The sequence below is a fragment of the Rutilus rutilus genome, assembly GCF_951802725.1.
Source record: "Rutilus rutilus genome assembly, chromosome: 5".
Lineage (NCBI taxonomy): Eukaryota > Metazoa > Chordata > Actinopteri > Cypriniformes > Leuciscidae > Rutilus > Rutilus rutilus.
The window spans coordinates 27381147-27453235 of record NC_140213.1 but is presented as its reverse complement, the minus strand read 5'-3'; the positions used below and the strand labels follow the sequence as shown (position 1 = coordinate 27453235).

Here is a 72089-nt window from a genome sequence, read left to right as displayed (position 1 = left end):
AAAATTCTTCAGAAAATCCACATTCAAACCAAAATATCTCTCTTCCTGTTGGTCGGAGATGGTTAATGTCAATTAGAAAGTTGTCCGTCTTGATGAGAACAATACACATACCAAGTTTTGTTGCTGTTGATAAAACTAACCGCCCCATTTATGACTAAAGGTGGCGCTACTGAGCCCCTCACCACGCCCGTTTCTGAAACTTTGCACATGTCTACGGGCTAATAAATGTGATGTGTCTGTCGAGTTTCATCCAATTTCAAGTATTTTAAGAGTCTCAAAAGCATCAAAAAAGAATATTAAAGTTTGAAGCGTTGCCATGGCAACAGTATTAAAGATATCAAAAATCCTTTCACAGGTCTACATCTGCCGTGTGTTTACATTATACACATAAAGTTTGAAGCAAATCGGGTAAAAATAAGAGGGTGATTTCAAAGCATTTTGAAAGTGACACACTTCCTGCTGCCAGTTGGTGGCGCTATAACTTTGACTCACAATAGTCACATCAATGTGATCGGCCTCTGACCACGAACACACTGCTGAAGTTTTATCAAGATCAGTCAATGTATGCAGAAGTTATAATACACTTCCTGTGTCCCATTATTCGCCATAAATTCGTTTCCTCGCCTTGGCCAAACCGTTCGAGATATCAAAAATCCGTCCGCAATTTATCATCCTCAATGTCTTGACTTCATGCACACCGAGTTTTGAGGCGAATGGATGAATTTCCTAGGAGGAGTACATCAAATTCCACAGCATGCGTTTTCCAAACAACCCATAATAGCCGACTTCCTGTTGGGCTGGCGTAAAAAGTAAAAGTACGAAAGTTGTTTGGCCCGATGAGATCTATATGTGTACCGAGTTTCATATTATTACATGCAAGCGTGTTTGATTTATGGACCAAGTTTTCGGACCCCGTTCCAGGGGGCGCTGTCGAGCCTCCCTGCCACGCCCGTGTCCCAGCTTCAGCCCGGCCCTAATGGCCGCGGGTTCTGACCCGTGTGCAAAGTTTCAAGAGTTTTCGAGCACGTTAAGGGCCCCAAAAGTGCCCGAAAGGTTGATAAAAAATAATAATAAAATATAGCTGCGAGCAGCGATTGCGGGCCCAAGCCGGTGGCACCGCCACCCTGGTGCCTTAGTGTAGGCACCGGGGTGGCGGTACCGCCGGCTTTGGCCCTCCATCGCTGCTCGCAGCTATATTTATATACATATATATATATATTTATATATATGTATTTATATATGTGTATATATATACCGTTCAAAAGTTTGGGGTCAGGAAGATTTTTAATGTTTTTAGGAGAAGTCTCTTCTGCTCACCAAGGCTGCATTTATTTGATTAAAAATACAAACAAAAACAGTAATATTGTGAAATATTATTCCAATTTAAAACAGCTGTTTTCTATTTTAAAATATTTTACACTGTAATTAATTTATGTGATCAAAGCTGAGTTTTCAGCATCATTACTCCCGTCTTCAGTGTCACATGATCCTTCAGAAACCATTCTAATATGATGATTGATGGTCAATAAATATTAATTATTATTTTCAATGTTGAAAACAGTTGTGTACAGATTTTTTTTCAAAATGCGTTGATGAATGTAAACAGGGCTTGACATTAACACCCGCCAACCCGCCAAATGCGGGTGGATTTTGCTCGTGGCGGGTAACGCAGTCACTCCAACTAGCCACTTTGGCGGGTTGAATAATTGTAGTCTTTTCAAAAGGCATCTGAAATAAGTGACACTACGACACTACAACTCCCATAGGGCTGTCAACGAATATTCTAAATTCGAATATATATTCGAATAGTTTTAAAAAACAGAATTTCGAAGGTGAAAATTAATATTCGAATGTGGAAAAACGCCCGCGGTAGCAGAGGCGCGGCTGTCTGCTTTGCGAGTGGGCGCGCTGCCTGAGGGATAATTTTATTTAACGTTAAACAGAAACATTTCTGAAGTGTAGGCTACTGTACTGACTGAATAGATATTGCATGAATAAGGTAGATACAGCAGTTTCATGCACTGCAGGCTTCCACTGGTTTGATTATTTACCGTTTCATGTCAAGGAAAAGTTCCATGTTTACCACAGCACAGCTCGCTCGGAGCGTTCAATGTCGGTTCTATATACTGTAAAACTTCAATTAATGTTAATAATATAATAATAATATAATAATATATAATAATATTTGTTTCAATCACTGAATGAAGCCTGCTATATAAGAGTCGCGACCTTAAATTGCTTGCACAAAACTCTTGATCAGCACTCAACATTTGCTTATTGTTGTTGTTCATTTAAACTGCACAGAGCGCGTGAGCGTGACGCCTCATTCATGCCGCAAGACCTCCAGACACGCGTAAACGCGTCTTTACACTTGCGCCAGACGCTCTATTCGCATTTGGTGTGAACGCAGCTTGAGGGAGGGCGAGAGAGAGAAAGAGTGCCTGCGAGTGAGCGAGCGAGAGTGAGTGAGGTCTGCGGTCTTGGCCATTAGTTGATTTACTTGTTTTCGTGTAGGTAATACGTTGTCAAATATGTTTAAACTTAAATGAAACTACCTATACAAGTAGTTATGTCTCTTTGTATTAATTTGTCCTGTTATTGACGTATGCGCGTCATTGACAAAATGTGCAACCATGTTCGAATAGTTCAAAGATAAGCTATGTGTTTTTTTTTAGAGGGAATATTCGAAGGTCATTTTTGAGCAATTTTGACAGCCCTAATGAGTATTGTCGCTAGTGACCGACAACAAAGAATCGAAGAGACAGCTAGCTGCCCTGCTGGAGTTATGTTGTATGCCGGTGGAGCAATGTGGCAACATATAATACATAATACATGGTTTTATTTTAAAAAAGGAGCTTTACACACAACCTTATCAGAGCTAATGATAATGACCTGTATTGTTATATATTTATGTAGTCTTGATTTGGGTGGATGTAACAATGGTTTTACATTTAAAAGGGTTGTAAATCTAGTTCAAGTAAATTTTAGCACGCCATCAGGTAATTTCACAACAACAAAAATGTGGCTAGTAAAAATGCTGTGTGGCTAGTAACTTTGGAAAACCACTAGCCACATTGGCTAGTGAGGAAAAAAGTTAATGTCAAGCCCTGAATGTAAAGTTCAAAAGAACAGCATTTATTTCAAATATAATTTTTTTTAACATTATAAATGTCTGTACTGTAACTTTTGATCAGTTTAACTCATTCTCGATGAATAAAAGTATTGATTTATTTTATTTATTTCCCCCAAAATTAAAATTAAAATTATTACTGACCCCAAACTTCTGAACGGTAGTGTTTAATGTTACAAAAGCTTTAGATTTCAGATAAATGCTGTTCTTTTGAACTTTCTATTCATCAAAGACTGTACACAACTGTTTTCGACATTTAAAATAATAATGAATGTTTCTTGAGCATCAATCATCATATTAGAATAATTTCTGAAGGATCATGTGACAGTGACGACTGGAGTAATGATGCTGAAAACTCAGCTTTGATCACAGGAATAAATAACAGTTTAAAATATATTAAAATAGAAAGCAGCTGTTTTAAATTGGAATACTATTTTACAATATTACTGTTTTTGTTTGTATTTATAATCAAATAAATGCAGCCTTGGTGAGCAGAAGAAACTTTGCTTAAAAATCTTACTGACCCCAAATTTTTGAACAGTAGTGTTTATATATTATATAAAAATGTATGGGATAAGACACAGATAATTTTACTTGCCTGACCTGATTAGAACAATGAAAAAACTTAAATGAAAAAATAACTTGGGAATCACTAAAACGGGGGCGCGATTGAACAGTGGACACATAAAAATATACTCTGTCATTTTGTTCAGAACATCATTCAAACTGCAAAGTGTTAACTTATATTTTTGTACAGTAGCAATAAAACACAACATTGTGCTTTTTTAAAATACATTCAAGCAATCCGCCCCGAAAATGAAACTAAAATGCTCACGGCTGCACAGGCATTCATAATGGTGCGCGTCCTCAGCGAGGAACGAGCAGAACAGAGTCAACGTTTTTTAGGTCATTGCTCCTTCCATAGGAATTTATTGAAAAAGCTCGCTCTGCTCCGCACCATTATCAATGTCCGTGCGGACGAACATATTTTACTTTCGTTTTTAAGTTAGCGATTAAAAAGCCCCCAGCGGTGTCACACGTCAGTTAACCGGTGGTAAAATATTCTCACTGTCACATACCGAGTATATTTTTATATAGATATAATAGGCCTACCTGATTTTGAACACAAGAGGGCAGTATAGCACTATGTTTGACTTTATTTATTTATTGTTTAGACTAAACAACCATTCTGGCAGTTTTTAAACTTAAACTTCATTCTTAAATTGAAAAAAAAAAAGAATAAAATGAGTTAAGTTCTGATATTTGTATACTTTTATATAGTAATAAATGGTGTATAATTACATTTTTAGAATATATGAGCCTTTTACTGTTTACTTTTTAGACAATACTTTAATCCCTCGCCATAGCAAAACCGTTTGAGATATTTATTATCCGTTCACAATTTAGCATCATTAATATATTTTTATCATGTTGAAAAAGTTTGTTGGGAATAAAATAAACCACTTAGATAAAGGTGGCTAAAAATTCAGAGGCTGATTTTGCAAAAAAATCCACATTCAGACCAAAATATCTGACTTCCTGATGGTCAGAGCTAATGACTTTAAATTAGAAAGTTGTCCGGGTCGATGAGATCAATATATGAACTGAGTTTTTTTTTACAGTAGTTAAAACTAACCCCCCCACTTTTGTCAAAAGCATGTTGAAAGTGACACACTTCCTGCTGCCAGTTGGTGGCGCTATAACTTTGAATCACAATAGCCACATCCATCTGATCGGCCTCTTACCACGAACACACTGGTGAAGTTTCATCAAGATCAGTTAATGTATGCAGCAGTTATTCCACTTCGTGTTTCTCTTTTCTCGCCATAAATTCGATTCCTCGCCACGGCCAAACCGTTCGAGATATCAAAAATCCGTCCGCAATTTAGCATCCTCAAAGTCTTGACTACATGCACACCGAGTTTGGAGGGGACACGGTGAATTTTCTAGGAGGAGTATTTCACATTCCACAGCAAGCGTTTTCCAAACAACCCATAATAGCCGACTTCCTGTTGGGCTGGCGTAAAACTTGACCAGGGGAAAGTTGTTCGGCACGATGAGATCTATATGTGTACCGAGTTTCATATTAATTCATGCAAGCATGTTTGATATATGGACCAAGTTTTAGAACCCCGTTCAAGGGGGCGCTGTTGAGCCCCCCAGCCACGCCCGGATACCAGCTTCAGCCCGGCCCTGATGGCCGTGGGTTCTGACCTGTGTGCAAAGTTTCAAGAGTTTTTGAGCACGTTAAGGACCCCAAAAGCCCCTGAAACCTTGATTAACAATATAAAAGCAATAGTCAAATCCCCCCCCTCCCCTCACACACACACAGACACAGAGAGAGGGAGAGAAAATTCTTCAGAAAATCCACATTCAAACCAAAATATCTCTCTTCCTGTTGGTCGGAGATGGTTAATGTCAATTAGAAAGTTGTCTGTCTTGATGAGAACAATACACATACCAAGTTTTGTTGCTGTTGATAAAACTAACCGCCCCATTTATGACTAAAGGTGGCGCTACTGAGCCCCTCACCACGCCCGTTTCTGAAACTTTGCACATGTCTACGGGCTAATAAATGTGATGTGTCTGTCGAGTTTCATCCAATTTCAAGTATGTTAAGAGTCTCAAAAGCATCAAAAAAGAATATTAAAGTTTGAAGCGTTGCCATGGCAACAGTATTAAAGATATCAAAAATCCTTTCACAGGTCTACATCTGCCGTGTGTTTACATTATACACATAAAGTTTGAAGCAAATCGGGTAAAAATAAGAGGGTGATTTCAAAGCATTTTGAAAGTGACACACTTCCTGCTGCCAGTTGGTGGCGCTATAACTTTGACTCACAATAGTCACATCAATGTGATCGGCCTCTGACCACGAACACACTGCTGAAGTTTTATCAAGATCAGTCAATGTATGCAGAAGTTATAATACACTTCCTGTGTCCCATTATTCGCCATAAATTCGTTTCCTCGCCTTGGCCAAACCGTTCGAGATATCAAAAATCCGTCCGCAATTTATCATCCTCAATGTCTTGACTTCATGCACACCGAGTTTTGAGGCGAATGGATGAATTTCCTAGGTGGAGTACATCAAATTCCACAGCATGCGTTTTCCAAACAACCCATAATAGCCGACTTCCTGTTGGGCTGGCGTAAAACTTAGAGCACGAAAGTTGTTCAGCCCAATAAGATCTATATGTGTACCGAGTTTCATATTAATTCATGCAAGAGTGTTTGGTATATGGACCAAGTTTTCGGACCGCACTCGGACCCCATTCAAGGGGGCGCTGTCGAGCCCCCCTGCCACGCCCAGGTACCATCTTCAGCCCGGCCCTAATGGCCGCAGCTTCTGACCTGTGTGCAAAGTTTCATGAGTTTTTGAGCACGTTAAAGGCCCCAAAAGCCCCCGAACCCTTGAACAATAATAATAATAATAATAATAATAAATATAGCTGCGAGCAGCGATTACGGGCCCAAGCCGGTGGCACCGCAACCCCGGTGCCTTTAGTTACCTAAAGGCACCGGGGTGGCGGTACCGCCGGCTTTGGCCCTCCATCGCTGCTCGCAGCTATATTTATATATATATATATATATATATATATATATATATACATACATACATACACACACATACATATATATGTATATATATATATATATATATATTATTGTTCAAAAGTTTGGGGTCAGTAAGATTTTTAATGTTTTTAGGAGAAGTCTCTTCTGCTCACCAAGGCTGCATTTATTGATTAAAAATACAAACAAAAACAGTAATATTGTGAAATATTATTCCAATTTAAAACAGCTGTTTTCAATTTTAATTTTTTTTTACATAGTAATTCATTTCTGTGATCAAAGTTGAGTTTTCAGCATCATTACTCCAGTCTTCAGTGTCACATGATCCTTCAGAAATCATACTAATATGATGATTGATGCTCAATAAATATTCATTATTATTTTCAATGTTGAAAACAGTTGTGTACAGATTTTTTTTTTCAAAATGCTTTGATGAATGTAAAGTTCAAAAGAACAGCATATATTTCAAATATATATATTTTTAACATTATAAATGTCTTTACTGTAACTGTTGATCAGTTTAACTCATCCTTCATAAATAAAAGTACTGATTTATTTTATTTCTTTCCCCCAAAAATAAAATTTTAATTATTACTAACCACAAACTTTTGAGCGGTAGTGTTTAACGTTACAAAAGATTTAGATTTCAGATAAATGCTGTTCTTTTGAACTTTCTATTCATCAAAGACTGTACACAACTGTTTTCGACATTTAAAATAATAATGAATGTTTCTTGAGTATCAATCATCATATTAGAATAATTTCTGAAGGATCATGTGACAGTGACGACTGGAGTAATGATGCTGAAAACTCAGCTTTGATCACAGGAATAAATAACAGTTTAAAATATATTAAAATAGAAAGCAGCTGTTTTAAATTGGAATACTATTTTACAATATTACTGTTTTTGTTTGTATTTTTAATCAAATAAATGCAGCCTTGGTGAGCAGAAGAAACTTCTCTGTTATGTGCGCGCCACAGACTGCACGCACGTCCGCTTAGAGTTCCGCCTTTTGCCTTCCGTCAATATTACGTTATTAGAAAAATATTTTTTTAGAGAATCGATTTTTTGACATTTGTGAATCGATTCAGAATCGTCCACGTCCGCATCGCGATGCATCTAAGAATCAATTTTTTCTCCCACCCCTAGATTTCATACAACAGGTTAATAAACAGTTACAATTAAGTCACTTACATTTTAGATGCAATGTTGACTGTTTTTGTTCTGTTTCAGCAGCGAAAATAGTTAAACAAAGATCACGGCAGAACCATCACGCATCACGTGTTTTCTCATAACTGAACGATTCAGCATTTTTAACGAATCGGTTGACTCAAAGATTGAATGATCAATCCATAAACATCTGTCTTAATCATGATCGACTCATTCGAACGAATCGTTTGAACGAATGAATCAATGACTCGCTTATTAAGATGGATGCCTGGCGACACCTAATGGCGGTTTAGTGTTGTTTAAAAGCATCATTCTTTCCCACATGTGTGTGATTTGTGTGTGCAACATTATCATTATTTTTCTTTCACTATTATATTAGCGATTTAAAAGCACCCACTCGTGTCACACATCGATTAACCGGTGGGAAAATATCCTCAGACACATACCTAATAAATGTATATTTAAATACAATATTGGCCTACCTGGTAAAAAGTTTTATATACTATTTTGATGTCCTTTTGGACACAAGAGGGCAGTATAGCCTTATGTTTGCTTTTTTGTTGAACCAAATAGCACTAAATAGCCTGTTTTTAACTTTTTCATTCTTCTTGAATTGCAAAAACAGAATAAAATGGGTTTAGTTGTGATATTTGTATACTTTTATATAGAAATAAATGGTATATAATTACATTTTTAGAAGATTTTTACTTTAATCCCTCGCCATAGCAAAACCGTTTGAGATATTTATTATCCATTCACAATTTAGCATATTTAATGTAGTTTCATCATGTTGAAAAAGTTTGGTACGAATAAAATAAATAGTTTAAGAGGAGTGGCTAAAAATTCAGAGGCTGATTTTGCAAAAAAATTCACATTCAGACCAAAATATCTGACTTCCTGATGGCCAGAGCTATTGAATGTAAATTAGAAAGTTGTCCGGCTTGATGAGAACAATATAGAAACTATTTTTTCTTTACTGTAGTTAAAAGTAACCCCCCCACTTTTGTCAAAAGCATGTTGAAAGTGACACACTTCCTGCTGCCAGTTGGTGGCGCTATAACTTTGACTCACAATAGCTACATCCATCTGATCGGCCTCTTACCACGAACACACTGCTGAAGTTTCATCAAGATCAGTTAATGTATGCAGAAGTTATTCCACTTCCGTGTTTCTCTTTTCTCGCCATAAATTCGATTCCTCGCCACAGCCAAACCGTTCGAGATATCAAAAATCCGTCCGCAATTTAGCATCCTCAAAGTCTTGACTACATGCACACCGAGTTTGAAGGGGACACGGTGAATTTTCTAGGAGGAGTATTTCACATTCCACAGCAAGCGTTTTCCAAACAACCCATAATAGCCGACTTCCTGTTGGGCTGGCGTAAAACTTGACCGGGGTAAAGTTGTTCGGCCCGATGAGATCTATATGTGTACCGAGTTTCATATTAATTCATGCGAGCGTGTTTGATATATGGATCAAGTTTTAGAACCCCGTTCAAGGGGGCGCTGTTGAGCCCCCCAGCCACGCCCGGGTACCAGCTTCAGCCCGGCCCTGATGGCCGTGGGTTCTGACCTGTGTGCAAAGTTTCAAGAGTTTTTGAGCACGTTAAGGACCCCAAAAGCCCCTGAAACCTTGATTAACAATATAAAAGCAATAGTCAAATCCCCCCTCCCCTCACACACACACAGACACAGAGAGAGGGAGAGAAAATTCTTCAGAAAATCCACATTCAAACCAAAATATCTCTCTTCCTGTTGGTCGGAGATGGTTAATGTCAATTAGAAAGTTGTCCGTCTTGATGAGAAATACACATACCAAGTTTTGTTGCTGTTGATAAAACTAACCGCCCCATTTATGACTAAAGGTGGCGCTACTGAGCCCCTCACCACGCCCGTTTCTGAAACTTTGCACATGTCTACGGGCTAATAAATGTGATGTGTCTGTCGAGTTTCATCCAATTTCAAGTATGTTAAGAGTCTCAAAAGCATCAAAAAAGAATATTAAAGTTTGAAGCGTTGCCATGGCAACAGTATTAAAGATATCAAAAATCCTTTCACAGGTCTACATCTGCCCAGTGTTTACATTATACACATAAAGTTTGAAGCAAATCGGGTAAAAATAAGAGGGTGATTTCAAAGCATTTTGAAAGTGACACACTTCCTGCTGCCAGTTGGTGGCGCTATAACTTTGACTCACAATAGTCACATCAATGTGATCGGCCTCTGACCACGAACACACTGCTGAAGTTTTATCAAGATCAGTCAATGTATGCAGAAGTTATAATACACTTCCTGTGTCCCATTATTCGCCATAAATTCGTTTCCTCGCCTTGGCCAAACCGTTCGAGATATCAAAAATCCGTCCGCAATTTATCATCCTCAATGTCTTGACTTCATGCACACCGAGTTTTGAGGCGAATGGATGAATTTCCTAGGAGGAGTACATCAAACTCCACAGCATGCGTTTTCCAAACAACCCATAATAGCCGACTTCCTGTTGGGCTGGCGTAAAACTTAGAGCACGAAAGTTGTTCAGCCCAATAAGATCTATATGTGTACCGAGTTTCATATTAATTCATGCAAGAGTGTTTGGTATATGGACCAAGTTTTCGGACCGCACTCGGACCCCATTCAAGGGGGCGCTGTCGAGCCCCCCTGCCACGCCCAGGTACCATCTTCAGCCCGGCCCTAATGGCCGCAGCTTCTGACCTGTATGCAAAGTTTCATGAGTTTTTGAGCACGTTAAAGGCCCCAAAAGCCCCCGAACCCTTGAACAACAATAATAATAATAATAATAATAATAATAATAAATATAGCTGCGAGCAGCGATTGCGGGCCCAAGCCGGTGGCACCGCCACCCTGGTGCCTTTAGTTACACTAAAGCCACCGGGGTGGCGGTGTCACCGCCTTGGGCCCTCCATCGCTGCTCGCAGCTATATTTATTTATATATATATATATATATATATATATATATATATATATATATATATATATATATAAATAAATAAATAAATAAATATATAAATATATATATATATATATATATATTTATATTTATATTTATGTATATGTATATATATATATATATATATATATATATATATATATATATATATATATATATATGGCGAGGCGAGGAACGGGCAGAGAAGAGCAAACGTTTTTGGACATTCATCATATTGCATTGGTTTTCATTTCTTGTCCTCAAACCGAGCACTAATCTGTTTATTTTTAAGTCACACATTCTCCATTGATTAAAAAAGGGGTGGTGTGGCGCAATGGATAAGACACATGCCTTTGGTGTGAGAGACCTGGGTTCGAATCCACTGTGAGACACCAATGTGTCCCTGAGCAAGACACTTAACCCCTAGTTGCTCCAGAGGCGTGCGACCTCTGACATATATAGCAATTGTAAGTCGCTTTGGATAAAAGTGTCAGCTAAAATGAATAAATGTAAATGTAAGACAATCAAATGTATTTTTTAATGGTAGTATTATTTTATACAGAAATAAATAATTTATAACTCAGATGAGAATAAAGTTAGTGTTAATTAAAATTGTAAGGAAAACAAATATATTGATCTAAAATCTACTATCATTTGCTGCAAATAGGTTGACTATTTATATTTATTATTATATTTTATTACGGCTGTAATGAACCGGCTGCGATGTCAAGATTGCAATGCTGAAATGCACAGTGTGTGTGTGTGTGTGAGGCATGGGCGCGATCGAACAGTGGAAACATAAAAACATAGGCTACTCCGTCGGTTTGTTCATACAGGACATCATTTAAACTGCACTGTGTTTACTTATATTTATGTACACTCGCAATAAAACACAACATTGTGCTTTTGTAAAAAAAACATTCAAGCAATCCCACCCCCGAAATGGCGCTATTTTTTAAATGAAACTAAAATGCTCACGGCTGCATGGGCAATAACGCGTCTACAGCGAGGAACGAGCAGAACAGAGTGAATGTTTTTTAGTTCATTCCTACTGGACGTCCGTATTTCACTTTCGCTTTTAAAGGGATACTCCACTTTAAAATGAAAATTCTGTCATCATATACTCACCCTCATGTTGTTTTAATCCTTTATGAATTTCTTTCTTCTGCTGAACAGAAAGGAAGATATTTAGGAGAATGTCAGTAACCAGACAGTTTCTGATCCCATTGACTTCCATAGTAGGAAAAAATGTATACTATGGAAGTCAATGAGACCAGAAACTGTCTGGTTACTGACATTCTTCTAAATATCTTCCTTTCTGTTCAGCAGAAGAAAGAAATTAATAAAGGATTGAAACAACATGAGGGTGAGTATTTGATGACAGAATTTTCAATTTAAAGTGGAGTATCCCTTTAAGTTAGCGATTTAAAAGCCCCCGCCGCGGTGTCACACATCGATTAACCAGTGGGAAAAAATTCTCAGTCACATCGCTATTATATTTATATATAAATACAATATACAATGGGCCTACCTGATTTTGAACACAAGAGGGCAGTATAGCCCTATGTATGACTTTTTTTTTTTACTAAATAGCGCATTCTGGCTGATTTTAAACTTGTACATAATTCTTGAATTGAAAAAAACTGAATAAACCCAAAACTAGTTCTGTTTCGGTTTAGTTCTGATATTTGTATAATTTTATATAAAAATAAATGGTGTATAATTAAATTTTAAGAAGATATGAGATGTTTTCTGATTCCTTTTTTGACATTATTTTAATCCCTCGCCATGTCAAAACCGTTTGAAATATTTAATATCCGTTCACAATTTAGCATCTTTAATGTATTTTCATCGTGTTAAAAAAGTTTGGTGTGAATAAAAAAAAAAAACACTTAGCAGGAGTGGGTAAAAAGCAGAGGCTGAATTTGCGAATAAATCCACATTCAAACCAAAATATCTGACTTCCTATTGGTCGAAGCTAATAACTGTATATTAGAAAGTTGTCCGGCTCGATGAGACCAATGTACGTACTGATTTTTGTAACTGTGGGTAAAACTAACCCCCCCACTTTTGTCAAAAGCATTTTGAAAGTGACACACTTCCTGCTGCCAGTTGGTGGCGCTATAACTTTGACTCACAATAGTTACATCCATCTGATCGGCCTCTTACCACGAACACACTGCTGAAGTTTCATCAAGATCAGTTAATGTATGCAGAAGTTATTCCACTTCGTGTTTCTCTTTTCTCGCCATAAATTCGTTTCCTCGCCACGGCCAAACCGTTCGAGATATCAAAAATCCGTCCGCAATTTAGAATCCTCAATGTCTTGACTTCATGCACACCGAGTTTGGTGGGGATTGGATGAATTCTCTAGGAGGAGTACTTCGCATTCCACAGCAAGCGTTTTCCAAACAACCCATAATAGCCGACTTCCTGTTGGGCTGGCGTAAAACTTGACCAGGGGAGGGTTGTTCGGCCCGATGAGATCTATATGTGTACCGAGTTTCATATTAATTCATGCAAGCGTGTTTGATCTATGGACCAAGTTTTCGGACCCAATTCAAGGGGGCGCTGTTGACCCCCCCTGCCACGCCCGGGTACCAGCTTCAGCCCGGCCCTGATGGCCGCAGGTTCTGACCTGTGTGCAAAGTTTCAAGAGTTTTTGAGCACGTTAAGGACCCCAAAAGCCCCTGAAACCTTGAAAAACTCAATAAAAGCAATAAACAAATCCCCCCCTCCCCTCACACACACAGAGACACAGAGAGAGGGAGAGAAAATTCTTCAGAAAATCCACATTCAAACCAAAATATCTCTCTTCCTGTTGGTTGGAGAAAGTTCATGTAAATTAGAAAGTTGTCCGTCTTGATGAGAACAATACACATACCAAGTTTTGTTGCTGTTGATAAAACTAACCCCCCCACTTATGACTAAAGGTGGCGCTACTGAGCCCCTCACCACGCCCGTTTCTGAAACTTTGCACATGTCTACGGGCTAATAAATGTGATGTGTCTGTCGAGTTTCATCCAATTTCAAGTATGTTAAGAGTCTCAAAAGCATCAAAAAAGAATATTAAAGTTTGAAGCATTGCCATGGCAACAGTATTAAAGATATCAAAAATCCTTTCACAGGTCTACATCTGCCGTGTGTTTACATTATACACATAAAGTTTGAAGCAAATCGGGTAAAAATAAGAGGGTGATTTCAAAGCATTTTGAAAGTGACACACTTCCTGCTGCCAGTTGGTGGCGCTATAACTTTGACTCACAATAGTCACATCCATGTGATCGGCCTCTTACAACGAACACACTGCTGAAGTTTAATCAAGATCAGTTAATGTATGCAGAAGTTATAACACACTTCCTGTTTCCATTATTCGCCATAAATTCGTTTCCTCGCCACGGCCAAACCGTTCGAGATATAAAAAATCCGTCCGCAATTTAGCATCCTCAATGTCTTGACTTCATGCTGACCGAGTTTGGAGCCGATTGGATGAATTCCCTAGGAGGAGTACATTAAATTCCACAGCATGCGTTTCCAAACAACCCATAATAGCCGACTTCCTGTTGGGCTGGCGTAAAACTTAGAGCACGAAAGTTGTTCGGCCCGATGAGATCTATATCTGTTCCGAGTTTCATATTATTATATGCAAGTGTGTTTGATTTATGGACAAGTGTTCGGATTCCGTTCCAGGGGGCGCTGTTGAGCCCCCCTGCCACGCCCGGGTACCAGCTTCAGCCCGGCCCTAATGGCCGCAGGTTCTGACCTGTGTGCAAAGTTTCATGAGTTTTTGAGCACGTTAAGGGCCCCAAAAGCCCCCGAACCCTTGAACAACAATAATAATAATAATAATAATAATAATAAATATAGCTGCGAGCAGCGATTGCGGGCCCAAGCCGGTGGCACCGCCACCCCGGTGCCTTTAGTTACCTAAAGGCACCGGGGATGGCGGTGCCACCGGCTTTGGCCCTCCATCGCTGCTCGCAGCTATATTTATATATATATATATATATACACACACACACACACACACACATATATATATATATATATATATATATATATATATATATATATATATATATATATATATATATATATATATATATATATATATATATATATATATATATATTTATAAGACAGAAAATATTACTTGTATTACCTTATTCTGATTTTATGATACACTCAAAATATTCCACAACAAATCCTTTAAATTTAATGTAAAAATAAAAACGAAAGTAAGCAGTGTTGGTCTCACGTAACCCTCTCATTAGAATCAAAATGTTTCAATTTTTGCGATGTATTTGGATGCTAAACTATTCTTTATTATAGGCTTTGTACTTCACTCGTGTTCCAATATCGATGGAAAAAATCATCCTCTTCACGCGCGCAAAAATGTGCTTGGAAACATCACAGTGGAGCTCTGCTTACTGTGAATGGTACAGATTGTACTACTGACTATTTAAACAGAGCAGTGTAATTCGTTTATGTTAGGTTGACTATTTTTATTATTATATTGTATTAGGGCTATAATGAATGTCAAGATTGCAATTCTGGAATGTGTGTGTGACGCGGTTGCGGTTGAGCAGTGGACACAAAAACATAAATAAAATGTTTTAGTTAATTCCTACATCCATAGGAATACATTGAAAATGCTCGCTCTACTCCGCACCATTATCAATGTCTGTGCGGACATCTGTATTTTACTAGTATATAGTATACTATAGTTAGCGATTTAAAAGCCCTCAGCGGTGTCACATGTCGATTAACCGGTGGGAAAATGTTATCACAGTCACATCCCTAATATATTTATATATAAATACAATAGGCCTACCTGAAAGAGAATTTTACTTGCGCGACCAAAGTATAGCCTGATTAGAACGTCAATAACAAAAAAATAACTTGGGAATCACTAAAACGAGAGATTATTCTAATTTCATTACATTCATTTTAAGTTGCAATCAGCAGTTAATAATAAATGTATTACTGATCAATGGTAACAAGGTTGCACTGCTGAGGCTCATGCTGCTTCTCCAGGAGAATTGTAAACAAATGAGCGCAGCACACAAAAAAGCAACCCAGTTAACAACATACTGACTATAAAAATTACAAATATGGAGTTTTTATATATTTTATAACATATGATAGAGTTAAGCAACCTCACTTGACGAGTAGGCAACTATTTCCTGAATACAATCACAATTGAAACTGTGACATTGATTTCATACAACAGGTTAATAAACAGTTACAATTAAGTCACTTACATTTTAGATGCAATATTGACTGTTTTTGTTCTGTTTCAGCAGCAAAAATAGTTAAACAAAGATCACAGCAACTTGTTTTCTAATTACTGAATGATTCAGCATTTTGAAACGAATCGCTTGACTCAAAGATTCAATGGTCAATCCATAAACATCTGTCTCAATCATGAATGACTCAGTCATTGGAATGAATCGTTTGAACGAATGAATCAATGACTCGCTCATTAAGATGGTCACCTGGCGACACCTAATGGCGGTTTAGTGTTATGTTTAAAAGTATCATTCTTTCCAACGTGCACCATTATCAATGTCCGTGCGGACGTCCGTTTTTTTACTTTCACTTTTATATTAGCGATTTAAAAGCACCCGCTCGTGTCACACGTCGCTTAACCGATGGGAAAATATCCTCACAGTCATATACCTAATAAATTTATATTTAAATACAATAGGCCTACCTAGTAAAACGTTTTATATACTATTTTGATATCCTTTTGGACACAAGAGGGCAGTATAGCCCTATGTTTGCTTTTTTGTTGAAACAAATAGCACTAAATAGCCTGTTTTTAACTTTTTCATACTTCTTGAATTGCAAAAACAGAATAAAATAGGTTTAGTTCTAATATTTGTATTATTTTATATAAAAATAAATGGTGTATAATTAAATTTTAAGAATATATGAGATGTTTTCTGATTCCTTTTTTGACATTATTTTAATCCCTCGCCATGTCAAAACCGTTTGAGATATTCAATATCCGTTCTCAATTTAGCATCTTTAATGTATTTTCATCATGTTGAAAAAGTTTGGTGTGAATAAAAAAAAAAAACACTTAGCAGGAGTGGGTAAAAAGCAGAGGCTGAATTTGCAAATAAATCCACATTCAAACCAAAATATCTGACTTCCTGTTGGTCCAAGCTAATGACCTCAAATTAGAAAGTTGTCCAGCTCAATGAGACCAATATACTTACTGATTTTTGTAATTGTGGGTAAACCTAACCCCCCCACTTTTGTCAAAAACATTTTGAAAGTGACACACTTCCTGCTGCCAGTTGGTGGCGCTATAACTTTGACTCACAATAGTTACATCCATCTGATCGGCTTCTTACCACGAACACACTGGTGAAGTTTCATCAAGATCCGTTAATGTATGCAGAAGTTATACCACTTCGTGTTTCTCTTTTCTCGCCATAAATTCGTTTCCTCGCCACGGCCAAACCGTTCGAGATATCAAAAATCCGTCCGCAATTTAGAATCCTCAATGTCTTGACTTCATGAACACCGAGGTGGGGTGGGGATTGGATGAATTCTCTAGGAGGAGTACTTCGCATTCCACAGCAAGCGTTCTCCAAACAACCCATAATTGCCGACTTCCTGTTGGGCTGGCGTAAAACTTAGAGCACGAAAGTTGTTCAGCCCGATGTGATCTATATGTGTACCGAGTTTCATATCATTACATGCAAGTGTGTTTGATTTATGGACAAGTGTTCGGATCCCATTCCAGGGGGCGCTGTTGAGCCCCCCTGCCACGCCCGGGTACCAGCTTCAGCCCGGCCCTGATGGCCGCGGGGTCTGACCTGTGTGCAAAGTTTCAAGAGTTTTCGAGCACGTTAAAGGCCCCAAAAGCCCCTGAAACCTTGAAAAACAGGAATTTTAAACAAATCTCACTCAAAAGACAAATCCCCCCACCCCTCACACACACAGAGACGCAGAGGCAGAGAGAGAGAGGGAGAGAATTCTACAAAAAATCACATTCAAACCAAAATATCTCACTTCCTGTTGGTCACAGCTTATGACTATAAATTAGAAAGTTGTCCGGCTTGATGAGAACAATATACATAACGATTTTTGTGACTCTACTTAAAACTAAGCCCCCATTTTTGACTAAAGGTGGCGCTACTGAGCCCCTCACCATGCCCGTTTCTGAAACTTTGCACATGTCTACTGGCTAATAAATGTGATGTGTCTGTCGAGTTTCATCCAATTTCAAGTATGTTAAGAGTCTCAAAAGCATCAAAAAAGAATATTAAAGTTTGAAGCGTTGCCACGGCAACAGTATTAAAGATATCAAAAATCCTTTCACAAGTCTACATCTGCCGTGTGTTTACATTATACACATAAAGTTTGAAGCAAATCGGGTAAAAATAAGAGGGTGATTTCAAAGCATTTTGAAAGTGACACACTTCCTGCTGCCAGTTGGTGGCGCTATAACTTTGACTCACAATAGTCACATCCATGTGATCGGTCTCTTACAACGAACACACTGCGGAAGTTTCATCAAGATCAGTTAATGTATGCAGAAGTTATAACACACTTCCTGTTTATCTTTTCTCGCTATAAATTCGTTTCATCGCCACGGCCAAACCGTTCGAGATATCAAAAATCCGTCCGCAATTTAGCATCCTCAATGGCTTGACTTCATGCTGACCGAGTTTGGTGTGGATCGGATCAATTCCCTCGGAGGAGTACATTAAATTCCACAGCATGCGTTTTTCAAACAACCCATAATAGCTGACTTCCTGTTGGGCAGAGCTAATAACTTAGAGTGCGAAAGTTGTTCGGCCCGATGAGATCTATATGTGTACCGAGTTTCATACTAATACGTTCTTGTATGTGTCCAAGATTTAAGATTGTGTTCTAGGGGGCGCTGTTGAGCCCCCCTGCCACGCCCGGGTACCAGCTTCAGCCCGGCCCTAATGGCCGCGGGTTCTGACCTGCGTGCAAAGTTTCATGAGTTTTTGAGCACGTTAAAGGCCCCAAAAGCCCCCGAACCCTTGAAGAACAATAATAATAATAAATATAGCTGCGAGCAGCGATTGCGGGCCCAAGCCGGTGGCACCGCCACCCCGGTGCCTTTAGTTACCTAAAGGCACCGGGGATGGCGGTGCCACCGGCTTTGGCCCTCCATCGCTGCTCGCAGCTATATTTATATATATATATATATATATATATATATATACACACACACACACACACACACACACACATATATATATATATATATATATATATATTTATAAGACAGAAAATATTACTTGTATTACCTTATTCTGATTTTATGATACACTCAAAATATTCCACAACAAATCCTTTAAATTTAATGTAAAAATAAAAACGAAAGTAAGCAGTGTTGGTCTCACGTAACCCTCTCATTAGAATCAAAATGTTTCAATTTTTGCGATGTATTTGGATGCTAAACTATTCTTTATTATAGGCTTTGTACTTCACTCGTGTTCCAATATCGATGGAAAAAATCATCCTCTTCACGCACGCAAAAATGTGCTTGGAAACATCACAGTGGAGCTCTGCTTACTGTGAATGGTACAGATTGTACTACTGACTATTTAAACAGAGCAGTGTAATTCGTTTATGTTAGGTTGACTATTTTTATTATTATATTGTATTAGGGCTATAATGAATGTCAAGATTGCAATTCTGGAATGTGTGTGTGACGCGGTTGCGGTTGAACAGTGGACACAAAAACATAAATAAAATGTTTTAGTTAATTCCTACATCCATAGGAATACATTGAAAATGCTCGCTCTACTCCGCACCATTATCAATGTCTGTGCGGACGTCTGTATTTTACTAGTATATAGTATACTATAGTTAGCGATTTAAAAGCCCTCAGCGGTGTCACATGTCGATTAACCGGTGGGAAAATGTTATCACAGTCACATCCCTAATATATTTATATATAAATACAATAGGCCTACCTGAAAGAGAATTTTACTTGCGCGACCAAAGTATAGCCTGATTAGAACGTCAATAACAAAAAAATAACTTGGGAATCACTAAAACGAGAGATTATTCTAATTTCATTACATTCATTTTAAGTTGCAATCAGCAGTTAATAATAAATGTATTACTGATCAATGGTAACAAGGTTGCACTGCTGAGGCTCATGCTGCTTCTCCAGGAGAATTGTAAACAAATGAGCGCAGCACACAAAAAAGCAACCCAGTTAACAACATACTGACTATAAAAATTACAAATATGGAGTTTTTATATATTTTATAACATATGATAGAGTTAAGCAACCTCACTTGACGAGTAGGCAACTATTTCCTGAATACAATCACAATTGAAACTGTGACATTGATTTCATACAACAGGTTAATAAACAGTTACAATTAAGTCACTTACATTTTAGATGCAATATTGACTGTTTTTGTTCTGTTTCAGCAGCAAAAATAGTTAAACAAAGATCACAGCAACTTGTTTTCTTATTACTGAATGATTCAGCACTTTGAAACGAATCGCTTGACTCAAAGATTCAATGGTCAATCCATAAACATCTGTCTCAATCATGAATGACTCAGTCATTGGAATGAATCGTTTGAACGAATGAATCAATGACTCGCTCATTAAGATGGTCGCCTGGCGACACCTAATGGCGGTTTAGTGTTATGTTTAAAAGTATCATTCTTTCCAACGTGCACCATTATCAATGTCCGTGCGGACGTCCGTTTTTTTACTTTCACTTTTATATTAGCGATTTAAAAGCACCCGCTCGTGTCACACGTCGCTTAACCGATGGGAAAATATCCTCACAGTCATATACCTAATAAATTTATATTTAAATACAATAGGCCTACCTAGTAAAACGTTTTATATACTATTTTGATATCCTTTTGGACACAAGAGGGCAGTATAGCCCTATGTTTGCTTTTTTGTTGAAACAAATAGCACTAAATAGCCTGTTTTTAACTTTTTCATACTTCTTGAATTGCAAAAACAGAATAAAATAGGTTTAGTTCTAATATTTGTATAATTTTATATAAAAATAAATGGTGTATAATTAAATTTTAAGAATATATGAGATGTTTTCTGATTTTTTTTTTGACATTATTTTAATCCCTCGCCATGTCAAAACCGTTTGAGATATTCAATATCCGTTCTCAATTTAGCATCTTTAATGTATTTTCATCATGTTGAAAAAGTTTGGTGTGAATAAAAAAAAAAACACTTAGCAGGAGTGGGTAAAAAGCAGAGGCTGAATTTGCAAATAAATCCACATTCAAACCAAAATATCTGACTTCCTGTTGGTCCAAGCTACTGACTGCAAATTAGAAAGTTGTCCAGCTCGATGAGACCAATATACTTACTGATTTTTGTAATTGTGGGTAAACCTAACCCCCCCACTTTTGTCAAAAGCATGTTGAAAGTGACACACTTCCTGCTGCCAGTTGGTGGCGCTATAACTTTGACTCACAATAGCTACATCCATCTGATCGGCCTCTTACCACGAACACACTGCTGAAGTTTCATCAAGATCAGTTAATGTATGCAGAAGTTATTCCACTTCCGTGTTTCTCTTTTCTCGCCATAAATTCGATTCCTCGCCACAGCCAAACCGTTCGAGATATCAAAAATCCGTCCGCAATTTAGCATCCTCAAAGTCTTGACTACATGCACACCGAGTTTGAAGGGGACACGGTGAATTTTCTAGGAGGAGTATTTCACATTCCACAGCAAGCGTTTTCCAAACAACCCATAATAGCCGACTTCCTGTTGGGCTGGCGTAAAACTTGACCAGGGGAGGGTTGTTCGGCCCGATGAGATCTATATGTGTACCGAGTTTCATATTAATTCATGCAAGCGTGTTTGATCTATGGACCAAGTTTTCGGACCCAATTCAAGGGGGCGCTGTTGAGCCCCCCTGCCACGCCCGGGTACCAGCTTCAGCCCGGCCCTGATGGCCGCAGGTTCTGACCTGTGTGCAAAGTTTCAAGAGTTTTTGAGCACGTTAAGGACCCCAAAAGCCCCTGAAACCTTGAAAAACTCAATAAAAGCAATAAACAAATCCCCCCCTCCCCTCACACACACAGAGACACAGAGAGAGGGAGAGAAAATTCTTCAGAAAATCCACATTCAAACCAAAATATCTCTCTTCCTGTTGGTTGGAGAAAGTTCATGTAAATTAGAAAGTTGTCCGTCTTGATGAGAACAATACACATACCAAGTTTTGTTGCTGTTGATAAAACTAACCCCCCCACTTATGACTAAAGGTGGCGCTACTGAGCCCCTCACCACGCCCGTTTCTGAAACTTTGCACATGTCTACGGGCTAATAAATGTGATGTGTCTGTCGAGTTTCATCCAATTTCAAGTATGTTAAGAGTCTCAAAAGCATCAAAAAAGAATATTAAAGTTTGAAGCGTTGCCATGGCAACAGTATTAAAGATATCAAAAATCCTTTCACAGGTCTACATCTGCCGTGTGTTTACATTATACACATAAAGTTTGAAGCAAACCGGGTAAAAATAAGAGGGTGATTTCAAAGCATTTTGAAAGGGACACACTTCCTGCTGCCAGTTGGTGGCGCTATAACTTTGACTCACAATAGTCACATCCATGTGATCGGCCTCTTACAACGAACACACTGCTGAAGTTTAATCAAGATCAGTTAATGTATGCAGAAGTTATAACACACTTCCTGTTTCCATTATTCGCCATAAATTCGTTTCCTCGCCACGGCCAAACCGTTCGAGATATCAAAAATCTGTCCGCAATTTAGCATCCTCAATGTCTTGACTTCATGCTGACCGAGTTTGGAGCCGATTGGATGAATTCCCTAGGAGGAGTACATTAAATTCCACAGCATGCGTTTCCAAACAACCCATAATAGCCGACTTCCTGTTGGGCTGGCGTAAAACTTAGAGCACGAAAGTTGTTCGGCCCGATGAGATCTATATCTGTTCCGAGTTTCATATTATTATATGCAAGTGTGTTTGATTTATGGACAAGTGTTCGGATTCCGTTCCAGGGGGCGCTGTTGAGCCCCCCTGCCACGCCCGGGTACCAGCTTCAGCCCGGCCCTAATGGCCGCAGGTTCTGACCTGTGTGCAAAGTTTCATGAGTTTTTGAGCACGTTAAAGGCCCCAAAAGCCCCCGAACCCTTGAACAACAATAATAATAATAATAATAATAATAATAATAATAATCCTAACGAAAACAATAGGGCTCTGCGCCCTTTCAGGGCTTGGGCCCTAATAATAATCCTAACGAAAACAATAGGGCCTTCGCCCCTTCAGGGCTTGGGCCCTAATAATAATAATAATCCTAACGAAAACAATAGGGCTCTGCGCCCTTTCAGGGCTTGGGCCCTAAATATATATAAATATAGCTGCGAGCAGCGATTGCGGGCCCAAGCTGGTGGCACCGCCACCCCGGTGCCTTTAGGTAACTAAAGGCACCGGGATGGCGGTGCCACCGGCTTTGGCCCTCCATCGCTGCTCGCAGCTATATTTATATATATACATATATATATATACACACACACACACACATATATATATATATATATATATATATATATATATATATGTATATAAATATCTATCTATCTATCTATCTATCTATCTATCTATATATATATATATATATATACATATACACACACACACACACACACACACATATATATATATATATATATTTATATATATATAAATATAAGACAGAAAATTTTACTTGTCTTACCTTATTCTGATTTTATGATACACCCAAAATATTCCACAACAAATCCTTTAAATTTAATGTAAAAATAAAAACGAAAGTAAGCAGTGTTGGTCTCACGTAACCCTCTCATTAGAATCAAAATGTTTCAATATTTGCGATGTATTTGGATGCTAAACTATTCTTTATTATAGGCTTTGTACTTCACTCGTGTTCCAATATCGATGGAAAAAATCATCCTCTTCACACGCGCAAAAATGTTCTTGGAAACATCACAGTGGAGCTCTGCTTACTGTGAATGGTACAGATTGTACTACTGACTATTTAAACAGAGCAGTGTAATTCGTTTATGTTAGGTTGACTATTTTTATTATTATATTGTATTAGGGCTATAATGAACAGGCTGCGATGTCAAGATTGCAATTCTGGAATGTGTGTGTGTGTGTGACGCGGTTGCGGTTGAACAGTGGACACAAAAACATAAATAAAATGTTTTAGTTAATTCCTACATCCATAGGAAAACATTGAAAATGCTCGCTCCACTCCGCACCATTATCAATGTCTGTGCGGACGTCTGTATTTTACTAGTATATAGTATACTATAGTTAGCGATTTAAAAGCGCTCAGCGGTGTCACACGTCGATTAACCGGTGGGAAAATTTTATCACAGTCACATCCCTAATATATTTATATATAAATACAATAGGCCTACCTGAAAGAGAATTTTACTTGCCCGACCAGAGTATAGCCTGATTAGAACGTCAATAACAAAAAAATAACTTGGGAATCACTAAAACGAGAGATTATTCTAATTTCATTACATTCATTTTAAGTTGCAATCATCAGTTAATAATAAATGTATTACTGATCAATGGTAACAAGGTTGCACTGCTGAGGCTCATGCTGCTTCTCCAGGAGAATTGTAAACAAATGAGCGCAGCACACAAAAAAGCAACCCAGTTAACAACATACTGACTATAAAAATTACAAATATGGAGTTTTTATATATTTTATAACATATGATAGAGTTAAGCAACCTCACTTGACAAGTAGGCAACTATTTCCTGAATACAATCACGATTGAAACTGTGACATTGATTTCATACAACAGGTTAATAAACAGTTACAATTAAGTCACTTACATTTTAGATGCAATATTGACTGTTTTTGTTCTGTTTCAGCAGCAAAAATAGTTAAACAAAGATCACAGCAGAACCATTGTGCATCTCACAGCAACTTGTTTTCTCATTACTGAATGATTCAGCATTTTGAAACGAATCGCTTGACTCAAAGATTCAATGGTCAATCCATAAACATCTGTCTCAATCATGAATGACTTAGTCACTGGAACGAATCATTCGAACGAATGAATCAATGACTCGCTCATTAAGATGGTCGCCTGGCGACACCTAATGGCGGTTTAGTGTTATGTTTAAAAGTATCATTCTTTCCAACGTGCACCATTATCAATGTCCGTGCGGACGTCCGTTTTTTTACTTTCACTTTTATATTAGCGATTTAAAAGCACCCGCTCGTGTCACACGTCGATTAACCGATGGGAAAATATCCTCACAGTCATGTACCTAATAAATGTATATTTAAATACAATAGGCCTAAATAGTAAAAAGTTTTATATACTATTTTGATGTCCTTTTGGACACAAGAGGGCAGTATAGCCCTATGTTTGCTTTTTTGTTGAACCAAATAGCACTAAATAGCCTGTTTTTAACTTTTTCATTCTTCTTGAATTGCAAAAACAGAATTAAATGGGTTTAGTTGTGATATTTGTATACTTTTATATAGAAATAAATGGTATATAATTACATTTTTAGAAGATTTTTAGTGTTTCCTTTTTGGACATTACTTTAATCCCTCACCATAGCAAAACCGTTTGAGATATTTATTATCCATTCACAATTTAGCATATTTAATGTAGTTTCATCATGTCGAAAAAGTTTGGTGGGAATAAAATAAATAGTTTAAGAGGAGTGGCTAAAAATTCAGAGGCTGATTTTGCAAAAAAAATCCACATTCAGACCAAAATATCTGACTTCCTGATGGCCGGAGCTAATGAATGTAAATTAGAAAGTTGTCCGGCTTGATGAGTACAATATACAAACTATTTTTTTTTTACTGTAGTTAAAACTAACCCGCCCACTTTTGTCAAAAGCATGTTGAAAGTGACACACTTTCTGCTGCCAGTTGGTGGCGCTATAACTTTGACTCACAATAGTTACATCCATCTGATCGGCCTCTTACCACGAACACACTGCTGAAGTTTCATCAAGATCAGTTAATGTATGCAGAAGTTATTCCACTTCGTGTTTCTCTTTTCTCGCCATAAATTCGTTTCCTCGCCACGGCCAAACCGTTCGAGATATCAAAAATCCGTCCGCAATTTAGCATCCTCAATGTCTTGACTTCATGCACCCCGAGTTTGGTGGGGACACGATGAATTCTCTAGGAGGAGTACTTCACATTCCACAGGAAGCGTTTTCCAAACAACCCATAATAGCCGACTTCCTGTTGGGCTGGCGTAAAACTTGACCGGGGTAAAGTTGTTCGGCCCGATGAGATCTATATGTGTACCGAGTTTCATATTAATTCATGCGAGCGTGTTTGATATATGGATCAAGTTTTAGAACCCCGTTCAAGGGGGCGCTGTTGAGCCCCCCTGCCACACCCGGGTATCAGCTTCAGCCCGGCCCTGATGGCCGCGGGTTCTGACCTGTGTGCAAAGTTTCAAGAGTTTCCGAGCACGTTAAGGGCCCCAAAAGCCCCTGAAACCTTGAAACACACTGAAATCAATTGGGAATTCCCTCCCACCCCTCACACACACAGAGACAGAGAGAGAGAGAGAGAAAATTCTCCAAAAAATCACATTCAAACCAAAATATCTGACTTCCTGTTGCTCTGAGCTAATAAGTGTGAATTAGAAAGTTGTCCGGTTTGATGAGAACAATATACATAGCGAGTTTAGTGACTCTATGTAAAACTAAGCCCCCATTTTTGACTAAAGGTGGCGCTACTGAGCCCCTCACCACGCCCGTTTCTGAAACTTTGCACATGTCTACTGGCTAATAAATGTGATGTGTCTGTCGAGTTTCATGCAATTTCAAGTATGTTAAGAGTCTCAAAAGCATCAAAAAAGAATATTAAAGTTTGATGCGTTGCCACGGCAACAGTATCTAAGATATCAATAATCCTTTCACATGTCTACATCTGCCGTGTTTCTACATTATACACATAAAGTTTGAAGCAAATCGGGTAAAAATAAGAGAGTGATTTCAAAGCATTTTGAAAGGGACACACTTCCTGCTGCCAGTTGGTGGCGCTATAACTTTGACTCACAATAGTCACATCCTTGTGTTCGGCCTCTTACAACGAATACACTGCTGAAGTTTCATCAAGATCAGATAATGTATGCTGAAGTTATAATACACTTCCTGTGTCCCTTATTCGCCATAAATTCGTTTCCTCGCCACGGCCAAACCGTTTGAGATATCAAAAATCTGTCCGCAATTTAGCATCCTCAATGTCTTGACTTCATGCTGACCGAGTTTGGTTGCGATTGGACGAATTTTCTAGGAGGAGTATTTCAAATTCCACAGCATGCGTTTCCAAACAACCCATAATAGCCGACTTCCTGTTGGGCTAGCGTAAAGCTAGCGTAAAACTTAGAGGACGAAAGTTGTTCGGCCCGATGAGATCTATATGTGTACTGAGTTTCATATTATTATATGCAAGCATGTTTGATTTATGGACCAAGTTTTCGGACACCATTCCAGGGGGCGCTGTCGAGCCCCCCTGCCACGCCCGGGTACCAGCTTCAGTCCGGCCCTGATGGCCGCGGATTCTGACCCGTGTGCAAAGTTTCAAGAGTTTTTGAGCATGTTAAGGGCCCCAAAAGTGCCCGAAAGGTTGACAAAATAATAATAATAATAAAATATAGCTGCGAGCAGCGATTGCGGGCCCAAGCCGGTGGCACCGCCACCCCGGTGCCTTTAGTTACCTAAAGGCACCGGGGATGGCGGTGCCACCGGCTTTGGCCCTCCATCGCTGCTCGCAGCTATATTTATATATATATATATATATATATATATATATATATATATATATACACACACACACACACACACACACATATATATATATATTAGTGCTGTCAACGTTAACGCGTTAACGCATGCGATTAATTTTTGTCTGGTTTAACGTGTTAAAATATTTAACGTAATTAACGCAGCATCCGTCTTTTCTGCCATCCGTTGGCTAGCTTTACATTATATGATCACGCTCTTATTCATTTAAATGCTTTTAAACATTTCAAGCGCGGCAAGACAAAAGAGAATGCGCTGTCTGTGAATGTCCTTATGTGACACACACACATAGACAGGGCGCCAGAATCCAGTTCTCTTTCGCGCTTGAACTAACAATAACAATAATTTTGTCGATTATCCTCATAAGAGCAGTCTTAAATGATTTATATAAAGTCTAAAATGAACAAACAGTTGCGAGAGAATGAGGCGCGTGTGAGATCCATAGACAGTATATAAACGGTGAGCTCCGCGTGTGTGTGTGTGTGTGTGTGTGTCTGCTCTTAAAGGGACAGCAGCCAATAAAGCTTCCTGTCAGTAAAGTTAAAGAACAAAGGGAACAGAGAAAATGATTCACTGCTGTTGACTAAATAACTTTTGTAGCTTTAATAAGGATTAACTATTTAATTTATAGTTTATGCAGTGCAGACTGCATATAACTTTGATAACTTTATTAAATTTCTGTATATTTCCTAACTGTTAAGACAGGAAGGGCACGAATAAATATGACATTTATTATGGGTTTATGTTAGCATTGTTTTAAGTTCACTTAAATGAAAAACTGTTATATTTTTGAAGCCTAATAAATGTGAAAAAAAAAAATCAGTAGCTGTATTAATATCAGTAATACTGGCCTTCATTCATAAAAAGATGCCATTAAACAATTATTTAAAATATACTGTCTTTATGTTGTTTCTACATTAATTTGATTAACTGTGAAATTATTACATTATAAAATATATTAAAAACGTACAAAAACATTTCTTTTTTTATTGCGATTAATTGCGATTAATCACAGAAAAAATGTGTGATTAATCTAGTTAAAATTTTTAATCGATTGACAGCACTAATATATATATATATATATATATATATATATATATATATATATATATATATTTATAAGACAGAAAATATTACTTGTATTACCTTATTCCGATTTTATGATACACTCAAAATATTCCACAACAAATCCTTTAAATTTAATGTAAAAATAAAAACGAAAGTAAGCAGTGTTGGTCTCACGTAACCCTCTCATTAGAATCAAAATGTTTCAATATTTGCGATGTATTTGGATGCTAAACTATTCTTTATTATAGGCTTTGTACTTCACTCGTGTTCCAATATCGATGGAAAAAATCATCCTCTTCACGCGCGCAAAAATGTGCTTGGAAACATCACAGTGGAGCTCTGCTTACTGTGAATGGTACAGATTGTACTACTGACTATTTAAACAGAACAGTGTAATTCGTTTATGTTAGGTTGACTATTTTTATTATTATATTGTATTAGGGCTATAATGAATGTCAAGATTGCAATTCTGGAATGTGTGTGTGACGCGGTTGCGGTTGAACAGTGGACACAAAAACATAAATAAAATGTTTTAGTTAATTCCTACATCCATAGGAATACATTGAAAATGCTCGCTCTACTCCGCACCATTATCAATGTCTGTGCGGACGTCTGTATTTTACTAGTATATAGTATACTATAGTTAGCGATTTAAAAGCCCTCAGCGGTGTCACATGTCGATTAACCGGTGGGAAAAATTTATCACAGTCACATCCCTAATATATATATATATATATACAATAGGCCTACCTGAAAGAGAATTTTACTTGCCCGACCAAAGTATAGCCTGATTAGAACGTCAATAACAAAAAAATAACTTGGGAATCACTAAAACGAGAGATTATTCTAATTTCATTACATTCATTTTAAGTTGCAATCAGCAGTTAATAATAAATGTATTACTGATCAATGGTAACAAGGTTGCACTGCTGAGGCTCATGCTGCTTCTCCAGGAGAATTGTAAACAAATGAGCGCAGCACACAAAAAAGCAACCCAGTTAACAACATACTGACTATAAAAATTACAAATATGGAGTTTTTATATATTTTATAACATATGATAGAGTTAAGCAACCTCACTTGACGAGTAGGCAACTATTTCCTGAATACAATCACAATTGAAACTGTGACATTGATTTCATACAACAGGTTAATAAACAGTTACAATTAAGTCACTTACATTTTAGATGCAATATTGACTGTTTTTGTTTTGTTTCAGCAGCAAAAATAGTTAAACAAAGATCACAGCAACTTGTTTTCTCATTACTGAATGATTCAGCATTTTGAAACGAATCGCTTGACTCAAAGATTCAATGGTCAATCCATAAACATCTGTCTCAATCATGAATGACTCAGTCATTGGAATGAATCGTTTGAACGAATGAATCAATGACTCGCTCATTAAGATGGTCGCCTGGCGACACCTAATGGCGGTTTAGTGTTATGTTTAAAAGTATCATTCTTTCCAACGTGCACCATTATCAATGTCCGTGCGGACGTCCGTTTTTTTACTTTCACTTTTATATTAGCGATTTAAAAGCACCCGCTCGTGTCACACGTCGCTTAACCGATGGGAAAATATCCTCACACTCATATACCTAATAAATTTATATTTAAATACAATAGGCCTACCTAGTAAAACGTTTTATATACTATTTTGATATCCTTTTGGACACAAGAGGGCAGTATAGCCCTATGTTTGCTTTTTTGTTGAAACAAATAGCACTAAATAGCCTGTTTTTAACTTTTTCATACTTCTTGAATTGCAAAAACAGAATAAAATAGGTTTAGTTCTAATATTTGTATAATTTTATATAAAAATAAATGGTGTATAATTAAATTTTAAGAATATATGAGATGTTTTCAGATTTTTTTTTTGACATTATTTTAATCCCTAGCCATGTCAAAACCGTTTGAGATATTCAATATCCGTTCTCAATTTAGCATCTTTAATGTATTTTCATCATGTTGAAAAAGTTTGGTGTGAATAAAAAAAAAAACACTTAGCAGGAGTGGGTAAAAAGCAGAGGCTGAATTTACAAATAAATCCACATTCAAACCAAAATATCTGACTTCCTGTTGGTCCAAGCTAATGACTGCAAACTAGAAAGTTGTCCAGCTCGATGAGACCAATATACTTACTGATTTTTGTAATTGTGGGTAAACCTAACCCCCCCACTTTTGTCAAAAGCATGTTGAAAGTGACACACTTCCTGCTGCCAGTTGGTGGCGCTATAACTTTGACTCACAATAGCTACATCCATCTGATCGGCCTCTTACCACGAACACACTGCTGAAGTTTCATCAAGATCAGTTAATGTATGCAGAAGTTATTCCACTTCCGTGTTTCTCTTTTCTCGCCATAAATTCGATTCCTCGCCACAGCCAAACCGTTCGAGATATAAAAAATCCGTCTGCAATTTAGCATCCTCAATGTCTTGACTACATGCACACCGAGTTTGAAGGGGACACGGTGAATTTTCTAGGAGGAGTATTTCACATTCCACAGCAAGCGTTTTCCAAACAACCCATAATAGCCGACTTCCTGTTGGGCTGGCGTAAAACTTGACCGGGGTAAAGTTGTTTGGCCCGATGAGATCTATATGTGTACCGAGTTTCATATTAATTCATGCGAGCGTGTTTGATATATGGATCAAGTTTTAGAACCCCGTTCAAGGGGGCGCTGTTGAGCCCCCCAGCCACGCCCGGGTACCAGCTTCAGCCCGGCCCTGATGGCCGTGGGTTCTGACCTGTGTGCAAAGTTTCAAGAGTTTTTGAGCACGTTAAGGACCCCAAAAGCCCCTGAAACCTTGATTAACAATATAAAAGCAATAGTCAAATCCCCCCTCCCCTCACACACACACAGACACAGAGAGAGGGAGAGAAAATTCTTCAGAAAATCCACATTCAAACCAAAATATCTCTCTTCCTGTTGGTCGGAGATGGTTAATGTCAATTAGAAAGTTGTCCGTCTTGATGAGAACAATACACATACAAAGTTTTGTTGCTGTTGATAAAACTAACCGCCCCATTTATGACTAAAGGTGGCGCTACTGAGCCCCTCACCACGCCCGTTTCTGAAACTTTGCACATGTCTACGGGCTAATAAATGTGATGTGTCTGTCGAGTTTCATCCAATTTCAAGTATGTTAAGAGTCTCAAAAGCATCAAAAAAGAATATTAAAGTTTGAAGCGTTGCCATGGCAACAGTATTAAAGATATCAAAAATTCTTTCACAGGTCTACATCTGCCGTGTGTTTACATTATACACATAAAGTTTGAAGCAAATCGGGTAAAAATAAGAGGGTGATTTCAAAGCATTTTGAAAGTGACACACTTCCTGCTGCCAGTTGGTGGCGCTATAACTTTGACTCACAATAGTCACATCAATGTGATCGGCCTCTGACCACGAACACACTGCTGAAGTTTTATCAAGATCAGTCAATGTATGCAGAATTTATAATACACTTCCTGTGTCCCATTATTCGCCATAAATTCGTTTCCTCGCCTTGGCCAAACCGTTCGAGATATCAAAAATCCGTCCGCAATTTATAATCCTCAATGTCTTGACTTCATGCACACCGAGTTTTGAGGCGAATGGATGAATTTCCTAGGAGGAGTACATCAAATTCCACAGCATGCGTTTTCCAAACAACCCATAATAGCCGACTTCCTGTTGGGCTGGCGTAAAACTTAGAGCACGAAAGTTGTTCAGCCCAATAAGATCTATATGTGTACCGAGTTTCATATTAATTCATGCAAGAGTGTTTGGTATATGGACCAAGTTTTCGGACCGCACTCGGACCCCATTCAAGGGGGCGCTGTCGAGCCCCCCTGCCACGCCCAGGTACCATCTTCAGCCCGGCCCTAATGGCCGCAGCTTCTGACCTGTGTGCAAAGTTTCATGAGTTTTTGAGCACGTTAAAGGCCCCAAAAGCCCCCGAACCCTTGAACAATAATAATAATAATAATAATAAATATAGCTGCGAGCAGCGATTACGGGCCCAAGCCGGTGGCACCGCAACCCCGGTGCCTTTAGTTACCTAAAGGCACCGGGGTGGTGGTACCGCCGGCTTTGGCCCTCCATCGCTGCTCGCAGCTATATTTATATATATATATATATATATATACATACATACATACACACACATACATATATATGTGTATATATATATATATATATATATATATATATATATATATATATTATTGTTCAAAAGTTTGGGGTCAGTAAGATTTTTAATGTTTTTAGGAGAAGTCTCTTCTGCTCACCAAGGCTGCATTTATTGATTAAAAATACAAACAAAAACAGTAATATTGTGAAATATTATTCCAATTTAAAACAGCTGTTTTCAATTTTAAAATATTTTACATAGTAATTCATTTCTGTGATCAAAGTTGAGTTTTCAGCATCATTACTCCAGTCTTCAGTGTCACATGATCCTTCAGAAATCATACTAATATGATGATTGATGCTCAATAAATATTCATTATTATTTTCAATGTTGAAAACAGTTGTGTACAGATTTTTTTTTTTTCAAAATGCTTTGATGAATGTAAAGTTCAAAAGAACAGCATATATTTCAAATATATATATTTTTAACATTATAAATGTCTTTACTGTAACTGTTGATCAGTTTAACTCATCCTTCATAAATAAAAGTACTGATTTATTTTATTTCTTTCCCCCAAAAATAAAATTTTAATTATTACTAACCACAAACTTTTGAGCGGTAGTGTTTAACGTTACAAAAGCTTTAGATTTCAGATAAATGCTGTTATTTTGAACTTTCTATTCATCAAAGACTGTACACAACTGTTTTCGACATTTAAAATAATAATGAATGTTTCTTGAGTATCAATCATCATATTAGAATAATTTCTGAAGGATCATGTGACAGTGACGACTGGAGTAATGATGCTGAAAACTCAGCTTTGATCACAGGAATAAATAACAGTTTAAAATATATTAAAATAGAAAGCAGCTGTTTTAAATTGGAATACTATTTTACAATATTACTGTTTTTGTTTGTATTTTTAATCAAATAAATGCAGCCTTGGTGAGCAGAAGAAACTTCTCTGTTATGTGCGCGCCACAGACTGCACGCACGTCCGCTTAGAGTTCCGCCTTTTGCCTTCCGTCAATATTACGTTATTAGAAAAATATTTTTTTAGAGAATCGATTTTTTTACATTTGTGAATCGATTCAGAATCGTCCACGTCCGCATCGCGATGCATCTAAGAATCAATTTTTTCTCCCACCCCTAGATTTAATACAACAGGTTAATAAACAGTTACAATTAAGTCACTTACATTTTAGATGCAATGTTGACTGTTTTTGTTCTGTTTCAGCAGCGAAAATAGTTAAACAAAGATCACGGCAGAACCATCACGCATCACGTGTTTTCTCATAACTGAACGATTCAGCATTTTTAACGAATCGGTTAACTCAAAGATTGAATGATCAATCCATAAACATCTGTCTTAATCATGATCGACTCATTCGAACGAATCGTTTGAACGAATGAATCAATGACTCGCTTATTAAGATGGATGCCTGGCGACACCTAATGGCGGTTTAGTGTTGTTTAAAAGCATCATTCTTTCCCACATGTGTGTGATTTGTGTGTGCAACATTATCATTATTTTTCTTTCACTATTATATTAGCGATTTAAAAGCACCCACTCGTGTCACACGTCGATTAACCGGTGGGAAAATATCCTCAGACACATACCTAATAAATGTATATTTAAATACAATATTGGCCTACCTGGTAAAAAGTTTTATATACTATTTTGATGTCCTTTTGGACACAAGAGGGCAGTATAGCCCTATGTTTGCTTTTTTGTTGAACCAAATAGCACTAAATAGCCTGTTTTTAACTTTTTCATTCTTCTTGAATTGCAAAAACAGAATAAAATGGGTTTAGTTGTGATATTTGTATACTTTTATATAGAAATAAATGGTATATAATTACATTTTTAGAAGATTTTTACTTTAATCCCTCGCCATAGCAAAACCGTTTGAGATATTTATTATCCATTCACAATTTAGCATATTTAATGTATTTTCATCATGTTGAAAAAGTTTGGTACGAATAAAATAAATAGTTTAAGAGGAGTGGCTTAAAATTCAGAGGCTGATTTTGCAAAAAAATTCACATTCAGACCAAAATATCTGACTTCCTGATGGCCAGAGCTATTGAATGTAAATAAGAAAGTTGTCCGGCTTGATGAGAACAATATACAAACTATTTTTTCTTTACTGTAGTTAAAAGTAACCCCCCCACTTTTGTCAAAAGCATGTTGAAAGTGACACACTTCCTGCTGCCAGTTGGTGGTGCTATAACTTTGACTCACAATAACTACATCCATCTGATCGGCCTCTTACCACGAACACACTACTGAAGTTTCATCAAGATCAGTTAATGTATGCAGAAGTTATTCCACTTCCGTGTTTCTCTTTTCTCGCCATAAATTCGATTCCTCGCCACAGCCAAACCGTTCGAGATATCAAAAATCCGTCCGCAATTTAGCATCCTCAAAGTCTTGACTACATGCACACCGAGTTTGAAGGGGACACGGAGAATTTTCTAGGAGGAGTATTTCACATTCCACAGCAAGCGTTTTCCAAACAACCCATAATAGCCAACTTCCTGTTGGGCTGGCGTAAAACTTGACCAGGGGAAAGTTGTTCGGCCCGATGAGATCTATATGTGTACCGAGTTTCATATTAATTCATGCGAGCGTGTTTGATATATGGATCAAGTTTTAGAACCCCGTTCAAGGGGGCGCTGTTGAGCCCCCCAGCCACGCCCGGGTACCAGCTTCAGCCCGGCCCTGATGGCCGTGGGTTCTGACCTGTGTGCAAAGTTTCAAGAGTTTTTGAGCACGTTAAGGACCCCAAAAGCCCCTGAAACCTTGATTAACAATATAAAAGCAATAGTCAAATCCCCCCTCCCCTCACACACACACAGACACAGAGAGAGGGAGAGAAAATTCTTCAGAAAATCCACATTCAAACCAAAATATCTCTCTTCCTGTTGGTCGGAGATGGTTAATGTCAATTAGAAAGTTGTCCGTCTTGATGAGAACAATACACATACCAAGTTTTGTTGCTGTTGATAAAACTAACCGCCCCATTTATGACTAAAGGTGGCGCTACTGAGCCCCTCACCACGCCCGTTTCTGAAACTTTGCACATGTCTACGGGCTAATAAATGTGATGTGTCTGTCGAGTTTCATCCAATTTCAAGTATGTTAAGAGTCTCAAAAGCATCAAAAAAGAATATTAAAGTTTGAAGCGTTGCCATGGCAACAGTATTAAAGATATCAAAAATTCTTTCACAGGTCTACATCTGCCGTGTGTTTACATTATACACATAAAGTTTGAAGCAAATCGGGTAAAAATAAGAGGGTGATTTCAAAGCATTTTAAAAGTGACACACTTCCTGCTGCCAGTTGGTGGCGCTATAACTTTGACTCACAATAGTCACATCAATGTGATCGGCCTCTGACCACGAACACACTGCTGAAGTTTTATCAAGATCAGTCAATGTATGCAGAATTTATAATACACTTCCTGTGTCCCATTATTCGCCATAAATTTGTTTCCTCGCCTTGGCCAAACCGTTCGAGATATCAAAAATCCGTCCGCAATTTATCATCCTCAATGTCTTGACTTCATGCACACCGAGTTTTGAGGCGAATGGATGAATTTCCTAGGAGGAGTACATCAAATTCCACAGCATGCGTTTTCCAAACAACCCTTAATAGCCGACTTCCTGTTGGGCTGGCGTAAAACTTAGAGCACGAAAGTTGTTCAGCCCAATAAGATCTATATGTGTACCGAGTTTCATATTAATTCATGCAAGAGTGTTTGGTATATGGACCAAGTTTTCGGACCGCACTCGGACCCAATTCAAGGGGGCGCTGTCGAGCCCCCCTGCCACGCCCAGGTACCATCTTCAGCCCGGCCCTAATGGCCGCAGCTTCTGACCTGTGTGCAAAGTTTCATGAGTTTTTGAGCACGTTAAAGGCCCCAAAAGCCCCCGAACCCTTGAACAATAATAATAATAATAATAATAATAAATATAGCTGCGAGCAGCGATTACGGGCCCAAGCCGGTGGTAGGTGGCGGTAACGCCGGCTTTGGCCCTCCATCGCTGCTCGCAGCTATATTTATATATATATATATATATATATATATATATATATATATATACATACATACATACATACATACACACACATACATATATATGTATATATATATATATATATATATATATATATATATTATTATTATTGTTCAAAAGTTTGGGGTCAGTAAGATTTTTTATGTTTTTAGGAGAAGTCTCTTCTGCTCACCAAGGCTGCATTTATTGATTAAAAATACAAACAAAAACAGTAATATTGTGAAATATTATTCCAATTTAAAACAGCTGTTTTCAATTTTAAAATATTTTACATAGTAATTCATTTCTGTGATCAAAGTTGAGTTTTCAGCATCATTACTCCAGTCTTCAGTGTCACATGATCCTTCAGAAATCATACTAATATGATGATTGATGCTCAATAAATATTCATTATTATTTTCAATGTTGAAAACAGTTGTGTACAGATCTTTTTTTTTTCAAAATGCTTTGATGAATGTAAAGTTCAAAAGAACAGCATATATTTCAAATATATATATTTTTAACATTATAAATGTCTTTACTGTAACTGTTGATCAGTTTAACTCATCCTTCATAAATAAAAGTACTGATTTATTTTATTTCTTTCCCCCAAAAATAAATTTTAATTATTACTAACCACAAACTTTTGAGCGGTAGTGTTTAACGTTACAAAAGCTTTAGATTTCAGATAAATGCTGTTCTTTTGAACTTTCTATTCATCAAAGACTGTACACAACTGTTTTCGACATTTAAAATAATAATGAATGTTTCTTGAGTATCAATCATCATATTAGAATAATTTCTGAAGGATCATGTGACAGTGACGACTGGAGTAATGATGCTGAAAACTCAGCTTTGATCACAGGAATAATTATTATAATTATTAATCAAATAAATGCAGCCTTGGTGAGCAGAAGAAACTTCTCTGTTATGTGCGCGCCACAGACTGCACGCACGTCCGCTTAGAGTTCCGCCTTTTGCCTTCCGTCAATATTACGTTATTAGAAAAATATTTTTTTAGAGAATCGATTTTTTGACATTTGTGAATCGATTCAGAATCGTCCACGTCCGCATCGCGATGCATCTAAGAATCAATTTTTTCTCCCACCCCTAGATTTCATACAACAGGTTAATAAACAGTTACAATTAAGTCACTTACATTTTAGATGCAATGTTGACTGTTTTTGTTCTGTTTCAGCAGCGAAAATAGTTAAACAAAGATCACGGCAGAACCATCACGCATCACGTGTTTTCTCATAACTGAACGATTCAGCATTTTTAACGAATCGGTTAACTCAAAGATTGAATGATCAATCCATAAACATCTGTCTTAATCATGATCGACTCATTCGAACGAATCGTTTGAACGAATGAATCAATGACTCGCTTATTAAGATGGATGCCTGGCGACACCTAATGGCGGTTTAGTGTTGTTTAAAAGCATCATTCTTTCCCACATGTGTGTGATTTGTGTGTGCAACATTATCATTATTTTTCTTTCACTATTATATTAGCGATTTAAAAGCACCCACTCGTGTCACACGTCGATTAACCGGTGGGAAAATATCCTCAGACACATACCTAATAAATGTATATTTAAATACAATATTGGCCTACCTGGTAAAAAGTTTTATATACTATTTTGATGTCCTTTTGGACACAAGAGGGCAGTATAGCCCTATGTTTGCTTTTTTGTTGAACCAAATAGCACTAAATAGCCTGTTTTTAACTTTTTCATTCTTCTTGAATTGCAAAAACAGAATAAAATGGGTTTAGTTGTGATATTTGTATACTTTTATATAGAAATAAATGGTATATAATTACATTTTTAGAAGATTTTTACTTTAATCCCTCGCCATAGCAAAACCGTTTGAGATATTTATTATCCATTCACAATTTAGCATATTTAATGTAGTTTCATCATGTTGAAAAAGTTTGGTACAAATAAAATAAATAGTTTAAGAGGAGTGGCTAAAAATTCAGAGGCTGATTTTGCAAAAAAATTCACATTCAGACCAAAATATCTGACTTCCTGATGGCCAGAGCTATTGAATGTAAATTAGAAAGTTGTCCGGCTTGATGAGAACAATATACAAACTATTTTTTCTTTACTGTAGTTAAAAGTAACCCCCCCACTTTTGTCAAAAGCATGTTGAAAGTGACACACTTCCTGCTGCCAGTTGGTGGCGCTATAACTTTGACTCACAATAGCTACATCCATCTGATCGGCCTCTTACCACGAACACACTGCTGAAGTTTCATCAAGATCAGTTAATGTATGCAGAAGTTATTCCACTTCCGTGTTTCTCTTTTCTCGCCATAAATTCGATTCCTCGCCACAGCCAAACCGTTCGAGATATCAAAAATCCGTCCGCAATTTAGCATCCTCAAAGTCTTGACTACATGCCCACCGAGTTTGAAGGGGACACGGTGAATTTTCTAGGAGGAGTATTTCACATTCCACAGCAAGCGTTTTCCAAACAACCCATAATAGCCGACTTCCTGTTGGGCTGGCGTAAAACTTGACCGGGGTAAAGTTGTTCAGCCCGATGAGATCTATATGTGTACCGAGTTTCATATTAATTCATGCGAGCGTGTTTGATATATGGATCAAGTTTTAGAACCCCGTTCAAGGGGGCGCTGTTGAGCCCCCCAGCCACGCCCGGGTACCAGCTTCAGCCCGGCCCTGATGGCCGTGGGTTCTGACCTGTGTGCAAAGTTTCAAGAGTTTTTGAGCACGTTAAGGACCCCAAAAGCCCCTGAAACCTTGATTAACAATTTAAAAGCAATAGTCAAATCCCCCCCTCCCCTCACACACACACAGACACAGAGAGAGGGAGAGAAAATTCTTCAGAAAATCCACATTCAAACCAAAATATCTCTCTTCCTGTTGGTCAGAGATGGTTCATGTAAATTAGAAAGTTGTCCGTCTTGATGAGAACAATACACATACCAAGTTTTGTGATTCTAGGAAAAACGAAACCCCCATTTTTGACTAAAGGTGGCGCTACTGAGCCATTCCACCACCCCCGTTTCTGAAACTTTGCACATGTCTACTGGCTAATAAATGTGATGTGTCTGTTGAGTTTCATGCAATTTCAAGTATGTTAAGAGTCTCAAAAGCATCAAAAAAGAATATTAAAGTTTGATGCGTTGCCACGGCAACAGTATCTAAGATATAAATAATCCTTTCACAGGTTTACATCTGCCGTGTGTCTACATTGTACACTTAAAGATTGAAGCAAATCGGGTAAAAATAAGACACTGATTTCAAAGCATTTTGAAAGTGATGTACTTCCTGCTGCCTGTTGGTGGCGCTATAACTTTGACTCACAATAGTCACATCTGTGCGATCGGCCTCTTACAACGAACACACTGCTGAAGTTTCATCAAGATCAGTTAATGTATGCAGAAGTTATAACACACTTCCTGTTTCATTTTTTCGCCATAAATTTGTTTCCTCGCCACGGCCAAACCGTTCGAGATATCAAAAATCCGTCCGCAATTTAGCATCCTCAATGTCTTGACTTCATGCACACCGAGTTTGGAGGTGAATCGATGAATTCCCTAGGAGGAGTACATTAAATTCCACAGCATGCGTTTCCAAACAACGCTAAATAGCCAACTTCCTGTTTGGCTGGCGTAAAACTTAGAGCACGAAAGTTGTTCGGCCCGATGAGATCTATATGTGTACCGAGTTTCATATCATTACATGCAAGTGTGTTTGATTTATGGACAAGTGTTCGGATCCCGTTCCAGGGGGCGCTGTTGAGCCCCGCTGCCACGCCCGGGTACCAGCTTCAGCCCGGCCCTGATGGCCGCAGGTTCTGACCTGTGTGCAAAGTTTCAAGAGTTTTCGAGCACGTTAAGGGCCCCAAAAGCCCCTGAAACCTTGAAACACACTGAAATCAATTGGAAATTCCCTCCCACCCCTCACACACACAGAGACAGAGAGAGAGAGAGAGAAAATTCTCCAAAAAATCACATTCAAACCAAAATATCTGACTTCCTGTTGCTCTCAGCTAATAAGTGTGAATTAGAAAGTTGTCCGGTTTAATGAGAACAATATACATAGCGAGTTTAGTGACTCTATGTAAAACTAAGCCCCCATTTTTGACTAAAGGTGGCGCTACTGAGCCCCTCACCACGCCCGTTTCTGAAACTTTGCACATGTCTACTGGCTAATAAATGTGATGTGTCTGTCGAGTTTCATGCAATTTCAAGTATGTTAAGAGTCTCAAAAGCATCAAAAAAGAATATTAAAGTTTGATGCGTTGCCACGGCAACAGTATCTAAGATATAAATAATCCTTACACAGGTCTACATCTGCCGTGTGTCTACATTGTACACCTAAAGTCTGAAGCAAATCGGGTAAAAATAAGAGGGTGATTTCAAAGCATTTTGAAAGTGACACACTTCCTGCTGCCAGTTGGTGGCGCTATAACTTTGACTCACAATAGTCACATCCATGTGATCGGCCTCTTACAACGAACACACTGCGGAAGTTTCATCAAGATCAGTTAATGTATGCAGAAGTTATAACACACTTCCTGTTTATCTTTTCTCGCTATAAATTCGTTTCATCGCCACGGCCAAACCGTTCGAGATATCAAAAATCCGTCCGCAATTTAGCATCCTCAATGTCTTGACTTCATGCTGACCGAATTTGGTGTGGATCGGATCAATTCCCTAGGAGGAGTACATTAAATTCCACAGCATGCGTTTTTCAAACAACCCATAATAGCTGACTTCCTGTTGGGCAGAGCTAATAACTTAGAGTGCGAAAGTTGTTCGGCCCGATGAGATCTATATGTGTACCGAGTTTCATACTAATACGTTCTTGTATGTGTCCAAGATTTAAGATTGTGTTCTAGGGGGCGCTGTTGAGCCCCCCTGCCACGCCCGGGTACCAGCTTCAGCCCGGCCCTAATGGCCGCGGGTTCTGACCTGCGTGCAAAGTTTCATGAGTTTTTGAGCACGTTAAAGGCCCCAAAAGCCCCCGAACCCTTGAAGAACAATAATAATAATAATAATAATAATCCTAACGAAAACAATAGGGCCTTCGCCCCTTCAGGGCTTGGGCCCTAATAATCCTAACGAAAACAATAGGGCCTTCGCCCTTTCAGGGCTTGGGCCCTAATAATAATCCTAACGAAAACAATAGGGCCTTCGCCCTTTCAGGGCTTGGGCCCTAATAATCCTACCGAAAACAATAGGGCCTTCGCCCTTTCAGGGCTTGGGCCCTAATAATAATCCTAACGAAAACAATAGGGCCTTCGCCCTTTCAGGGCTTGGGCCCTAATAATAATAATCCTAACGAAAACAATAGGGCCTTCGCCCTTTCAGGGCTTGGGCCCTAATAATCCTACCGGAAACAATAGGGCCTTCGCCCTTTCAGGGCTTGGGCCCTAAATATAGCTGCGAGCAGCGATTACGGGCCCAAGCCGGTGGCACCGCAACCCCGGTGCCTTTAGTTACCTAAAGGCACCGGGGTGGCGGTACCGCCGGCTTTGGCCCTCCATCGCTGCTCGCAGCTATATTTATATACATATATATATATATTTATATATATGTATTTATATATGTGTATATATATACCGTTCAAAAGTTTGGGGTCAGGAAGATTTTTAATGTTTTTAGGAGAAGTCTCTTCTGCTCACTAAGGCTGCATTTATTTGATTAAAAATACAAACAAAAACAGTAATATTGTGAAATATTATTCCAACTTAAAACAGCTGTTTTCTATTTTAAAATATTTTACACTGTAATTAATTTATGTGATCAAAGCTGAGTTTTCAGCATCATTACTCCCGTCTTCAGTGTCACATGATCCTTCAGAAATCATTCTAATATGATGATTGATGGTCAATAAATATTAATTATTATTTTCAATGTTGAAAACAGTTGTGTACTGTTACCGGTACTGTCGTCTTACCACGAACACACTGCTGAAGTTTCATCAAGATCAGTTAATGTATGCAGAAGTTATTCCACTTCGTGTTTCTCTTTTCTCGCCATAAATTCGATTCCTCGCCACGGCCAAACCGTTCGAGATATCAAAAATCCGTCCGCAATTTAGCATCCTCAAAGTCTTGACTACATGCACACCGAGTTTGGAGGGGACACGGTGAATCTTCTAGGAGGAGTATTACACATTCCACAGCAAGCGTTTTCCAAACAACCCATAATAGCCGACTTCCTGTTGGGCTGGCGTAAAACTTGACCAGGGGAAAGTTGCTCGGCACGATGAGATCTATATGTGTACCGAGTTTCATATTAATTAATGCAAGAGTGTTTGATATATGGACCAAGTTTTAGAACCCCGTTCAAGGGGGCGCTGTTGAGCCCCCCAGCCACGCCCGGGTACCAGCTTCAGCCCGGCCCTGATGGCCGTGGGTTCTGACCTGTGTGCAAAGTTTCAAGAGTTTTTGAGCACGTTAAGGACCCCAAAAGCCTTGATTAACAATATAAAAGCAATAGTCAAATCCCCCCCCCCACCCCCTCCCCTCACACACACACAGACACAGAGAGAGGGAGAGAAAATTCTTCAGAAAATCCACATTCAAACCAAAATATCTCTATTCCTGATGGTCGGAGATGGTTAATGTAAATTAGAAAGTTGTCCGTCTTGATGAGAACAATACACATACCAAGTTTTGTTGCTGTTGATAAAACTAACCCCCCCACTTATGACTAAAGGTGGCGCTACTGAGCCCCTCACCACGCCCGTTTCTGAAACTTTGCACATGTCTACTAGGTAATAAATGTAATGTGTCTGTCGAGTTTCATGCAATTTCAAGCATGCTAAGAGTCTCAAAAGCATCAAACAAGAATATTGATGTTTGATGCGTTGCCATGGCAACAGTATTAAAGATATCAAAAATCCTTTCACAGGTCTACATCTGCCGTGTGTTTACATTATACACATAAAGTTTGAAGCAAATCGGGTAAATATAAGAGGGTGATTTCAAAGCATTTTGAAAGTGACACACTTCCTGCTGCCAGTTGGTGGCGCTATAACTTTGACTCACAATAGTCACATCCATGTGATCGGCCTCTTACAACGAACACACTGCTGAAGTTTAATCAAGATCAGTTAATGTATGCAGAAGTTATAACACACTTCCTGTTTCCATTATTCGCCATAAATTTGTGTCCTCGCCACAGCCAAACCGTTCGAGATATCAAAAATCCGTCCGCAATTTAGCATCCTCAATGTCTTGACTTCATGCTGACCGAGTTTGGAGCCGATTGGATGAATTCCTTAGGAGGAGTACATTAAATTCCACAGCATGCGTTTCCAAACAACCCATAATAGCCGACTTCCTGTTGGGCTGGCGTAAAAAGTAAAAGTACGAAAGTTGTTTGGCCCGATGAGATCTATATGTGTACCGAGTTTCATATTATTACATGCAACCGTGTTTGATTTATGGACCAAGTTTTTGGACCCCGTTCCAGGGGGCGCTGTCGAGCCTCCCTGCCACGCCCGTGTCCCAGCTTCAGCCCGGCCCTAATGGCCGCGGGTTCTGACCCGTGTGCAAAGTTTTCCCTTTCAGGGCTTGGGCCCTAATAAATAATCCTACCGGAAACAATAGGGCCTTCGCCCTTTCAGGGCTTGGGCCCTAATAAGAAAAAATGAAAACGTAAAAAAAATAAAATTATGCAAAAAAAGTCAGTAGGCCTACACTGTTTATAAAAAGAAACCAGTTTTAAAAAATGGTTAAAAAAACAATTTGAACAAATTTGTCAATTGGACCCGCTCCGTAAGTAGCCTACACGGAAATCGAACAGTGCACGAGGGTACGTTCAGCATATAGCGCTTATTTTAGATTTTTTTAATGTTTGACAACATCTTCCTCCACTCTTTGAACAATTTTAATTAACATTAGCCTATTCGTTATTAACAAAGCGAATAAGACGGATGAGATAACACAAGTAAATGAAAGACCTATGGATTAACCTTTCAAACGAATGCGGTTCATTGTTATTTTTTAATGAAAACACAACAACAATAAAATAGTAGGCTACAATAAAAAAAAAAACTCCTGCATAGTATTAAACTTGAATTAACAAAACGATTAAGACAGAATAACAACAGCATAGGCTAACAAATAAATAAAATATATTTGGAAATGTCCCTTTAAAATGAACGCTCAGTTTTGTGATCACACTGTTATTAAACCTTTTTGTTGTTGTTGTTGTTTTCAAAGACAAACTCACTTTTATATTAAACAAATAAATATTTCTTTACTAACAAAATCTTGCGCTTTTTCCTCCGCTATCGTCCTGTCAATCATCTCGCTGTCTCACTCTCGCAGCTATGATTAGCTACAGTTACAGTACAATTTTATTTACCATCATCGCGGTACCCACCACCATCAGCAGTTTTGCATTACAGTATTTGCAATAACCACCCCTTGTCCAAAACTGAGCGTATTGTCTAAAAGAAGAGTTATGACTGCTGCGTATATGCTTGACTGAACATTGTGCTTCACCACACAGATTTAACTCCGCACAGCTAATAAAACCGTCTGGGTGCAGATTAATATTTAATATTTCTGATATATAAATATTTCTCTGAAACGCGTTAGGTTGCACATAAGTAAGCCCCGGACCTGCCCTGAACAGTTTAATATGCGGTACGCAGAGCCATAGGACTATTATTTTTTTTTATTTTTTTTTTATTATGCAATAACAAATACAAAACAACCATAAATGAGCAATAAATGAACATATAAACAATACACAGAAAAAGAGGGTTACATTACATAAACATAAAGAATATTAAGCTAGCTTAAATGATTGACACCAACGTAGAGTCTTACAAGCAGCAGAGTTTTTAGAATTCCTCAAGGAGTTCAAATATATATCAAAATCTTTCTTAAAAATGAAAAAGGAAGGAGTTTTCTTTGAAAACTTACACTTGTGAATATAAAATTTGGCAAGAAAAAGTAATAAGTTGAGAATAAATTTAAAATGATAAGGGTCTACTTTCATAGAGTCACCAAAAAACACAATTTTTTGGCTTATACAAAAGTTTACAGACATATATCTTTTAACAAAATTTGAAAAGTCAACCCAAAATATTTTGCAATACATACATTCCCAAAATAAATGAGTAATTGTCTCATCAACCTGATGACAAAAGGTGCACAAAGGGGAGATACTATTATTAAATTTAGCAAAATTATAATTAACTGGATAGCAATTATGAATAATTTTAAAAGATACTTCAACAACTTTATTAGATAAAAATAACCTTTTTTGAAGGAGCCAGAAATCTTCCCATACTATATTATTATCAAATGTGTTGTTCCAAAAGCTTACACAAGCAGGTAAAGAAATCTGATCCTTGTTAAGAATTGAGCGAATTTTCTTGTTTGACAATCTGCTGAAAGGAGTTTGATCAACAAATAAATTAGTGTTGTCAAATATAGGTGGAGAGCATAAAGGACCTTTAGGGCCAGGATTGACTAAAGGTTTTATACAATCAGGAATTGCCCCAAAAACAATGGCATATTCTCTTGGGGGGACTGGAAAAGAGAATTCTTGCAAAGTGTTCATAAGAGAGCAAGACACCCCTTTCATCTAAAAGTTGACTCACTAAAAGTATATTTTTATCAAACCAATTGTTTAAAAAAAGAGATTTATTTTTATATTTAATATTTTGGTTGTTCCAAATAAAATAATTATGCGGAGAAAATGTATACTTATATATCAGGGACCAGCATATTAAAGTCTGTTTATGAAAACTAGAAAGAGTTAAAGTTGTTTTAGAAATGTCATAGTTGCAGCGTAACAAAAAATGCAAACCTCCAACTGAACTGAAAATATAATTTGGGATAATATTCCAAAAAGATGTAGGATTGTTCAAGAAAGATTTTATCCACTTAACCTTGAAAGAATTATTAAGAGTGGAAAAGTCCACTAAGTCAAAACCACCCATTGTCCGATCAGCTATCATAACACTCTTTTTGATTAAATGTTTTTTAGATTTCCAAACAAAGTTTACTATCATTTTGTCCAGCGTTCTAGAAATCTCCACAGGAACATCCAGAGCCATTGCAGGATAGATGACCCGAGATAACCCATCTGCTTTGGAAAGTAACACTCTACCTGATATAGACAGATCTCGCTGTGACCAAGAATTAAATTTGCGTTGAATAGAAAGAATAAGAGGTTCAAAATTTAGCATTGATCTTCTTTTTTGATCTTTACAAATAATTATACCTAAGTATTTCACTTCGGATTTGACTGGAATGTCACATACTTTATCATCAGTGGAATCTTTAATAGGTAAAAGTTCACATTTGTGAATATTAAGTATTAAACCAGAAGCGGATGAAAAGAGATCAATTATATTTAAGGCTACAGAAACTTGTTCTTTATTTTTTAGAAATAGAGTGGTGTCATCAGCCAATTGGCTTATTAAAATTGATTGGTTTGCAACAGAGATACCTTTCAGATTACTATTTTGAATATGGATGGCTAATAATTGCATAGGAAGCAGAAAAAGATACGGCGATATTGGGCAGCCTTGACGGATGCCTCTATCTATATTAAATCTATTAGTAGTACCTTGCTGTAATTTAATTGAAGCATTGGCGTTATTATACAAAGTTTGAATTGCATTGATAAAGTTTGGGCCAAAACCAAAAATATTCAAAGATTTAAGAATAAAAGGAAACTCAACAGAATCAAAAGCTTTATAAAAATCAAGAAAAAGCAAGAAACCGTCATCAGAGATCAGATCCGAATAATCTAAAGTATCAAGAACAAGTCTAATATTATTTGAAATAAGTCTGTCTTTCATGAAACCCGACTGAAAGTCATCAATTATATTATCTAAAACACATTTAATTCTTTTAGCAAAAATCGAGGCTAGTATTTTGTAATCATTATTTAATAAGCTTATAGGTCGCCAATTTTCAAGTTGAGAAGGATCCTTTTGTGGCTTAGGGATCAAATTTATAACACCCTGAGTCATAGAACATGGGAGAGTTCCCTTATGTAGGCTTTCTAAATACACTTGGAGAAGAAATGGAGAAAGAATATTTGAAAATTTTTGGAAAAAACGAAAAAACGAATAAAGTCGCCGTTTCTCGTTTCTGCTTATTTCATTTCAAATAGGAAATGAAATGGACGGAAGATACCCTGATTCGTGTTCAATCAGGGTATCTTCCGTCCATTTCATTTCCTATTTGAAATAAGCAGAAACGAGAAACGGCGCCTTTAATCGTTTTTTCGTTTTTTCCAAAAAAACGAAAAAACGAGATTTCGGCTTGATTTTTCTTTTTTTAGTTAACAGGCAAAAAACGAATAAATGACTTCAAAATTCGTTTTGCACATGTGGACGGTCATGAGGCGCCCCTGTCAGCCGATTGGTCAAGAAAATCTGAGCATGTGACGTCATCGGTAGTTCCCCAGGTTTATTCAACAAAATAATAGTCCTATGGCTCTGCGTACCGCATATTAAACTGTTCAGGGCAGGTCCTGGGCTTACTTATGTGCAACTTAACGCGTTTCAGAGAAATATTTATATAGTATCAGAAATATTAAATATTAATCTGCACTCAGACGGTTTTATTAGCTGTGCAGAGTTAAATCTGTGTGGTGAAGCACAATGTTCAGTCAAGCATATACGCACCAGTCATAACTCTTCTTTTAGACAATACGCTCAGTTTTGGACAAGGGGTGGTTATTGCAAATACTGTAATGCAAAACTGCTGATGGTGGTGGGTACCGCGATGATGGTAAATAAAATTGTACTGTAACTGTAGCTAATCATAGCCTGTTCTTTGGCAGTTGGGTCTGTTCGAGGTCGGATCACGTTCTCACCACAAACGAACCGCTCCAGAGTTCGTTTGAAAGCGTACCGCTTTTGGTGCGCACCCGAGTGCGATTGCTGCATTCACACCTGCCCAAGCGAACCGCACCGAGGGGGAAAACGAACTCTATGTAGCGAACGGGACCTACGTCCGCTTAGTAGGGGTAAATCACTCTTCCCTGAATGGCTGGAAATCAGAGGATCTAAGTCCCTAACCCCCAGGCCTATTAATCTCGTGTCTACTCTGCCCGCTCAGTAAAGCACAATAGCTTAGGCTTTAGGATTTGGACCTGTCACGGTGGAAACCTAAAGTGCAGAATATCAGTTGCCTAACTGTCAGTATGTGTGTGACTTAACTTGTATTCCCCCTACCTACTATACTTTACAGACAGAGGATGAGACGCCCCTACTTCAGGAAAGATGGAAAAACTTCACAGTAAAAGCAATAGTGTAAAAGCTGAGAAATGAGAGGTTATTTATTATACTAAATGCCAGTATTCTAATACTGAGTAAAATAAAATAAAAAGTATATATATATTTATAAATCAAATGTAAAACGTATAGGAATGGTTTCCCTGTCAACCTGTAACCATCATAAAATGTTCAAACCCTTGTATTAACATCCACTTCACCAGAGTGGCTCAATAACACTTTGAAAGTTTTACTTAACAACATCAGCATATATCTAAATACACTGCAGATAAACCTCATATGCAAATAACAGCAGTAACGTTATTGTGAATGTAATTCACACAACAGTAATCTTCAGGTCAGTGGTAACTTCAGAAACAGTTTCGCACAATACACTTAACAACACTCCATGACCAACCTCAGTTCAATGTTCCTTTTGGTTCGGATTGTCCACGTTACGTATGTGCCGACCGTACACCAATTAATAGAACATGTCCATCACGAGAGCGTTGCTATCCCGCGGCAACGGTGGAGTCATGTGTGGCAGGGTAGCGTATTACTCCTCGACCGCACCGTGTATCAATGGCGTGAGAGAGAGGAGGGAGAGGGAGAGAGCAGAAGAGGTGAGCCACAGACACGTCCTGGGCTTTAGCTGTGAACTGGCTGGTTGTCTTCCTTCCCTTGCGTGGCAAACTTCCAACGTTGGCGACGAGCTAGTAGTATAGCTAAATAATCAACACTTTGCACTACCTAGCGAGAACGGTTGCCTCGCACTATGCGAACTATACTTGTTGATGATATGACAACGGATGAATCTTCAGTACTGATGGCGTGGAGTCTTCCGCTCTTACACACGCCACTCAAACCGTAACTGTCCCGTAGCTCAGACCAAAACATGTAGCACACGCAATAACTAAGAGCTAAACTGTTATTTACTGAATTATCATACCGAAATCTCCGTCAGCATGGGACCTCTTCGGACGCCGCCATCCTCTCTGTTGTTTTCACTTTCTTTTTTGTCCCGCCCTCTCCTCTCATTCACCAGTGCACCAGCATGCAAGTCATTGATTGGCCGAGTCTATGTCCAAGTTCCTGTGTGCGATTGGGTGAGAATATTCTGGTGGATTCCTTCATGTTATCGTAGGGGCTACATATCAAGAAATATGTGCACACTCTGGGTGTACACCTACATTCCCCCCTTCCAAACCCTGCCACATCATAGACTTCACTGTTTGAGTCCCTTGCTAGACCACAGTGCATGTTCTTTCTTTTTTTTTTTTTTTTATACAATGTAACATCAATACATCCAGAACAGAGGTACACATGCATTCATTTCTTTTAGACTTTCGTTAGTGTAAAACAAAATCACATAACAAAACAAAACATAAAGGAAAAGGAGCTCACTTCAGAACATACCCCTCCCGATATCTAACAGGTAACTGACCCCTAGTGTTCCTCTGTGGGCGTCTCACTATTACAGACTCATTATCTGACTCCGAGTTATCTGCATCCTCAACTAAACCCCCCATAACAGACCCCTCCCCAGAGCTAGCATCAGAGGCTCCCCCACTTTCATGATCAGATACCTCCCCCAGGCTACCACCCAAGACTGCCTCTGGCTCAACATCCCGCAGCTCCCCTTGACTAGCCCCCATACTCTTGCCTGGTGTTGGTGCATTGTGAAGGGTATGAGGAATGCAAACTAGCCCTACAGAGTCAGTGTCTGAACCAGATGCAGCTCTCTTGTGCCTGGGAGCAACTGCTTCTCTAATAGGTGTCTGAAAGGTGCAATGCTTCATCTGATTTCGGTGCACTACTTTTGACGGCCCCCCAGTTTCGGGCCTGACTGTGAAGACAGGTAAGTCGGGGTGATTCTGCTTGACAGCTAAATATGGCTCTGGCTCCCACTTGTCTTGGATCTTGTTCCTTCCCCTTGGTCGATGATTCCTTAGCAGTACTCGATCCCCCGATCTGACAAGTGCAGCGCGTGACTTCCGATCGTAGAGCCGTTTGCGTCGCCGAGACGCATCCTGAGCGGCGTCCCCAGCCGCCTCTGCTGCCACTTTCAGCCTCTCGTGGTGGTCGAGGACCCAATCATCAAGGTTGTCAATGTCACTGGGCTCCAAGTCTCTTCCCCCCAGAATGTCCTGAGGCAGTCTTGCATCTCGCCCGAAGAGGAGATAAAACGGGGAGTATCCCGTCGAGGAGTGAACATGACTGTTATAAGCCATCACAAGCTCAGGAAGATACTCCTTCCAATTGCGTTTCCTCTCTGGCGCCAAAGTTCGGAGCATATCATGCATCGTTCTATTGAATCGCTCGCATTGAGCGTTGCCCTGGGGGTGATATGGGCTTGTACGACTCTTGGAGATGCCATAGATACGACAGAGTTCTTTGATGACACTGGCTTCAAAGCTGCGCCCCTGGTCTGAGTGAAGCCTAGAGGGGCAGCCATAATACACAAACCAGTGCTTGACGATGGCCCTGGCTGTGGTTTTAGCAGACTGGTCTTTCGTGGGTACAGCCATCGTAAACCGTGTGAACATGTCAGTCATGGTAAATGGACTGCATTTATATAGCGCTTTCACAGACCCAATGGCCACCAAAGCGCTTTACAATATTGCCTCACATTCACCCATTCACTCACTCATTCATACACCATCAGTCATGACTAATACATTCTCATAGCCACCCACAGACACCTCTAATCGGGTGTAATCCATGGCCAGTACCTCCAGAGGTGTGGTCACATTAGTGCATGTCAATGGGGCTCGGATAGCTGGAAATACGTCTTTGGCAAGTGCACAACGCTTACACTGCTTCACCCACTCATGTACGTCTCTGCTCATTGAGGGCCAGTAAAAACTGCGTGTCATACGTGCAAGTGTACCCTTCTGACTAAAATGACCCCCATGCTCATGTTCCATACTGAACACATGTTTCCGCAGAGCCTCTGGTAATACCAACTGGTGTATCTGCTCACCATCTCTGGGGTCACAAATGCTACGAAATAGGACACCATGATGGATGCTCAGTCGATCCCATTGTGATGCCAGTTTTTTTTTTTCTGGAGCCATTTCCTGTAACTGGTTCTTATTAGGCCGCGCGTTACATTTCGTTGCCCTTGCTATAGGGCCCACTACAGGATCCTCTGCCTGAAGTTGCTGAAGATCCTCCCAGCTATATCCAGTAACCTTCGCTGTAACAGCAGCTTGTGAAGCCACCTGCACACTAGGCTTTCTTGCATTTGTCTTCTGTCCAGGCCATAGACAGGCACGCACTTCCTCAGGCTGAATGACCAGAAAGTCCTTATCAGTGTCGCTGACCTCAGGCTCCTGTGCTCGAGGGAGGCGAGACAGCACGTCCGCATTTGTGTTCTCCCTCCCCGGCTTATAATGCACTTCAAAATCATATTCTGCTAACTGGGCAACCCACCTCTGCTCCACCGCCCCGAGGTTAGCTGTTTCGAGATAGCGCAGAGGATTATGATCGGTCACCACAACAAATCTAGAGTACATTAAGAAGTCCCGGAATTTTTCTGTTATTCCCCATTTAAGGGCTAGTAACTCAAGCTTAAATGCACTATAGTTCTTATCATTCCGCTCAGAACCCCGGAGGCCTCGACTAGCAAAGGCGACCACACGCTCCACCCCCTCTTGCCGCTGGCTGAGCACTGCCCCCAACCCAAGGAGGCTCCCATCGGTGGTAAGGGTGAAAGGGAGTGAAAAGTCAGGGTACGCAAGTACTGGAGATGACATAAGGTGCTCCCTTAGCTTATCAAAGGCCTCTTGACACTCTCTACTCCACACAAAGGGAACAGACTGGCCTCCACTCTCTTTCTTGCCCTTTCCCATTAGAGAATGTAACGGCTTTGCTAACTGGGCGAAGTTCGGGACGAAACGCCTGTAATATGACATAAACCCCACCACTTGCCGCACATCTTTTGTACTCCTGGGCACTGGCCAGTCACGGAGTGCTTTGACCTTTTCCATGTCCACTTGGACACCCTCCGCAGAAACAATATGGCCCAAGAATTTGACTTCTGACTTTAGCAGGAAACACTTGCTCGGTTTAAGCTTAAGCCCATGTTCCTTCAGACGAGTGAATACTACGTCCAGTTTCTCACAGTGGCTATCGAAATCGCTGGAAAAGACCAGGACATCGTCCAGATATATCAGTAACACGTCAAATGCCAGATCGCCTAGGACTACCTCCATTAGCCTCTGAAATGAGGCAGGGGCATTGCAAAGACCAAATGGCATTCTAGTCCACTGGTATAGGCCAAACGGGGTGGTAACAGCTGTTTTCTCCTGATCGTCTTCATGAACAGCCACCTGAAAATAGCCTGCTGTCAAATCTAGCGACGAGAAGAGCTTCGCTTTTCCAAGGGCATCCAAGGACTCCTCAACCCTCGGGAGCGGGTAGGCGTCCTTCTCAGCATGGGACCTCTTCGGATGCCGCCATCCTCTCTGTTGTTTTCACTTTCTTTTTTGTCCCGCCCTCTCCTCTCATTCACCAGTGCACCAGCATGCAAGTCATTGATTGGCCAAGTCTATGTCCAAGTTCCTGTGTGCGATTGGGTGAGAATATTCTGGTGGATTCCTTCATGTTATCGTAGGGGCTACATATCAAGAAATATGTGCACACTCTGGGTGTACACCTACATCTAGTACGATTCAACAGAACTAAATGAGGCAGGTGTGAAAGAAGTAAGAACCCTTAGATTTTCTAGTTGTTGGAAATACTGTTAACCCTATGGTTTTTTTCTTGATATTTTGTGACTTTTTCTCATTTATCATGACGAACATGCAAAGTTTCAACATGCTGATGTGTTTTGACATAGCCTATACAAACAAAATTACTATAGTAGCCTAGGCTACGTTCCTGATGTTCACGGGCCAATTTGACCCAAACATTTTAACACTCTAATGCAACTGTAGGCTACTGACCCAAAATGATAAAATTGCTTGGTTATATATATATATATAAATTTTACAACCTTATTAAGCTAAAATTAGCTTTTCCACACTTATTTTAATACAGAAAAATATTTTGTCAGCCACAGATGGTAAAAATGAGCCATCATTTATTTTTTCAATCTACCTGAAATATTAAACCTTTGTTTGTTGGTATTTTGTGACTTTTTTTCATTTATCATCATGCATGCAAAGTTTCAACATGCTGATGTGTGTTGACATATACAAACAAAATTACTATTACATTTGTGATGTTCCCGCCCGGGTCAATTTGTCCCTCAGCTATTTAAATGCAACTGTACGGACACATGTGTTTGTATGACAGGGCACTTCAACTCCAGTTCTAAAGTGCAAGTGTCTAAAAGTGATCTAACCCTATCCAAACACACTTGAAAAAGCTAAATCACGTTGTTCAGAATTAATTGCAAATTACAGATGAAAATCTTTGTCAGACAAATAAGCTCTCATTTCTATATTCAAGATATCTGAAATACCTAGCTTTTAACCTTTTATGATTTTCAAAGGCAGCTTTACAGAGCCAATAAATGAATAAAAAACATTTATTTGATGTATGTTTTTGTTATGTTTTGTTTCTCACTCCCATGTGAGTGAATAATGAGCTTTCCCACAATTTTGCTTAGTGTGGCACAAGACTTTGACATAGACAGCAGGAAAAATGAGCTCCCAAAAATTGACATTTAAATAAGTAATTTCACAGGTTTTTGATGATACTGATACAGATGAAGATGTTTCCGAGTTAGATGCTTCAGAGATTGAGGAAAATGTTGTTGAAGATACAGAAAATGAATGAAACTAGGGAAACTAGGGAACTATGTCTATAGGAAACTAAAGGGAAAGTTAACTTAGGAAAAGTAAATGTCACCGGGGCGGACCTCGGATGACCCGCCGCCACCGGACTTTAAACACACCACCACCGCGAGGAGCCGACACCACAGGCCCGCGACAGATGGACGACACAGACACAAGATAAGTTCCGAAGAATAATAATCTTTATTGAACAAGATATAAAAAGGGCACAAATCTTAATTGAATTCGATGTCTTCTAGGCCTTCATCGTCATGGGAAACTCTCGGTGCACAGTAGTGGAACAATGACTCAAGAGCTTACTTCGTCAGCAATGCTGTCTTCCTCAGGTCTCGGTCAATAAGTAGGAAGGTAAGGATTCTTCTCAGTACAAAGTACTTTCGTCAGTGCACAATAATAAGAGTGGTTTAAAAGCTTACTTTACCAGCGTTGCTGCATACTTCAGGACTCAGACGGTAGTAGGAAGGTAAGGATTCTCCTCAGTACAGGATACTTTCGTCGGTGCACAGTAGTGAGACAGTGATCTAAAAGCTTACTTCACCAGCGATGCTGCATACTTCAGGACTCAGACGGTAAGTAGGAAGGTAAGGATTCTTCTCAGCACAGGATACTTTCGTCGGTGCACAGTAGTGAGACAGTGACTTAAAAGCTTACTTCACCAGCAATGCTGCATACTTCCGGACTCAGACGGTGAGTAGAAAGGTAAGGCTTCTTCTCCAACAATACATTCCTTCAAGGCTCAAGCAGAGAAGAGGTTAATAGTACTTCACCAGCGTAGCTGTATACTCACAGGGCTCAGGCAGAGAAGAGGTTAATAGTACTTCACCAGCGTAGCTGTACACTCACAGGGCTCAGGCAGAGAAGAGATTAATAATACTTCACCAGCGTAGCTGTACACTCACAGGACTCAGGCAGAGAAGAGGTTAATATATCGAGCAGATATCATGACTTTTCACAAAGGCGTATGCAGAAGTTGAAGCTACTTCTCAGCAAAAGCACACCACACGTGTTCACTCCAAATCCACAGCAATGCATTAATGTGTATCAATAAAGCAAAAGCACTGCAATTCACTCACACAATAAGGCTGATCAGAGACCTCAATCCATTCATTACACTCCCGTGAAGAATACTCAATCTTTGGTTCCTCTTCAACACGCTCTGAAACACATAGCTTTCCCAACCGTCAGATCTATATTCTCTGCATCCTCTTCAAGCTTTTCAATTGTTTGTAAGATGAAATCAGTTCACTTATCTTTCTCTTTCTCTCCTCAGCGCAGATCCAATCGATCAATCCGTCCAGCAGACTCCAATGGGCAGGTTTTCCCCAACGAGGCTTCACCACAGCCGATTTTAACTCCCAATATAGACCACTTCAACAGGAGACCTTCTCACCCCGATCACTTCACGGCAGAGAAAACAAACGGAACCAACAACGACAACTCCGACCAACGACCGCCACACTCCGACCAACGAACGCGACAACCACTTCTCTCAATGGCCCTTTTATGTTTGATTTGTCAAGCGGAAAGCCTATGTGGAGGCTGTAGCTGTGTCCCAATGTTGAAGGCTGCATCCTTCGAAGGACGCAGACTTCAAGGATGCAGCCTATGCGTCCTCTGAAGGACGCACCATGTAGCCTTCCTAGGATTTCCTAATTGTGCAACCAGGTGTTCCAGATCACCGCTCCTGGCGCCAAGCAACGGTGCGAGAGGACAGCTGCTATCCTGATCATTCATTTTGATAACTGAGTAAACAGCTATGGAGCTAGAATTGGCTATTGTCATTTTTATGTTTTATATTTTACTGGAGGTCATGGTGTGCTCCGGCGCTGCCGGATCATGTATTTTCCGTTTAGCCCTGTTTGAATACAAAACCCAATTTAATATAAAATGTCCAGTATTTCTCGCGCTCGTCATCTGCAGCTGTCACGGTTGCCAGGCGACAAGAACAATCCTCCATAGGCTAGACCGGTCCGAGCGCTTCAGATGCGCCCTTTGATATGGGACGCTGCTGTAGTTAGCAACAATTTGTTAATATTGTGACAATAAGCCTACATTTTGTTACTTTAATTTTCGGAACTGCATATTTCGTTAACTCACTTACAAATGTGAAGTAACCTGAAGTACTTTTTTCCCTCACATCACACTACACAAAAGTATATAATGTAACAACCAGATATGACTGTATTGAAAATATACAGAAGTAAAATGCAACATAGCCTACGCAGTAATGCAGTAGGCTAGTAGCCTATAAATGCAGTAGTTATTAAAAGTACTTTTTTCAGAAAGCCGTCGATTGAATCAGCCCTGCAAACCTGTTGGTAGACAACTTAGTGGATAGTGGAAATATGCACTTTAACACTCTGGAGACCATCCCAGATGATGTTCCACCAGCAGGAGGCATTACCAGGGGCAGCCCATCCCGGTCCAGCAGCTCAGCTCAATAGAGTCTACATCATTTTTTTCTTATTTTATGTATTGTAAAATTAAATGTTTATGTTGATTTTGATATGTTTAACGTATTTTGTAAATAGTTGGAAAAAGTACTTTAATGTAGCCTAAAGAACAAATGATTTTCATTTACCAATTTTATTTGAAAAAATAAAAAGGTATCAAATTTGTTTCATGCAGAAAGTATTACTGTCATTACAAAAATAAACAATGTCCAGAACAATTCATTCTCTTTTATTTACACAATTAAAGTTGCATAAAAATAAATGTACATAATTTTTCTTTTAAAAAATAAAAGTGAAAAAAGTTAAACAAGAATATGTAGAAAATATTTATATTTTTCAATCATTCTCTCAAGAAGAGAAAACAGCCTGTCCATCCTCTCCCTTCTTTCCTGTGCACTCCTCGCCTCTGCCTCCCTCTGTAGTTGCATTTCTTCTCTGATCAAGTCCAAAAACTCGTCCTGTCTCGCCGCCTTTGTGCTGGTGCTGCTGCCCCTGGCTCCTCCTCACCGTGGGCACCCACTGCTGAACTCAGCCCTGGTGTGTCCTCAGGGATTGAGGCGATGAGGACAGGGGGGTTGGTGCAATGCCTCTGTCCCAACATCTCATCCATGAGGACAAACCAGGGTCAAGTTGCAGCAGTGGGTTTCCCACTCACACCCTCTACTGTCCCAGGACACTTGCAATCCTAAAGGCAGAGCAAATGAACCATGGCTTGTTAACAACAACAGGACAATACATTTCAGCAAAGATGTGTGTATTACTTTTCTTTATATATATATATATATATGAAGAGTTCAGATGCAAAAGCCTCTAAGTGCCATCTGAAATTTTCTTCTAGAATGATCATTTTTATCAAGCTCGTATATTATATATATATATACCCATTTTTTCCTGAATTGTTCTAAAAAAGCAGAAAAGGGTACTTAACACAGAGGAGCAATCTTAAGTGCATTGTTAACACTGCAAAATATGACACATCAAGACATGCATACAAAATACTTAAGAAATCATATTTCTGTATACTAAAATTTGGTTAAAACCACATAGCTTGCATGACAGCACTACAAAAACACATAAAAGTGAAACCCCATTGCCTTACTGTTTTTCTTATTGTTTTGGGCTTTATTGGGTGAGTGATATTTCTCATAATACACAAGTGCAAATATTACAAATAGGTCGTTAAACTAATAACGTTATTACCACAAGTTTTGCCTAAAACTACCTTATAAATGAAGCCACGCAATGGTGACGAAGGAGTTAAGAAGTTTATAAGAAAATGTAACTCTGGTTTCGCTAGCTATTTGAGTAAATGAAAACATAATACTTACATTTAAATGTGAATTTGCTGTCCACCACCGATCTCTAGTCTCGGCCGCCTTTAAAAATAAATAAATAAATAAATGCTGTCGTCAACGGCGCGCAATGACTTATGGGGTAGAATAGGCCGCTAAGTGTCCATTTATGTATCCTTCTTTTCACGGGGAAACGAACGGTGCATTTGGCGTCGCTTTTGAATCAGGGAAGCCTTCGTCGCGGCGCGATGACGCAACCGGCCTTCGAATACGGCCTTTGAAGGATGGAGAATTGGAGCCAAGATGGCAGTGGTGTGAATAGTCACGTTTTTTAACCGTCCAAGTAGTTTGAGGAGTTTAAAGCTAACAGGATGAGATTTGAGTATGTAGAGATTAGTCTGTTATTATTACCATCGATTATTTTTGGCAATACTTTACTTTTGACTTGTTGCAATGGGCAAAAAAAGGAAGAATCAGTCCCTTCAAGAAAGCGCTATATTAGCTGGACACCTCGTGGAAGAGAGTAGCATGGAGTCGGCCGACATGGAGAATATTAATATTGAGACAGAAGTCGGTGCATTTGAAGAGGTTTTTGCAAGGCCTGTTTCCTCTACTCCATCCAAGAATCTTGCGAATGCAAAAAGCAAGAACGAAGTTTCTTTGTCTACAATCCTTGACGCGATCCAGAAGCTAACTACTAAAGTGGATGAAACGCACGGTAAGGTTGCCGTTTCCTGCGAAAAACTCGACAAACTGTCTGAAAAGGTCTCCCAAATTAGTGAAGAAGTTAAGAGGCACGAAATCAAGGTCGTTCAACTTGAAAAGGAGATTAAGGATTTACGAGCTGAAAACGGATGTCTAAAAGAAAACCTGGATGAAATGCAGCGGTACTCGCGTAGATGGAATCTCAAACTACAAGGGGTCCCTGAACGCGATGGAGAAGATGCGAGAAGCGTGACGATCGACATCCTTAGAAAGATGATCCCTAGTATCCAAAACAAAATGGATGATGTAATTGATGTTGTACACCGCCTGGGGCCAAGGAGATCCGACGGAGCACCCCGAAATATCATCATGCGTTTTACCATGCGAACCTACAGAGACATGGTATGGCGGGCAGCAAAAGACTCTCGCTTTCTAAAGGAAAACAAGCTTCGCATCAAGGAGGCGTTGATTAAGCAGGATGTGGATGCTAGAGCCAAATTATGGCCGCTTGTCAAGAAGGCTCGTGAGGATGGAAAAGTGGTTTCATGGAAGGGTCCACATGCTTTTGTTGCTGGAAAAAGACTTGAAATTAACCCCTGAGATGCGACTTCGAGGTGTAACGTTAATTGCGTTCAATTTTAACTCCCGAGTTGTGTGTGGACTGATTTCTTTAATTCACAGACTGCAATGAAGCACCTGCATTCGAACTTGACTCTCGACTTTACTCGTTTTTGCGGTCTGCTTTCAGGGAGCAACGTTAATTTTTTTTTTTTTGCACTCTGCTGTGGTGGTTACTACAGCATAAGTAAGTTTTCTCGTCCCCTACAGTTGCACTTTTGCCTAAGTTTCAAGGCATTTGTTAGCTTTAACTACCTCCGTGTTAGCTCACGTTTACAGCGGTAAGCAAAACCTTCTGTGTTCTTATTGTTCTGGGTTTTATTCTTATTATCCAAGTAATATTCTTTCTTGTCTTTTTCTATATCTTTTTTTTTTTTTTTGTAAATGCAAGACTTGGAATTTAATTCTTTGAGTATTATTTCGTTAAACACTCGTGGCTTGAGAGATCTCACTAAAAGGAAGGCTTTATTCTTATACTGTAGAAGAACAAATGCTGACTTAATACTCTTACAAGAAACTCATTCATGTGAGAGTGATGTTCGTTTTTGGAAATCACAATGGGGGGATAAGGTTTACTTTAGTCATGGTTCTAACCATTCCGCTGGTGTTCTCATTTTGATCAATAAGTTTAATGGAGATATTGTCGAATCCTTGGTTTCTACGGAAGGAAGATGGGTTATTCTTGTCATTAAACTTGATAATGCTACTTTTATAATAGGTAATATTTATGGCCACAATTTAAAATCTACCAACAAGAGTCTTATTTCTTCATTACAGGGTAAAATTGAAGTTTTTAAAAATAAATATCAACAGGCATCTATTATTATTGCTGGAGATTTTAATGTTGTCTTAGATAATTCAATTGACAGATTTCCTCCTAAAATGGGCCTCAGTAATAGTATTATTTGTACCTTGTGTGATCATCTCCATATTGTAGATGCATGGCGCTACTATCATCCAGATGTTAAGGAATTTACATGGAGTAATAAGTTGCTAACTTCTAAATCCAGAATAGATTTTTTTCTGATTTCTCAACAGATACTGCAATATGTGTTTGATGTTAGTCACCAATATGCTCCATTCTCGGACCACTTAGTAATTAAGCTGATTTTGCAAACAAAACAAAGGAAGAATTCCTTGCGTGGTTACTGGAAGATGAATAATACTCTGCTAAAAGATAAATTATTTAATGATCAGATCAAGGGATTAGCTAAACAAATATTTTCAAAAAATGAGCTTGAGTCACATGATGCTAATTGGGAATTTTTTAAATTTAAAGCTCGATCACTAGCTATTAATAGAGCTAAGGCCCTTAAAGTGGCTAATGCTGATAGAGAAGCTAACTTGTTAAGCAACATTAATAACTTAATCAAAAAAGAGAATCTCACTGTTACAGAAATTAGTCAGTTAAAATCCTTACAATTAGAATTAGACCAGCTATATGTTAAATTAGTTAAAGGTGCCTTCGTTAGGTCCAGGGCGAGATGGATTGAGGAGGGTGAGAAAAATACAAGCTTTTTTTTCTCACTTGAGAAAAGGAATTTTAAAAGGAAATGCATTTCTGCTTTGCAAATTAATAATTCTGTTTCAAAACACCCTGAAGAAATAGAGAAGTTTGTCACAAATTTTTATAGAAACTTGTACTCCTCTGATTTTCAGGCAAACCAAAGTGAGTCATACCTACATCAAATTAAGAATTATATACCACAAATTAGTGATGAATTTAAGTTATTATGTGAGGCTCCTGTTTCATTAATTGAAATTAGGGATGCAATGAAATCAATGAAAAAAGGGAAGTCGCCTGGCTGCGATGGCCTCACTTTAGAATTCTTTATACACTTCTGGGAATTTTTAGAGCAACCTTTCTTATTAATGCTTCAAGAATGTATAAAAACTGGAACGATGATTCCCACTATGAAACAAGGAGTGATATCTCTTATTCCCAAGCCAGACAAAGATGTAACTTTAGTTGATAATTGGCGACCTATAACACTTCTAAATTTTGATTATAAATTATTTGCTTCTATATTTGCCAAGAGATTAAAACAACATTTACATCATATCATTAATGAAACACAGACCGGCTTTATGAAAGGACGTCATATTAGTTGTAATACTCGTCTTGTTCTGGATCTTATTGATTATAAAGAAGAAATTGAGTCTGATGCTATCATCTTATTCCTTGACTTTTACAAGGCCTTCGACACTGTAGAGCATCAGTTCCTTATGAGTTCTTTAAGGGCTTTTGGATTCCCATCCAGTTTCATTAATGTTGTCCAAATGTTGTACAAAGATATTGATAGCTGTATAATTTTAAATTCACGAACATCACCAAGATTTCCCATTCTTCGAGGAATAAGACAGGGTTGCCCTTTAAGCCCATTGTTATTTTTAGTGGTTGTAGAAACATTATCTATTGATATATTGCGTAATGATAACTTTGTTGGTCTTAGTATCTTTAACAGAGAGATTCGTATCTCACAATTAGCTGATGATACCACTTTATTTTTAAAAGACAAAGAGCAAGTTTCTCCAGTATTAACTACAATTAATGCCTTTTCTAATGCTTCTGGACTCAAACTTAATTTATCCAAGTGTGAAATTATTTGCTTATTTGATAATGTAGAATCTGAAATTGAAAATATACCAGTTAAAAATGAAGTGAAATATTTGGGGATTCATATAACAAAAAATTTAATTAGTAGACAGTTTTTGAATTTTTCTTCACGTTTATCCAAAACTAAATTTATTTTTAATAATTGGCTACAAAGAGATTTGTCAATTTTAGGCAGAGTCTTTTTATCCAAAGCAGAGGGATTATCCAGATTTGTGTACCCTTCCCTGTCTTTAGCTGTAGATAATCACACCTCCAAAAATATTGATAAGATTTTTCTTAATTTTATTTGGAATAATAAATCTCACAAATTGAAGAAATATATTTTAGCAAACAAAAGAAGTGAGGGTGGTCTTGAAGTCCTGAACTTTGATGATACCAACAACACATTCAAAATTAATTGGATGAAGAGATGCTTGCTTGGGTCAGACACCATGTGGTATTTTATCCCAAATAACATATTTAAAAGGATAGGTGGCCTTTCTTTTTTGATGAAATGTAATTACTCCCCTGGTAAATTACCTATTAAATTGGCTAGTTTTCATCAACAAGCGCTGTTAGCCTGGAAATTGGTTTACAACCACAACTTTTCCCCCCATAAATCCATCTTATGGAATAACTCAGATATTAAAATTAGAAATAGATCATTCTTTCTTGAGAAATGGTTTAATAAAAACATAATTTTTATTGCAGATCTATTCAACTCTAATGGTGATCTGTTATCCTATGAGAGTTTTATGAATATCTACCAATATCCTGTTCCGTTTAAAGAATTTAACTCTGTTATAAAGGCTATTCCAAGTGGTTTAATATGTCTGATGAAAGCTTCCCTTACACATGAGGCATGTTCTAAACAATTACCTTTGTTATGTTTGGATGGTGTTTCGATTTTAAGTAAAGATTGTAATAATAAATTTATTCGTCAACTCTCTCAATCTAGAAATCTATGTACTCCAAAAGGGAAATTCTTTTGGAATTCTGTAATAGATAACATTCAGTGGAGGAAGACTTGGTTACTACCATTTAAATATTGTATACCCAATAAAATGAAAGAAGTGCATTTTAAAATTTTGCATAATATATACCCTTGTAACGCACTTTTATCCAAATACTGTGATTTAGATGAGGTATGCACCTTCTGTAATAATGAAGTTGAAGACATCTGTCATTTGTTTTTTTCTTGTAATGTTACTTCAATTTTCTGGAATGATTTAAGCTCTTACTGTTTTTCTAAAGTTAATATGATCAGTAATCTATGCATAAAGGATGTAATTTGTCTTTTTGAAAGCCCAAACAAATCTTTAGAATCTACTGTTAACTTCCTTATCCTTGTGGCAAAATTTTACTTTCACAAGCAAAGGTTTCTTAAGAAAATTCCTACTTTTATTGATTTCCTTTGTGAAGTGAAATATTTAATCAAATCACTAAGAACAATTGATAATAGAAAATGTACGTCTTTTCTGAAAAAATATGATGAGGTCTTTCATGTACCATGATTTACTTCTTTGGTGGTTTTTTTTTTTTTTTTTTCTTTTGGTGTTCTATGACTGTGCAAAATTGACTTCAACTGTTTAATATATGCATTTTGTGAAATGTTCTATATTTCTAAGAAATGTTTGCAATATTGTAAAACATCTCTTGAATAAAAAAAAAAAAAGTCTAAAAAAAAAAAAAAAAAAGGATGGAGAATTGAATTGGGACAGCCTTCATCGAGCCGCGGTGACGCAATCGGCCTTCAAATGCGACCTTCCAAGGATGCAGCCTTTGAATTGGGACGTCCTTCGTTGCGCCGCGGTGACGCAATCGGCAAAATTCCTGCCACATCCGGAACCGGAGTCAAATGTGTTGCATACAAATCGCTCCCTCCGGAAACTCAGTTCAGAAGAACGGTTCCGCTTGCTAAACGCTTTGTCACCCGTGACATAAACATTATTTTCATACAGCTACATTGAATTGTTCAGTTATGATGTTATAAGCATAAAATGTATAAGAAAAAATGAAAACGTAAAAAAAAAAAATTATGCAAAAAAAGTCAGTAGGCCTACACTGTTTATAAAAAGAAAACGGTTTTTAAAAATGGTTAAAAAAACAATTTGACCAAATTTGTCAATTGGACCCGCTCCGTAAGTAGCCTACACGGAAATCGAACAGTGCACGAGGGTACGTTCAGCATATAGCGCTTATTTTAGATTTTTTTAATGTTTGACAACATCTTCCTCCACTCTTTGAACAATTTTAATTAACATTAGCCTATTTGTTATTAACAAAGCGAATAAGATGGATGAGATAACACAAGTAAATGAAAGACCTATGGATTAACCTTTCAAACGAATGCGGTTCATTGTTATTTTTTAATGAAAACACAACAACAATAAAATAGTAGGCTACAATTAAAAAAAAAAAACTCCTGCATAGTATTAAACTTGAATTAACAAAACGATTAAGACAGAATAACAACAGCATAGGCTAACAAATAAATAAAATATATTTGGAAATGTCCCTTTAAAATGAACGCTCAGTTTTGTGATCACACTGTTATTAAACCTTTTTGTTGTTGTTGTTGTTGTTGTTTTCAAAGACAAACTCACTTTTATATTAAACAAATAAATATTTCTTTACTAACAAAATCTTGCGCTTTTTCCTCCGCTATCATCCTGTCAATCATCTCGCTGTCTCACTCTCGCAGCTATGATTAACTACAGTTACAGTACAATTTTATTTACCATCATCGCGGTACCCACCACCATCAGCAGTTTTGCATTATAGTTTGCAATAACCACCCCTTGTCTAAAACTGAGCGTATTGTCTAAAAGAAGAGTTATGACTGCTGCGTATATGCTTGACTGAACATTGTGCTTCACCACACAGATTTAACTCCGCACAGCTAATAAAACCGTCTGGGTGCAGATTAATATTTAATATATAAATATTTCTCTGAAACGCGTTAAGTTGCACATAAGTAAGCCCAGGACCTGCCCTGAACAGTTTAATATGCGGTACGCAGAGCCATAGGACTATTATTTTGTTGAATAAACCTGGGGAACTACCTATGACGTCACATGCTCAGATTTTCTTGACCAATCGGCTGACAGGGGCGCCTCATGACCGTCCACATGTGCAAAACGAATTTTGAAGTCATTTATTCGTTTTTTGCCCGTGAACTAAAAAACGAAAAATCAAGCCGAAATCTCGTTTATTCGTTTTTTGGAAAAAACGCAAAAACGAATAAAGGCGCCGTTTCTCGTTTCTGCTTATTTCATTTCAAATAGGAAATGAAATGGACGGAAGATACCCTGATTGAGAACGACTGTTACAGATAGAGAAGTAGTATCTGTCGTATGCTCTGTGCTAAAGAAACAAGACTAACAGGAATAATCCGTGTATCATTCGTTCAGTCGTTTTTTATTTCATATTGAAAGTAGAAAACATTGAAAACGGTTCCTTTTTCGATTTTTCATTTTTTCCAAAAAAACGAAAAACAAGAATTCAGCTTGATTTTTCGTTTTTCGTTCTGAGGTAGAAAAATGAATAAACAGCTTGGATATTCGATTTCTACACGTGGGCGGGAATGAAACGCCCCTTTCCTCTGATTTGTCAGCCAAAGATCAAACTGTCCCGTCATCAGTTCTTCCTCAGTTCTGCACTGCAGAATAAGAGTCCTCCGTTGTGTGGATTAACGCATTTATTGCAACTTTTTCATATTTTTTCCCATCAACCAGACTAACGAATGGCTCGACACAACCCGTACTGGGGAATAGACTAGACAGGGCTTCTTTGTAGACCAGAGTTCTCAAGTGCCAGGGGTTTGCTATTTTCCTATTTTCCGAACTGTAAAGTCACGTTTTTTTATAAATTTTTTACCATGAACCACGCTGTGTTTTATTCCTACGTGACTATATAATGCATTTTACTTCAAATAATCTAAATGTTGACTTTGAAAAGTAGGTGCGTCAGAAGGCTATTCACTCTATTTTGGTTCATTTTTGGTGAGCGCCAGAAAGATCTAAAGAGACCGAGACGCGCTAAAGCAGCGCATCATGTTGTTTTCTTTATTTTTCAAAGGCATGACATTTTGTAGTCATTTTGAATGTACACAAATACATTGTACTGTTTCAAATGACAGATTATTAAACGACAGAATATTAAGTTATTTCCCCTGCTGAGCAATAAATCCAAGTGATGGCGCTGGCGCATCGCTCGCTCACACAACATCTAGGCTATTATCAGTTCACTTCTGGCATTGCTAACTTGACATTGCAGCCTGTTCATTATTAAAATAAAACACAGTCAACCAAATATATAAAAAGTTATTCTGCTTAATTTAATTGGTCTGTTGTAGCCTACAATATAAAGGCTGTGCCGCACAGTCCTAGTTGCTGTTATTCCAAACTCATTTCCCTTGCTGTGAAGATGATGATTTAGCCTATACGTGTATATGGGACTCGGCTGAAGTATAAAGCCTTCTTTACATTACTAGTTAGCATCAGGCGCGGATTTATGGGTGGGCCTGAGGGCACGTGCCCACCCAGATTGACCGGTGGCCCACCCAATCAGATTAATAAAAACAAATTACATTTTTAATTTTAATAATAATAATAATAATTAATTAATACATAATTTCATTTCAATAGTTTCCTGAGGACATTTGTGTACAGTAGCTACGAAAAATAGCTACAAAAGAAAAATATTATGTCGGCATATCACGCAACACCGCTCTCCGTGCGCGCATTGACTTAACGTTGTGATAGTCTACATGCGAGTCGCGTAACAGACAGATGAGGTTTAAAGCAGCCGGGGGCTGACTGACATGAGTACAAGGCATAGGCCTATTTAAATTCACTACCGAAGCACCGATCTGCTTCTATAGTTGGCATATTTATAAGGCGTGTACAGGCCTAATTTGCCAGGGTCGATATTGTCCACACCACTTTTTAAAACATCTCGCGGCACGAATGTACTAATTCTACAAATAAATAAAACATCTCCAGTTAACTGGCAGAGCATTCATTTCGTTCGTTTTTTAAATAAGAGACGATCTAGCGCTGAAATGTGTTTTTTTTTTTTTTTAAATCAAGTGATCAAAGTGCTCGTTGCCGCTGCGATCAGTGGCGCGGATATAGTGTTTTCTCGTGTGGCTAGCGCAAAGTTAGGCAAGGCAAGGCAAGGCAAGTTTATTTATATAGCACATTTCATACACAATGGCAATTCAAAGTGCTTTACATAGAAGAAATTAAAATAATAAAAAGAAATAAGAATAATTAAAACAGTTTAGAAAAATACAAAATAAAATACAGTACAAACAGTCGGACGAACATTGGCACAGTGCTCATTTAGTAAATGCATAGTTAAACAGATGTGTTTTGAGTCTGGATTTGAATGTGACTACAGTAGGAGCACATCTGATCTCCTCTGGAAGCTGGTTCCAGCTGCGGCTGGCATAATAGCTAAAAGCGGACTCGCCATGCTTAGAGTGAACCCTTGGTATTTCTAGCTGATATGATCCTAATGATCTGAGTGATCTGTTGGTTACGCCACTGGTCGTGTATATAAGCTTAAAAAACCGAGGCCCCTCCGTATATTCACCAGGCCCACCCATTAATGACGTTCTGTATCCGCCACTGGTTAGCATCCAAATGTTACATTGCAAATATGGAAACTTTGGACCGAATGAGAGATGCGCGAAACCAACGTCGGTACAGTTTCAGTTTCGATTCAAATACATTTGTTTAGGCTTGGCTTTTAAAATAGGTTAAATGTTGTTTATAATAAAGGACACAATAGGCTATTTTTATAAGCTATTAGGTTATATTTGTATTATAGGCTACGTGGCTACTTATTTTTCATTCTTGTTGTTTTCTGAATAGCCTCATTTAAAGATTTGACATAGGCTACAGTAAGGGGAAGTAAAATACGCATAGACATAGCCTATATGTTATTAATAGTGTTTATAATGTTAATGTTGTATTTTATTTACCGGTCTTTTACACTATTTCTGAATAGGCTAATAATAAAATGCGTTTGCTTCCCTCTCAACATGACCCGGTGGACTGCGCACAAGCGCACATCTTTGGGATATAAATTAATAAATTTGAATAAAACACAAGGCCTACATTATAAAACTCAGAAGAGTATGTATTTTAATATCTCTGCTGTTCCTCTGTTCTCCGGTTGTTAGTCAGTCTGAATGACAATTCATGCGTTTACGTTAATATAGGCCTATTATATAGGCTAGTCAATGCATTATTCTTTTCTTTTTGTATTAGTGTTAAAAAATATTTAATTTACAACTAATTATATTAATTTATATCTTCATTTATTATTTAAAAAAAACAACTGGGCGAGGACACCATGGTAGGCTAACAGCCGTCATTTACCCTGCATAACTAGCTGATGCTAAGCAGGTGAATCTACAAAGAAGCCCTGTAGTCTATTCCCCAGTACGGGTTGTGTCGAGCCATTCGTTAGTCTGGTTGATGGGAAAAAAATATGAAAAAGTTGCAATAAATGCGTTAATCCACACAACGGAGGACTCTTATTCTGCAGTGCAGAACTGAGGAAGAACTGATGACGGGACAGTTTGATCTTTGGCTGACAAATCAGGGGAAAGGGGCGTTTCATTCCCGCCCACGTGTAGAAATCGAATATCCAAGCTGTTTATTCATTTTTCTACCTCAGAACGAAAAATCAAGCTGAATTCTTATTTTTCGTTTTTTTGGAAAAAATGAAAAATCGAAAAAGGAACCGTTTTCAATGTTTTCTACTTTCAATATGAAATAAAAAACGACTGAACGAATGATACACGGATTAGGAATAGACTCAATCACCATTTCGAATTCTTCTTGAGATGTATCAATACCATATTTTTCCATGAAGTGCTCATAAGAATAAAATGCATTTTTTGTATTTAGCAGATTGTTTATACTGTATTCAGATTACTCATAAACCAATTATTCAGAAAGAGTGTTTTGTTTTTGTGTAGTATATATGCATTGTTCCAAAGAATACAGTTGTGAGGGGAGAAATTGTGTTTAAAGATAAGATTCCAACATAACAAGGTTTGTTTATGAAAATTGCTTAATTTCACGGGGAGTTTTCCTACCGAAAAAGGACATATCAATAGAAAGTTAAGACCACCAATAGTTTCAAATAAGCTGTTTGGAATAATATTCCACATACTATTTGGACACTTGAGGAATCTTTTAATCCAGTTGATTTTTATAATTTGGTTAAATGAAGTAAATGTCAGTACATTCAGCCTTCAGCCAGAGGGTTTGAGAGAACAGACCTTTTAACCTTGTCAGGCTTATTCTTCCATATAAATTTGAAGAGAATTTTATCAAATTGGGAACAAGTGGATTTTGGAACATCTAGAGATGAGAAAACATAAGCTGCTCTTGACATCCCTTCTAATCAGGGTGGGTCCGTGTACGTTTTGATAGTTTGTTTTTTCATTTGAAACACAAAACAAAATAACGAGAAACCACCTGTTTTTCGTTTGTCGTTTCAAACCAAAAACAAAGAAACGGTAAAAAAAGAGCCGTTCTCCCGTTTTTGGTTCTGAATCCAAAAACGAAAAATGACAAAACCAAAATCAAATAACGGTCCGATTTTGTTTTTTTGAAATTCCTTTTTCCATTTTTCCGTTTGAAGATCTACATTGAAATATAGACAGGTTGGCCACGTGACCCGGAAGTAATAGTAAATATGGCCTATCAAAATAAAAGCCAAGCTTTTAGAACGGTCATACTATTCAGCGCTAACGTTATACCAGAGTAACGTTAGAAGAAGAAAAATCAATTAATAAATAGCCTTATATAAACCTGGACCGGAATAAATATGTTAGTGTGGCAAAAGGGCGGTATTACAGGTAGAAAGAATTTCGACTACGCCACCCGGGGAATTTCGCCCCGGGAAATATGGACAACACTCAAGTTACTATTACTAGGTCACTCAGGTTCGATTCTCTAATAAAGGTAGGCAGAGACGTGGATATGAAAATATACAAATTTTATTTATACAAAGTTTAATTTAAAGCAGCAGGGTAATTACGTTAAAAAAAAGGCAACCTGGAGCTATACTGACAAGGTTTTGAGTTACAAACACATTCAAGTAAACTAAAACACATTGGAATAAACACACACTCTTTCCATACTAATACACTGGTTACACAGACACAATAGAAAAAAAGACACAGACTAACAGGGCTGAGGCAAACCACGGGAGGAGGGATCACTAAACTTAATTTGCCAAAAGCACACTCACACACACAGCAAAGACTTCAAAAGTGTCACGGCAAACATTCGAAGGAAGCACCACCACCACAAGAGATCCTCCACCTGTGGAACCTCAGCACCTGAAACAAAATAACAAAAAAGCAATGCACTAAAGCCCAGTTGAATGATGTTTAGGGTACGGTCATGAGCAGATCTATCACCATTAGTAAACCATCACGAATAACATACAAAGGTGTAAACAAAGACCATAAATAAATAAATAAATAAACTCAATTCACGCAATGAGCTCACAAGCAGATAGTTTGGTGTTCCATTTTTGACACCAAATGTTAACCTCAAAAGTTCAATAAAAGAAACATTAAATCAACAAATAATAAATAAAACCAGACAGCAACGGTCCCCCTCATCAGTGGGGTGACGATCTTCTCACAGATGGCAAAAAGTTTGTATTGCACACGGTAGCGACAGTGGAGCAGGAAAATACGATGCGCTCTTAATCTGGCAGCAAGGAATCGACGGGGCTGTAATAGCTTTTTATAGCACCAGCAGGAAGAACAAGATCGCCGGACGAGAGGGAAAATCCTAAGCCAAATACAAAGAAACACTAAGATTTATGCCTCAATGGCTAAACTTTCAGCTCGTAACTACATGCGCAATAACACTTACCGGAAGTAGACGATGCATTCGCACAATGTACTTGTCCTTTCACAGGCACGGGTACTCAAATCATGCAATCCGCTGTTCAGATAGACTACAGGGACACTGCACATAACTCAACACAATCAGCCGATCCTAAACCCCCAAATAAAGACAAACAATACGCTTTCCATCAACAGTTCACACCTACCTGAAAGGCGAGCAGCCAGCAAATGCAACCACTGCGACAAACCGAAGGAAAACCGGAGAAGACAGACAAGCTAAACACAACACTAATAATTAGTCCCCTACATACAAACAAACTAAAAACAGAAGTTGCTATATGCTAACACACATACCTACAGCCACTGTAAACACTGGAAGGAGGCGGAGTCGAACGTGACGCATCCCGGGCTACAGCCAACCAGCTCTTAAATAGGGTGGATTACCTGCTGATAGGTGCTCACTAATGTCCATCACCTCATTCATCCGGTTACAATCCATCCCCACCTTTTGTATCGTCGCCCCGACGATAGACCACTAGCCCATGACGGCTACACACCGGGAAACGAGTGAAACACAAGTTCTCTGCCATGACGGCTACACACACTGAGAA

General features: G+C 38.4%; 1 long non-coding RNA gene across 1 annotated transcript in view; it reads right to left on the bottom strand.

Annotated features, from left to right (window-relative positions):
* Positions 1-70606: 70606 nt before the first annotated feature.
* The window catches only part of LOC311290697, a 4084-nt gene continuing 2601 nt past the window's right edge, over positions 70607-72089 (bottom strand). The window contains exons 1-3 of the long non-coding RNA XR_014627437.1: positions 71685-72089; positions 71504-71599; positions 70607-71419 (exon numbers count right to left, since the gene is read on the bottom strand). The exon at positions 71685-72089 is cut by the window's right edge and continues 2601 nt beyond it. This is a non-coding gene — a long non-coding RNA (uncharacterized lncRNA). The remainder of the gene's footprint in view (positions 71420-71503; positions 71600-71684) is intronic.